Below are 70369 nucleotides of genomic sequence, written 5' to 3' on the forward strand. Positions count from 1 at the left end.
ACATAAACCCATTTATTCAAGCAAACAGTGAACAAATCAGAGATGTTATATAGAAGAAATTAAATTAAAGAATATTCAATCATGAATGAACTCTTTAGGTGGAAGAGAGGTGAGATCTTAGCTTAAGCCAAGAGGGAGCACTTGATCTCCCTCAACAGAAACTCTCCAAAGTCTCTAGGAGGCAAATTGAAAATCAGGGATATGTTGAGGAACCAGCTTCCCCTACATATCTTCAGCTTTCAATCTTTCTCCATGATTCTCTTTCAAAGAGCTTCTGGAACCACGTGTCTCTCTCCATAAGAAACAGTCACAAACTCTACCCGTTACACAGACATGTGGTGTTAACCTTAGCATTCTCTCCACTAATTAGGAGTCACGTCTCCCTTCACAAACATAGCAACACACAAAACACCTCAGGTTCGGCTCAAAGCCCTGTTATATACCCAAGTGAAAGAGTCTACATTTTTCTCCATTGAATTTCAACTTATTAGATGCAACACAATATTCCAGCCTGTCGGGATCCGTCCTCTGCATTAATTACCTCTCCTAAATTTGTGTTATCTGCAAATTTAATAAGCCTGTCATCTATGCTTTTGTCTAATTCTTTGATAAAAAAATACTGAATGGTTCAGAGGGCTAAGCAGGTTCTTGAGATATTTTACTTTTGTCATGTGGACATTGAACCATTAACAGCTTATTCTTTGAGTCCAGCCATCCAGTCAATTACAGATCCCTCTGTTTAATCCATATCTTTCCATCTTCTTCACAAGAATAGTATGATATTATATTAAAAGATTTACCAAAATATAAATTAACCATATCCACAATAGCCTCATCTACTCAATAATCCTGCCAAAAAAGGAAATAGTGTTAGTCTGGTAGGACCTGTTGTCAGTGAAGCAATGCTGACTCTTTGGAGTTACATTTCCCTTTCTCAATATTTAGCAGTAGCCTCTATGAACGATCCATTCTAGAATTCTACAAGTAATTGAAGTACAGCTAGATGTACTTTTCTTGTCTCTCTCCTTACTTATCTTGGGTCTTGACTATCAACTCCCTGTTAGTCATTTTTCTTCAGTCATTTCCAGTGTAAAGGTCATTTTCCTTTGCAGATAAAATGAAACAAGAGTTGATCCCTTCTGCCTTTATCTGTTAGAAATTGACATTGTCCCATCTATCCCAAACAAAGGTCTTTTTCCTTCCTTTATGCCTTCTTTTTCTCCCAGTATAGCTAGAGAAAGACAAAATCCTTTTGTTGTACTTAGCTTTCCTTAACAAAAATCTTATTCTGAACTTTAGCATTCATGAAGTCATTTTGATGAGATTGCTGTTCTCGTGTGTTTGTCTTCTGTTACTTGGCATTGCTTCAATTTTTGTACATTTCTTATTAAAATCTAAGCTGGTTGATGAATCCACATTGGTTTCTTCAGATGACCCCTTGCAGTGGCAGTACTTAGAGTCTGATGAGGAGTATGCTGATTCAGCAGTTGCAAGACTTGATTGCCTCCTTGGAGAAATTTATTGGTTATTTGAGTGTTTGTGTGTTTCCCTCTCTATTTGGGGGTTCCTGTAACTCCTTTTTAAGTGGCTTATATATTTTATCTGTTTTACTGGCTTCTTCAAATTCTTTGCATTTTCTGACTTTTCTGGGGGGTAAAACAAAGGTTGTTACCCACCCAAATGTATTACTATCATGGATGTCTGTGACCCTATTCCTCACATTTGGACTATTCTAGTCATGAGCTATACCTAAGCTTTATTTTGGAGCTTTTTCTTCAGTCATCCCAAGGGCATTTAAGGATGAAAATAGAAAATGGAAAACAATTAGAAGAAAAATGGAAAATATAAATATTATAAGAATAAACTGTTTTTGCCATCAAGGACAGCTGCTCACTCCCCGAAATGCCAAGTTTAGTCATATCAAAGAAATATAAATATTTTAAGAAGAAACTGTTTTTGCCATCAAGGACCACCATACTTTCAGACCCTGACATCACAGCTCCAGATGTTCTTATAGGGGAAGTAGAAATGGAACAAAAGTGAACAGGTGCAAAAAGCGGCTAGATTGAGCCAAGTATATCCAGAAATCTGTGCTGGAGGAGATACCATTGTGAGGGGACCATTGGTGGAGCCCTGGAGGAGGGGAAGGCACCAAAGATGTGGAAAAAATCTTGAGCCTTAATAATGACAAGTGAGAAAACATGAATGACTACTTTCCCACCTATATGATATTTTTATGTGAGTCATCTATTGGTGAATTTAGAGCATTCTCAAGGAGGCTATTGTGGAGGGCATGAGTAGCAGTATTCAGCAGGGCCTCACATCTTTGTCATTTTGCATTGACTGAGGGAAAGAAAGAATATAAGATCCCTGTGGTGGCATGGGAGAACATATACAAAAGTTACACAGGATGAGCAAACGTGTAGTCTGCATTGTTAAAGGGAACCACAATTAGATAATTGCCAGTCCACTTGAGGATGAATGGAATAAAGTCCACATGGGGTAAAGAGCCAAAGAGGGGAAAGGAACAAGCATTTACTAAGCCTCACTATGTGCCAGGCTCTACTCTAAGTACTTTCCCAAATGTTATCTCATTTGATAATATCTGGCTCCAAGATCTGATGTGGTCCATGTGAGCCCACAGTCACTGGAGGACAATAGGCCATGGATTGCTATAATATGTGGCAGCCAGAACCAAACTCAATAGCCTTAATGATATTGGACCAATGCTGAGTGTAATGGGTCCTTAATCTTGAATGCTATGCCAGAAGTTAGGTGGCATATTGGATAGAGCATTAGACCTGGAATCAAGAAGGCTTGAGTTCAGGTTTGGCCTCAGACACTTACTAATACGACCTTGGGCATGGTCATATTAATCTCTCTCTGATGTGGCTTCCTAAACTGTAAAAACCTACCTCCAAGAGTTATTGTGAAGATCAGATGAGATAATATTTGCAAAGTGCTTAGCACAGTGCTTTTCACATAATAGGCACTTAATAAATGCTTATTCTCTCCTTCTCCCTTCCCCCCTTTTCTACACCTCTCTCAGTATAGCCTAAGATTGATAACCTTATCGGTAAGCATGAATTTAACTATTATTTCTTTGTAAAAGACACCCGATCCTCATATACAGGGATATGTATATACAGGGAAAGCCCCTGGCTTTCCACTGAGTTTCATGACTCACTTCTATTAATCCATTCCCAAACTGGGTGAAATCCAGGCCGGTCTGGGAGAAGAAGTCACCCAGAGTGGGCTGTCTGTCCTTGGCCTGGGTCTAGAAAGGAATTCCAGTTGACACTGTTCTCACTACAGGAAGCTTTCCTTGGGAGGTGAGTCAGGGCAAGGGGAAGGAATTCTTTTAGGGGCCAATATGGACCTCTAGCCAATAAGGTGGCCTTTCCAACCTCTGCCCTCCAACCCCACCCAGTACTGCCCCTCTTCTCTGCCGAAAGCTGCCTTGGGAATATACTCATATTTGTGGTCTTTCAGCAGAGTCAGGAAGATGAATCAGTTATATCTCCTTTTTTGGCACTCCCCGCCCCCCACATACACATAGACCCACGTGGTGATTTGTAACCAAACAGATGGTGTAGTTTGAGGGTTATCTACATTTTAAAAATTATCCATTCCTGGTTATTATCTACAGTTTTCAATTATCTGTTCTCCCCTCCCCTTCCACTGGTCATAGGGAATGGACTTTATCCTACTTGTGGGGGACACAGATCAGGACAATGGATCAAAAACCAGGAGGATGACGTGGAGAATAACCTTTTCTGTTATTCCTTTCTCAGGAAGGGGGGATAGGAGGAGGGACAGAATTGCTGTCCAGTCCTAGACCTCTAACATCTCCTGATTTTACATGTGAGCACCATTCTCCCTTAGTTGCTACATGACTCTGCCACATGCTCTCCCCCAGGCATGTCTGCTTCTTCCACCTTGGGCATCTCTTTTCTTCTTTCATGCAGACTCCAAGGGCAGGTCAATGCTCTGGCCCATACATTGCCAGGAAGATTTAGGGTCTTCTCAATCAGGGCTTTGTTAATCATTCTCTTGGGAAAGGTCATTCACTGTGAGGTCATTCACACAGTCCCTGGGCTGTTTCCCTTGGGAAACTGTCCTGACCCCACCCCTAGGGGCCACCATAGGCTCCATATCTAGACCTGGGCTGCGAACTGGCCCTATCAGCTTCTTTGGCAGAGAGTACTCCCCGGAGGATCTTTGGTTTCCCAGGCAGAGCAGACACAGACAAACACACATTCACGGCCATGCTGATGCAAACACATAACCCAGACACAGATGTACAAGCACACAAAACACAGACAAATACAGCGAACATACAAAGAAACAGCCACAGACTCATTTCTCATCTTAAATTACAAGACTCCACAGTATACACTTTCAGCTTTGGTCAGAATACTGTCCTTGCAGCTCACTTCCCAAAATGTCATTTAGTCATACCAAAGTATGGTGGAGTGTCCAGAGAACCAGACTGCAAATCAGGAGATGTCTGACTGAGTCTTGGACCTACTACTGCCTAATGAAGTGACCTTAAGCAAGTTAGTCTCCTTTACCGGCTCATTTTCCTCATCTGTAAATAAGAGAGCTAGATTAGGTCATCTCTAAGGACCTCCCATCTCCCATAATCTGGCTTCAAAGGTCCTTCCCAGCTTTGACGTTCTGTGTTTGAGGTAAGATCCCTACTAGAGCACTTTTGGTATTGTACTAAAAAGTCCTGACTATGACTTTTCTGGGTATTGATTTAATTAATTTTCATTATTATTTCATTATTCATTATTTCATAATTCATTAATTTCCTCAATACAGCAGTTCCTGGTATTTAAATTTATGCCACTGAGGAGGAATGCAAATCCTCTGTAATTTATAGTTATAAGTAATTGTCTAAAGCACCAATAGATCATGTAATTTGCCCAGGATCACTGCAACCAATTTGTTTTACAGGTAGGATTTGAATCCAGGGCTATCTGACTCTGAGGCTAGTCATATATCCACCATACTGTATGCCTATCTTTTTTTTTTTTTTAATGTTTATAGCTTTGTCCTTAGACTCTTTTATTTATAAGTCAGTAGTTCTTCCTAGCCTTCATTTTCTTTTTTGTGTCAAGTAGTAAAGATTTCCACTTATTTTGTCAAATTTGCCTGTTCTTTAGTAGTTAATCAAAATAAATGAGAATGTTGAATATTCCTAAACTTAAAAACTTAATACCTTAATACCTTATTTGTTATATACCTTAATACCTTATTTGTTATATTTGGGAGTTTTCAATTTTCTCATGGAGAAAAAAATCAATTTAGTCATAACTCAACCTTATATATTGTCCACCTGCTACTTCCACAACATGATGCTGGAGAGTAAAATTTGGTTTATGTTGTCTTAATTTCCATTGCATGAAGAGGGGGAAATCATCAAGAAAATCTTTAACCATCATGTGGAAAGCCTTGAAAGTCCATGCTTTGCGTTCAAGGTTCAATTATTATCTGTTATCCACTGTTCAATCCATTTCATTATCTGATCTAAACTACTTTCTAGTTCTTCTGGTACACCACTGGGCAGCTGGTGTACTACTTCATGCATTGTACTTGCCAAAGTTTCTTCTTAAAGAATTTGGTAAATTTCACATCGGTTATTGTCCTGTAGTTTCTTTACACTGGATCCCCTCTCTTCAAGTCTTATATATAATACAGAATTCTCTCTTTGAAGCACAAAAGCTGTATGAAACCATCATTCAGAGAAGGAGTGCCAGCCATGGTAATCAACAATAACTCCACCTTCTTTTATTTTATTTTCTGACTCATCAACTACTCAGTCTTCATTCAAAATGGGATATTCATATTCTCCATTAAAGCCATAATATAACTGTCCTTCTTGTGCTAAATCACTTACATGAATGTATGTCATGTTCTTGATGCAAGTGTGATCCTTCCAACCCCTAGTGTGCCCATGAGCAGGATGGTGGGCAACCTCATGGTTACTGTGCTGCCAGCTCTACCCTGGTCACCTACTCTCCCTAATGGAGCAGAAGACAGAGTAGTAAGCTGGTCTTAATATGATTCCAAGTCCCTAAACCAAATAACATGAGCTCTCTGTTGACCAATGTCCGGGAACTTTGGGGATCTCCTCTTCTTGGATTCTCTCTAATGGTGACAGGGCAGGGTCCAGGGACAATATACTATTTCCCCTCTCCCCCCATAGAGGCACCTGAGTTTGAGTTTCAAGAATATGAAATCTTTTATTATAAAAACTAATAACTTAAATTAGTCCGTGTACAAGTTTCAGAGTGCCTTGGCTTATGAACAGCCCAGGTTCACAGTCTTCATGTTGGGAAGGGAGACTGACCATCTTCCAGGCTCAGAATGGAAAGATACTTCCTTTCCCTTTGGGATCTGTAGGAAGAAGCTGAGAAAATAGTTCAAAGAAACTGAAACACTCTCCCCCCAGATAGTGGGGAGCCAGGGACTCCAAAGAGCCTAAGCACCAGTGTTAGGCTAGTAAACTTTCCAGGGACATCATTGGGAGTGAGAGGACTCTTGGGAAAAATGAGTTGTTCTAAATTTTTGGATATTTTTATCTAATTTTGTCCATTTTTGGAGAAAGTTGCACAGACTTGGCCATGACTGGCCAGTCCCAGGAGAGATTTAGAGTAGGGATCTTTAACTTGAACTCCATGGATTCCCTTGTGGTGGAAATAGATTTCAGGAGGTCTAAGATCTTGGATGAGAAAAAAAATTGCATCTTTATGTTCATTAATCTCTGAGATTTAGCATTTTCTCCAATTGTGAATTTTTTAAAAAAACCAAAAACCTTATTCTGAGAAAGGGTCCATTGGCTATACTACATTGCCAAAATAGACCCAACCCAAAAAGGGTTAAAACCCCCCAGATTATAGAGTGTAGGAAGAAGCTATATAGAGAATGGGAAAGTGGAATTTCTAAGGTTGTGGAACGCTCTCAACACATAGGTATTCCATCTGGGGAACAAAGGATGTATTTCCTTTTCGTTTTTGTATCTTCAACTCCTAATGCAGTGTCTGGCACACAGGAGGTACTTAATAAATATCTGATGAATTTAATAAAATGTAGATCATTCCCTCCCCTTTATTTTCCTATTGACTGATTCCCAAGCCCTCAAAACCAGTAGATTGGAAGATATGAATTCCTCCATCTCTAGAAGTTTTTAAGATCATGAGACAAGAATGATGCAGAGGGAATTCCTATTCCTATCCTAGATTGGATGCCCTCAGGGATCCTTTCCAGCTGTGAGTCTATGAGAACTCAGTATCAGAGTTGAGCCAGTAAGCATCTCTACCCCACCCCAGCTCAGTTGGCTTTGGCATCTCTCAAGGCAGGGTACAGAGCCCAGATATGAAGAATGCTCAGGGCTGGTCCCAATGGGAGAGTCCCTGACCTGAGGCAATTCAGATCCCATCCAGAGAGGCACAGCCCTCAGAACAAGCTCTCTGACAAGTGTAAGGAGTCTTTGCATTGTCTCAAGCCTGGGTGAGGTGCCTCTGAGTCCTGAAGGCAGTTGGAAGCAGGAAAGGGAACCATCCCCTCGGTTAAGTCAAGTACAGCATGTCCACAATGAGGCTGGTGATGTCAGCATCCCCAAACATTGGGTGGAAAAAGAGGGAGCTGAGCAGAGCAGGAGGGATGGATTTCAAGGAGGAGGCCACAAGGAGGATGCGGGCAAAGCAGCCCTGGTCCACAGGGTGATGGAGTGCCAAAGCCTCCTGAAGGACCTGCTCTGCCTCCCGATGCAAGCTCTCTACATACGAAGCAGTCTGGAGGCCGGGGGTGTCTGTAGTGAAAGAGGAAAGAGGAAAGCTAGTAAATCGCTACTTCCTTCTGAGAGGCAGCAAGGTGTAATGGGGAAAACACTGGAACAGGAGTTTGGAGGTCTGGATTCCCATGCCTGCCTTCATCACCAGCTTTCTGGCTGACCTTAACAAAGTCAGTTCTCTCTAGTCCCTGGGATTCTGCTTTTCCATCTGGGAAATAAGAGGCTTATACTCAATAGTGATTGCTTGTGCCCCTTCCACCTCCGACATTTTCTGTTCTAAGGCCCCCACGTCAGTTTTGACATGCTGTGTTCTAAGGTCCCCTCTCTACTTCTGAGATTCTGTCTGTAGTGGGATTTTTTTGGGGGGGAGGTAAATTATTTCAAATAAAAATCTATTTTCTCTCCTTACTCCCTCTAAGGTCCCTCCCACTTCTGACATTCTGTATTCTAAGGACTCTCTTCACTGTCTCAAAACTGTTCTAGAGATCCCTTTCCAGGAAGACTTCTGGTCAACCTAACGTACTCAGCTCTGTCCGGCACTTTACGTACAAAGAGTCCTCTGATCGTAACTGAAATTTGCCTGTTGTTTTATGACTTTTCTGTGTATCTGTCTTCTCTCTATTATTAAGACCAAGGCTCCCAGAATGTTTGCATTATGTCTTCCTTGTCAGACATTGGGTTTAGTTCTGGGAGGGTACTTGTAGGTTATCTAATCACACCTGAGGACATCTAGGTAACTCAGTGGATGGAGTGCTGGACCTGGGGTCAAGAAGACCTGAGTTGAAGTCTGGCCTCAGACTACTAACTGTGTGATCCTGGGCAAGTCATTTCACCCTGTTTGCCTCAGCTTCCTCATCTGTAAAATGAACTGGAGAAGGAAATGGCAAACCACTCCAGGATCTTTGCCAAGAAAACCCCAAGTGGGGGTCACAAAGAGCTGTGTATGACTGAAAATGACTTAACAACAAGTCAAACCTTTGCATTCTATAGGTGAGGAAATTGAGGCCCAGAGAGTTTGTGATTTCCCCAGTGCCATACAGCTAGTGAGTCACTGAGGGAGCATTTGAACCCAGGCCCTCTGACTCCAAATCCAGTTTTCTCTTCACCATATTAACTCTTTCCCTCTCACAGCCAGGCCAGGACTTTGCTAAGAGGGAATTCTCAGGCTAGGGAGCCAATCATCTTGTCTGACACTTTGCCAGTGGTGCTAGACTTCTTTATCATCATACGCATGGTAACGCATCTTCTTCCTTCTTCCCTCTTTCCTAAGAAGGTGTGTGTTTGGGGCGGGGGGAGAGTCCTGGCAGTTCTGGAGTTCTTATTCTCCCTGGACATAGGGGCTTCTGTTCCTATGCCCCCCCACAGGAGCTTTGGCTATGTGAAGATAAGGCAAGAAGAGGACAGATGGACCCTGGGTAAGGTACTGAGGTGATAAGCTAAAAGGGAGGTGGGGGTGGGATAGGGGAGAGGCAGGACACTTCTACGCACCAGGATTAAAGAGGATAGCTCCTTTTAGGTAGGCATACTCCTTGGGGCTCAGGTCCAGACTCCAGAAAGTATGTAGGCAGCACTGGAGTCGATGTACCCCTGCGAGGGTGGGCTGGGGTCTTTGGGGTTCTGGGCTCCTCTCCTCCAGCAGAATCTTCTTGAGCATACTGGGAGCTGGCATCTCAGTCACCTCGATGGTCACTGCGTCCTGGGCCAGCCCCAGAAGGAAGAGGGGGGCCCAGCAGTTGGCGAGCAGCAGCCTCTGGTCCCCTGGAGGCAGCAAGCCAAAGGAGGGCAGGTTCTGCAGGAAAGTGATCGTCTTAGCTAGTACACCTGCTGCCGCCAGGCAGGTGTGCTGTGGAGCTCGGAGGCAGACTGTGCGGTGCCGGGCACAGAGGCAATGGGCATGGGGCGATGGGCCCTGGGACCGGCTCAGCAAGGAATACAGAATGGCGTGCTGGCTGTCTCTACCTTGGCACTCACAAGCTCCGGATCCTGTAGCTGGCCCACCCAGGCTCATGGTTGGGCAGCAAGCTAGGATTGGAAGATCAGTCAGGGAAAAATGACTCCGGCTGTTGCCAGCTCAACACCGTTCACTCCCTCTGGGGCCCCTGCGCAGCTCCTCTGCCTGCTTGATACACCATCCTAGGCTTGCACTTCTGATTCTATTTATAATCCCTGGGGTGGGAGGGGAGCCAGCCCCCACAACCTTGACTCCACCAGGGAAGTCCTATTCATTGAAAAACAAGATGACCCTGGCACGGTTGGCTGGGGAAGTGGCAGGCGGGGAGGGGGAGGGCAGGCAAGGGCTCCACGTGGCCCTGATAGGGCTTTTAGTCAATGAAAGGACCAGCTGGGGTCACCAGGCAGCCTGCTTTATCGGGATGACTCAGGCATGATAAACAGGGCCATTAACCCAGCCGGTACCAGGACACCAAGGCCCCAGGTGTACAGTCAGCATCAGGGACATGGCAGGTGTCAGCATACACATACACACGGCCCTTGTCTGCACCAGGGGCCGCCCAGAGGGAAAAACAGCCCCGAAGCCAGACCAACCTTGGACAACACAACCTGGAAGTCACCTTATCAGCTGCTGTTTGTTTAACCTTGGGGCCCTGCACTAGAGGTTCCTGCAGTGCTGGCTTCTGGGTACATAGAATCTGCAAAATTCTAAGGTGCTTATCCGGGCCCCTGAGCCTCAGTTTCCTTATCAAAAAATGGGGATAAGAATAGGTCACCTGGCTCATGGGATCTCAGTTTCTACCTATGTAAAATGAGGTTAGACTACATGATTTCTAAGGTCTTTCCAGGTTTGACAGTTTATGTTCTAAAGGAGCTGCCAGCTTTGACATTCTGTGTTCCAAGGGCCCTCTTATCTCTGAAATTCTGTGTTCTAAGACCCCTTCCAACTCTAAAGTTTTGTATTCTAAGTTTCCTCCTACCTTTGACATTCCCTACTCTGACATTCTAAAAGCTCTTCCAGGAATTCACATTGTATTCTAAAGGCGTTTCCAGCTCTGACATCCTGTGTTCTAAGGGCCCTCCCAGCTCTGACACCTGTGTTCTAGGGCCCTTCCCTGATCTGACATTCTGTATTCTAAGACCCCTCCCAGCTGTACCTGAATCACCTCTTCTCTTACTGTAGCCTAAAGCTGGGGCACCAGAAAATTCTAGAGAAGTCTCCCAGTTAGCTGGGCTGATAAAGGGTTCTCCTGTTGCCTGGTCAGGCCTTGAGTTCTTATTATTAACCATGTGACTCCAGGGGACTCTCTCTCTTTTGGCCACACTTCCTCTCAAAATGGCAATACTCGGTCTAGACAGGGGTTGCCTATGCATCTCTCTTAGCTTGTAGGGCAGCCCTCTGCGTCTTTGAAAAGAGTCTCTCCCAGTCAGAGATAGGACCTTTTATTAAAAAATGTAAGTGTTCCATTTTCTCTGTCCTTGGTCATTCAACCAAGCACCAGCCTATCTTGGAGTCAATTTCCTTACTCAGTATCCTGTTACCATTCCTCCCTGTTCATAGGGCAGCTAGGTGCACTGTGTTTAGAGGATTGAACTTGGAGTCAGATTAGACCTGGATTCAAATGCTCCCTTAGACCCTTTCTAACTGTGAGGCCCTGGGCAAGTAATTTAACCTCTCAAACTCAAGTTCCCCATCTGTGAAATGGGAATAATAATAGCTCCTATCGTACAGGGTTAGTGTGAAGATTAAAGTAATCATATTTCTAAAGTGCTTTGCAAACCTTAAAGTGTGATATAAATACTAGCCATTATTATGACTTTGTGAAGGTATCTATCTTAGAATAAGCTCCCAGAAAGCATGATATTTAAAACATGGAATATCAGAGCTAGAAGAGACATTAAAACACAAAAGATCATAGACTCTATAATATAGCATGTCAGAGGTGAAAGGCCTTAGGACATAAAATACTAAAGCTGGACCTTGGAGATCAAAGTGTCATGGACCCCTTTGGCAGTCTCAAGAAGTCAGAGGGAGCCTGGACTCCTGACTTACTCTAGTGCCTTCATTTTAGCTTTGAGGAAACTGGGACCCAGGGAGTGTTAAGGGCCTTTCTTAGGATCTCAAAGAAAGTAAGGGACAGAGCTGAGGTCCAAACTCAGACCCCTAGATTCTCAACCTTGTTGACTGACTGACTAGTTTCTGCATCTGGACATGCTCCCTCACTACCAGGGTCCACTAGAGGCAGTAAAGTAGCCACACAAAGTAGGAAGTTGATGTCTTGATGATCCACCATATTGCCTTTCAACATCTGACACCAGGTCTATGGAAGAAATTTTGGATGGTCTTTAGCAATCCATGAAAAGGAAGAAAAAGATAAGCAAAACTAAAATCTTGTATATGGAGCCTCCCAGAGGCAGACAGTGTAGACGCTTAAACCTTTGACCTAGAAGGAGGCTCAAGAGTTGATCTTGCCCAGCCCCTTGTCTCTAGGCAAAGAAGTATAGCATGGATGCCCTGGACTGTGAGTCTTTCATTGCCTGTGGATGAGCCAGAACTAAGCATACATACATACATACCTACCTACAAAAGGTGGCATCTGCTAACCTCAGCCTCTTTCCTTTGCTGCTCCAATCAAGGGCATCTTGGAGATGGTTCAAGAGTTAGTTTTGGGGAAAGGCAACTGCTTGGTGTCCTCTCCACTTATCTAGCTGTCACTGTAAGCACATGAACAGATTCTTTCCTTCCTGATATGAGGCAAACAAGTCCTCTAACATGAATATGTCCAGGCAGCAACACAGTGAGTTTGAAGGATCCAAAGGTGTCATCAGAGGCTCCCCTGCCCCAGCAAGGTGGGTGGGCAGCAGAGTCCACCAGAAGCAACAGCCACAGGAAGTAGAAGGTGACAGAAACAATAGATATGCCTAGGCAGTGAGTTACCTTTTAGATACTGCAAGTTCTGGGCAACAGACAAGCCTAGCAGGTTGCTAGCCCAGAACAGCTCACTCACCTCTGTTGACCATGGAGGTCTGCCATTCAAGCATAAGGATCTAACTGGATCCCCTTGTGATTTTTGTTCTTAGGTGACCTGACCAATTCCTGGTTGGGACTTCCTACCTTGTGTGGATACTGTTACTGCCTCTGGTGATTACGGCTGTAAAATGTAGCTAGGCAGATAGTCAACCAATCGACAACTACGATAATAACACATATAGCACTTACTGTATACCAGGCATTGTTCTAGGTGCCTTACAATTATTATCTCATTGATACAAATGCTTATTAAGTGCCTCCTATGTGCAGGGCCCTGTGCTAGGGCCAGAACAGTCCCTGCCCTCAAGGAGATCCCAGTCTAACACGCAAACAACTACGCACATACAAGATATGGACGAGTAAAGGAAGGTAGCCTTAGAGAGAAGACACTCTGAGGTCCCTTTGAACCCTCAGCTCCTGGACATTGTCCTCCCTGGATTTTGCTGCTGCTTCTCTCTCTTTGTTCTTTTCCTGTTTGTCTGACCATTCTTCAGTCTCCGTGGCTAGATCATCATCCATGTGGATCAACTTTCATCCATGTGGATCGACTGACCAGGGGTCCTCTCTGCTTTTCTCTCTCCACACTTGTTCTTGGTGATCTCATCAAATCTTACAGGTTCAACTATCATCGCAATGTATAATTGCTAGATCTAAAAAGTCAGTGACAGTCTGGCTTTGCAGCTGATTGGCACAGTGAATAGAGCACTGGACCTGGAGTCAGGAAGGCTCATCTTCTTGAATCTGGCCTCAGACAGTTGTGTGACCCTGGGCAAATCACTTCACCCTGTTTGCCTCAGCTTCCTCATCTACTGTGAATGGCAAACCACTCCAGGATCTTTGCCAAGAAAACCCAAAATGGGATCACAAAGAGTTGAACATGACAGAAATGAGTGAAAACAAAGATCCAAAAAGTCAGTCATAGTCTCTCTCTTGAGTTCCAGTCATCTATCACTAACTGTCTATTGAATATTTTACAATTGGAGGTCCCATAAGCACTTGGATCTCCATATGACCAAAATAGAATTTATTTTTCCTCCCCACTTCTGAGGTCTCTCCTTCCCTCCTCATTTGCCCCATTCTCTGATGAAGAGCTAGCCTTTATCCTCTCCATGACCATCCCCTCTTGGTTGCTTGGTTAGTTGGTTGTTGTCCTCCTTCATTCTCAAAAAGGACCAAAATAACATCACCATGATAAAGTGAAATTTCAGTGTGTCCAACTGTGGCTGATCAGACCAATATGAGCTCAGAAGGCCCTACCACAGATTGTGCACAGATAGACCATGTGAATATTTGGGGTGGATACTCCAAATTTGTGCATTCTGCGTTTACTTTGTGCTGTCTCAATTCTACTTTGCTCTGATGTGGGCGTGCCATGCTGAGCAGTCCTGTGCCAGTATCTCCCATGTTACACAGTCAAATCCAAAGTTCTTGAGAGAGACCTTGAGAATGTCCTTGTATCGCTTCTTCTGATCACCATGTGATTGCCTGCCCCATGTAAGTTCTCCATAAAATAGTCTTTTTGGCAGGCATACATTTTGCATTTGGACAATGTGGATAGACCATCAGAACTGCACTCTCTGAAGCATAGTTGAATGCCTTGGCACTTCAGCTTGAGCAAGGACTTCAGTGTCTGGTACTTTATCCTGCCAGGTGATACTCAGAATCTTCCTAAGACAGTTCAAATGGAAGCAATTCAGTTTCCTGGCATGGCGCTGGTAGACTGTCCATGTTTCATAGGCATACAACAATGAGGTTAGCACAACAGCCCTGTAGACCTTCAGTTTGGTAGTCAGTCTAATACCTCTTCTCTCCCAAACTTTTCTTTGGAGCCTCCCAAACACTGAACTAGCTCTGGCAATGTGTGCCTCAACCTCATTGTCAATGTGTACATCCCTGGAAAGTACACTACCAAGGTAAGTGAACTTATCCACAGCATCCAAAACTTCTCCATTTGTTGTAGCTGATGGTTCCATGTATGGATGATGTGGTGGTGGCTGATGGAGCACCTGTGTTTTCTTGGTGTTAATTATTATGTCAAAATTAGCACAGGCAGCAGAGAATTGATCCACACTTTGTTGCATCTCAGCCTCAGAGGCTGCATTGAGTGCACAATCATCTGCAAACAGAAAATCATGCACCAACACTCCCTTCACTTTGGTCTTGGCTTATAGCCTTTTCAAATTGAAGAACTTACCATCCATTCAGCAGTTGACCTTGATGCCATGTTCGTCCTCGTTGAAAGCATTTGACAACATGGCTGAAAACATCATGCTAAAAAGCATGGGAGCAAGCACACAAGCTCTGTTTCACTCCACTGGTGACTAGGAAGGCATGAGAGTATTGTCCATTATCCAAAACTCGGGCAAACATGCCATCATGAAATTGATGTACAATACTGATGAACTTCTCTGGGCAGCCAAATTTTGACATAATTTTCCATAAACCTTCATGACTAATAGTGTCAAAGGCCTTAGTCAGATCTATAAACGTTGTGTACAGACCTCTGTTCTGCTCCTGGCATTTCTCCTGGAGTTGTTGGGCAGCAAACACCATATCTACAGTTCCTCTGCCCTTTCTGAAGCCACTCTGGCTCTCAGGTATATGATCATTTTCCAGGTGAAAGATCAGCCTATTAAGGAGGACTCTAGCAAGAACTTTGCCAGCAATGACTAAGAGAGAGACCCCCTGTGATTGTCGCAGGACAGTCTGTTCCCTTTACCTTTATAGAGATGGACAATGGAGGCATCCTTGAACTCCTGGGGGATAACTTCCTCTTGCCATATAACCTGGAAAATTTCAGTCAGCTTTTGTATGAGCAATGGTCCCCCTACCTTGTAAATCTCAGCTGGAATAGAATCAGTACCAGGTGCTTTGCCACATGAAAGGAGGCTAATGGCCCTCAAAACCTCTTCTACAGTTGGAAGTTCAGCTAAGGAGGGGTTGACTTCAACCTGAGGTAAGCAGTCAATTTATACTATGTACTTGTGTACTTGTACCCTGGATCCCTTCCTCTGCCATCTCTTTCATGGGAGCAGGTTGCTCCCACAATCAATCACTTTCTCTCTAATCTTCTACCTTTCCTTATCTATTAGTTCCTTCCCTTCTTCTTACAAACATTCTCAGTTATCTTCTATCCTTAAAAAACCTTCACTTGACCCAGTTATTTCCCCAATCCATCTATCATCCTATAGCTTCCTTTACCTATCTCATGCCCTTCCTTTCACAAACTCCTAGAAAAAAGCCCTTTCCACTGGCTGCCTCTGTTTTTTCTCCTTCCCCTCATTTAGTAGCTCCTGTCCTTTCTAGTTTCTAGTTTAATAACTCAATTGAATCTGTTCTCCCCCAAGTTAATAGTGCTCTTCTAATGACCAAATTCAAGGACCCCTTTTCTCAGCCCTCCTTTTTTGGACCTCTCTTCACCATCTGACACTGTGGACCACCCTTTCCTCCTGGATAGTGGCTCCTCTTTGCACTTTTTGTGATACTGCTCTCTCTTGGTTTTTTTCCTGCTTAGCTGGTCACTTCTTCCCCATCTCCTTTGCTGGATCATCAGGCATGTCCCACTTCCTACCTGTGGATATACCCTTAGCCTTTGTCCTGGCCTTGCTTTTCTTTGATCCTCACGTACTCTGTCTTGATAATCTTATAAAATCCTAGAACAGGGGATGGGGAACCTGTGGCCCTGTAGGTCCTCAAGTGTGGCCACAACCTCTCTACCATTTGTCCCCTTCCCTTTGCTCACAGAAACATAGATCCTAATTCAGGTTCTCATCAGCTGTCTCCTATATTTTTGCACTAATAATAACAGTAGCTAGCACACTTGCTGTGTGCCAAGACATTGTGCTAAGTGTTTTAGAAATATGATCTCATTTGATCCTCATAACAGCCCTGGGAGGAGGATGCTATTATTATCCCCATTTTCCAGATGAGGAAACTGAGACAGAGGTGAAGTGACTTGGCCAAGGTCATACAACAGGTAAGTGTCTGTATTTAAACTCAGGTCTTCTTGAATCAAGACCTGGTGCCATATTCATGGTGTCACTTTGTTGGTTCCTCTGCCCCTGAACTATTTAAAATACACTTTCTGGTTAGTGCCTCTCTTTTCAGAATGAAATGGAAAAGTCTTCAGAAAACATTTTTAAAAAGTGAAAACTCCTGAACACTATTCCCATGAAATTTTCATGTCCCTTTTTCTAGACTTTTTCTTTCTCTTTAATGTTGATACTTGCTTGGCCATTCTTATTCAGATGCTTCAGGACATGCTCCTTGTAATCTAAAACCTCGAGCATGGATCTCTGCCCCATCACACATGGACATCTCTGTGTTTTCCCGTTTCCATTCATTTATTCAGTACAGAATCATTTGCTGCCTTTTTCTTTTTTGGGAGCTAGTTGGCAAGATGGATAAAATGCTGGGTCTAGAGTTAGGAAGACCTGAGTTCAAATCCAGCCTCAGACACTTATTAGTTGTGTGACCCTGGGCAAGCCACTCAACCTCTGTTTGCCTCAGTTTCCTCATCTGTAAAATGGGGATAATAACAGTACCTGCTTTCCAGGGTTGTTGTATCAAATGAGATAATAATTGTAAAGTACTTAGCACAGTGCCTGGGACAAAGGAAGCTGTACGTAAATGTTAGCTATTATTATCAAAGATAATATCTTCTTATAGAGTAGTGGATCATTCATATGCATGGTATCCCCAGATTAATCAATTGCGGTAACTGGGCAGCACAGAGACAGACTTTCCCAACTATTCTCCACCTGTCAATAGCTGACAAATTGAAATTCTGAAAGCATAGGTATTTTCAGGTCAGTTCCATCCTCAGAACTCCCCAATAGCTCCCTGTGGCCTCTAGAATAAAAAACAAACAAAAGTCCAAACACACAAACAAGCAATATCAAAAACAAACCCTGCTCTCTTTGGAATCTGAAGCCTTCCCCAATATGGCTCCAGTCGACCATTTCCAAGGTTAGGGCAGTTACCCTGCTTCATTCACTCTCCCGGTGTTTTCAGTCACATTCACCTTCTTGCTTTTTTCTGTCCACAGAATTCCATCTCATCTCTCTTCCATACTTGAAATGCACTCCTTGCTTGCCTCTCCTTCTTACAAGCTCCAGCTTTCTGTAAAACTCAGTTGACCACTGTGTCTCCTATACAAGGCCTCTCTTGATCCCCCAGTTCTCAGGGCTTCCCTCTTTTCTCTCTGTATTCTTTTGTAGAGATTTGGTATTTATCTGTTTACTTGTTGTCTCTTCTCAAGAGAATGTGATCTCTCTGAGGGCAAGGACTGTTTCATTTTTTTGTTCCTGTATGCCTAGCAAATAGCACAGTTATAGCAGTTAATAAATATTTGTTAAATGGATACTGAAATGATGGAATTTTTTTGATTCCATGATATATAGTTGTGGGAAGAATCAGCTGATAATTTGGAACGACTTTTAGGTAACTGCATGGATACCCTACCTATTCCAGGTATTTGTCCCCCAACAAAGGTCAGGATTATTTGTGCCCATTTTGGCTGACCAAGTGGCAGAGAGAGAATAGGCTTTGGCTCACGCTACCCCAGCTCCCAGAAAGAGTCAGAAAGGCTGTTTAATCATTTATAGTGAGGAAATATCCTTTCCTAGTAGGGAAGCCAACTTGTGAAACCAGATTAAAAATTAGATTATTCAGCAGATATCTGGGAATAATGTGGTTCCCCTGCTGGCTGGCTGGGACTCCTTCTCCCCTCGCCATGTTGGAGACTTCCTCTCCCATTTCTTTTTCAAACTCTGCTTTTCTAATGGTCCAAATGCTCCTTCAAAGGCTTCTGTGGGCCAGCTCTTACATCAAAAGGTCCCTGATTTTATATCAAAAGAGTCTGATCCCTCATCTAATCTCTTAGCACTTTGTACTCCTGCTCTGTACTTATCAAATTAAAATTTTTATTATATTTATCTGTGTACCTTTCTAATCTTCCCTACTAAGTTTTGATTTCCTTGGGGACAGAGGCACGTCTTAGTCTGCTTTGTACTCCACCTGACTCCCCACCCCCAGCCCTGGTGCCTAAAATTAACAGGTGTTTAATAAAGCATATGGTGAATGAATGAAGGCTTTCAGGAAGATGACCTCCGGGAGTCTTTCATCTCTCAGCCTGTTACCACAATCAGCAAGGTAGGGCATTTGAACTGTAGCATCAGAAAGGCAGTACTCCTCATTCATAGTTCTAAAAAGGAAACTGATCTTTCAAGCAGAGATAGGATAGTCCAGGCTTTGGTGCTGGGGTTAGACTTGGCTCTCTATAGTGATTGTGGAGTTGAGGATTTTTGGAAGGAAAGAGTGACAGGGAACAAGGGCAGAAATTTAGATATAGACGCTAAGGAAAACTACCCAAGCAAGCAGATGGCCCAGAGCTGTAGGCCCCAGAAGCCTGGGTTGTCTCTGTATTTATAAGCCTCTTTATAGCTCCCATTTACACAGTATATATCTTGTTTGTACATAGCTGTTTGCATGTTTTCTCCTCCATTAAAATGTATTGGTTTTGCCTCCCTTTGTGTCCCAGGGGCTTAGCCCCGAGTGCAGAGCAAATATTAACTCCTTGATAAATGCTTGTTGACTGGCTGACTCCAGTTGGTCATTTTACAGATGAGGAAACCGAATTGAAAAAGATTAAGTGGTTTTTCCCTTGATCTTGTAGCTCTTATGTTTCTGTATAATGCCAAACATATCACTCTATCCACTATACCATACTAACTAAAGAGTGCTGCATGAAGAGTCAAAGAACCTGGGTTCGAATTGTGGGCTCTTCCATTTACTATCCATTTGACTTTGGGTGGTTCTCTTCAGCTCTCTAAACTTCAGTTTCTTCATCTGATAAAGAAATAGGTTTGAGTAGCTGGACTCTGAGGTTCCTTGTGGCTCTAGATTTGTGATTCTATGAAGTCACTTAGCCTCTCTATGACTCAGTTTCCTCATCTGTAAAATAAAGGGATTGGACCCAATGGACTCTTAGGTCCCTGGTGCCTGATCATAGGTCTATGATCCTGTGACCTCTCCTATTCCCTTGGATAAACAGGACACATTCTGAGGGCCTGCTATCCTTTAGACCCACCCCTGGCCTGGAGATTCTGGGAATCAAGGCCTTCCCAAGCTATCTTGCCCATTTCCACATTGCTGCTAGTAGCACCTTTATTTTCTCAGTCACTCAAGTTCAAAGCCTGGGAATCTTTAAAACACATTAAGATACACTTCTGCTAGGGGTGGACTTTATCCTGGAGGCAATTCATTGGGACAAGGGAAGGATAAGACCATCCCTCTGCCTAGGCAGTCAAGTTCCCTCCTCTTCTACTCTATACAGAAGGTCAGAGGTTGGGCCACATGGACAAGTATATGTTTGCCTCCACCATCTGCTTCAACAGGAAGTGTTGACACTTTGCTTCTGCCTCAGCTACTGAGAAAGTCCACTCATAAAACTGTGGACAAGCCCTTGCAACTGCTATGTGCTTCTGCTAAAAAGGCAGACATTCACAGCTCCTTGGAGGGAGAGAGCTCCCTCCTCCCTCTTCCCCTGCACTCAGGAAATAAATTGAAAGGGGAAAAGTTAAAAACAAAAATCCTGAGAGCTGACTGTCTTTTCTCTCTTAAAGGACAGCCCAGATAGATGGTTCTGGCAAGACATCATTCTCTTAGGAAACTTAGTGTAATATGAGTTTACTGCTCTGGCTCCACTCCGAAGGTCAAGTCTGTCCCAACTAGGTGGTAGGTTGATGCAAAATGTCCACAAAGGTACCAGTTCTTCTTTCTCTCAGAAGCAGGTCCCCAGAGGTTTCCAAGTGGAGGACTCCATCTTAGCTGATCTGGGTTAATCACTTCACTTTTCTCTAAGCCTCGGTTTCCTCATCAAAAAAAAAAAGAGTTTGAGTAGATGAACTTGGAGGTGAGCTCCTTTGAAAGCAAGGCCATGTTGCTCTTTTCATTTGTTACCACCAATGGTTTGCACACAGTAAACACTTAGGAAATGCTTTGGATATTCAGTCATGCACTCATTCATCTCTTCCTACAGAGGATATTTCTGGGCTGTATGGGGTGTTCAGGGAGGACTAGCATCTCTGGTGTGAGGGCTTGTTGAACCCTTTTCAGATGCTCATCTACTTTTGGTGACTAGCTTTCACTTAAGTCTCACCTGTAGGTCCAAGAAGCTGTACCATGAATCACAGCCATACCCAGTAAACTGTCTGGCAGACAAGCTAACAAAGGTTAAAGGTAACCAACAGGCCTCAAACCCATTAGTGAGTTCAAGGATGTTTACCCTAAGCATGTGAAGATTTCCTCCACAGTGGAATGGGTGGATGAGAACAATTTGTTCCAACAGCCAGGATGGTGGCTGAAGTAGGTGCTGTTAAGTGCTTTGCTTGGTTAGACATCGAAGATGCCAAGGTCATGCCAGTTGTCTTAACTTTTTGTCTTGCCATAATGATTCTGAAAGGAGGAGTTCTGCCTCACTTAATCCAATTTGTGAGCAAGTCAAGATATCGCCCTGTGATTTCATTGGTCCTCTTTGGAAATGAAGGATGAACTAACAGCAAAAGGCAACAACCTGGGGGTATGAAAATAACTCTGTGCATATTGTTAAAAGGATATCAGTGACTGGGATTTTAGGTATCCCAAGAAAAACTAACTGGTTTGGAGCTACTCCTTGATGGTTCCTTAAGGATAGGTTTCATAACTGGGAGAGAACAGTCTCAAATAAGTCAAAGGAAAAGAGACTATCCAAGAGTTGGGAAGGTAAATAGGGTCAAAAGTTGCTGAAAGATCAAGAAGGATGGAGACTGAGCTGGGAATCACAGAATTTAGCAATTAAGATATAATCCTTGGTGTAAAGAGCTATTTTCAGGAGTCTCCATTGATGGAGATTGAGTTCTTGGGGTTCATCATGAGGGGGTAGAGTTGGTGAGAATTTGGGAGAAGAGAGATCCTGATCTTCTTGCTTCTATCTTCAAGAGAGGAGACACTTGATGTCAAATTCTATTCAGGTTTCTGAAGGGAGAAAAAGATTCTGAGAAGAAACTGATTCATAGAGGAGCCAGCAACTTTAATTATCTGATTGAGCAATCAGTCTCTACTAATGAAGATGATCCCGTTAAAATGACCTTTTGAATTACAAAGAGATCCTCATAACTTACTTTGGATAGAGCAGTTTGAGCCTAATTAGAAGCCAGAATGCATTGAGTTAAGAAGTCAGCAGAACCTAAGCAAGTGAGAAAGGGGTATGGACAACCTTTTCTTTAAATTTGGCCATAAATGGGAGGAAAAATATAGGATGATTGTTGAGGAGATGGCAAAGCAAGATGAAAGCTTTCCAAAGAGGGGAGAGACCATCCTTATAGTAGGTTTGTAGGCAGTAGGAAAGGAGCCCGTAGATACATAAAGATAAGAGAGAGGGAGAAGGAATGACTAAAAAGGTGAGATCTGAGAGGAGATGGGATAAGGGCACAAGTTGAGGGGTTGGGCTTAGCAAAAAAGGGCCACCTCTTCATCAGGGATGAAAACCAAGGAGGAGGAAGTGGAGCATGATGTAAAAGATTTTTGAGATAGGGGTAATGACAGATGGCTTCTGAGGATAAAATTGAGGAGCACTTGTTGATGGCAGGCAACACAGGTGATGTATCCACTAAAGGCGTTTGGTGTCCTCTAAGGGTACTTCCTCCCTCTACAACGGCCATCAAATGCGGGTCTTTGGTACCTGGAATGCAGGAATATTTAAAGCATTTGTTAAGACTTTGCTTCTCTTGCACATTTTTATGTTCCTATCTATCTGCGCTACGTTGGTTTTCCCCCCAGGGGAGTACGAACTTCTTGAGGTCAGGGACTATTTTATTTTTAGTGGTTTGCATTTCTACAGACATTTCCAAAGCAATCATTTCCAGTGGTTTGCAATCGTTCCTGAAAGATAGTGTTTAATAAATCCTTGTTGAATGCCCCCCGCAAATGTCTAAGGCTGGATTCAAACCCAGGTTTCTCTTTGCTCCAGGTTCATATCGTCTGCTACTTCATGAATGAATGAATGAATGAATGAATGAACGAATGAATGAAGGCATGCATGAATGCAGCTGGGGAATAACCTTGGAATCAGTTTTGAGTTTCTCTAAGCACAAGAGCCCTGAATTTGGGAGCTTGGGACTTCACTGGAGGGGAGAAAAAGAGAAAAAGGCAGGAGGAAAGTCCAGCCCTTTTATGCCCCAACCCGTGACTCCGATGAATAGTCAGGCCTAGAGTTTTCTGGAAAGCTCGAGGGCTCCTGGTAACTATAGTAACACGGCCAAACAACCGGTGTAATTCAGCTCCTCCCGTCGCCCCCGGATGCTCTCGCTAATTGGTCGCAAGGACAGCCAATCCCCGGGCGGAGAGGCCGGCTTCTCGCGCAGCCATTGGTTGAGGGCGGTGAGGAAGGTTGGGGAACCCCGAGCTTAGCGAGTCTGAGGCTGCGCGGCGGCGGTCGCGCTTCCGGTTCGACTGCGGAAGGAAGGCGGAGGCGGAGGTGGCCGCAGGGAACCGTTGGAGCGGCCCCGGGAGCGGGAGTGGGGCCGGGTCCGGGATCGGAGCTAGCGGCTGAGCCGAGGTGCCGGCGAGATGGGCGGGGAGCAGGAAGAGGAGCGCTTCGACGGCATGTTGCTGGCCATGGCCCAGCAGCACGAGGGCGGCGTGCAGGAGGTACCGGGGCCGCGGCGGGAGAGCGAGGGGCCGGCCGCCCCCCACGTGCCGGAGCTGCTCTCGGCCGTCAGGGCGCCCAGCCGAGGCCTGCCCCCGCTCCTTCCCCCCACCCCGCCCCCCACTCTCAATCTCATCTTCTCTCCTCCTGGCCCATCCTGCTCTCCGGATCTCTGTCCTCCCGCCCCATCCTGGTCTTCGGGTCCCATCCCCTCCCATCCTGGTCTCCAGACTTCGCCCCTCCCATTTTGACCTCCAGAGCTCCACCTCCTTCCCCCAGTCTCGGTCTCCAGACCTCCCCCCGTCCTGCCTCACGCCCCCTTCCCCATCCCGATCAGCCTCCCCCTCCACTCATGTTAATTATCCATTTTCCAGGATTCTCCCCCTTCCCAATTTTTTGTCCTGATCTCCAGCTCCCTTTCCTCCCTCATTCCTCATCCCGATTCCCTGATCCCCCCGCCCCCCATCTTGATCCCCTCCAGGTCCCTCTCGCATTCTGACTCCTTTCCAGGTCTCCCCTCTATCTGTTGTGTTACTGCTCCCTAGGGCTCCAGTCCTCTCTCGGGATTTCCCTCCATTCTGTTCCTCCAGTCCATTCATTTCCCCCATGGTTTCCCTCCTTATTCCTTTTCTCCAGACTGTACCCCTGGGTCTTTTTCCTCAGCCTGTCTGCAGACTCCTTTTCTGGCTAGGGCCAGCCCTCTCACAGCCATCAGCCCTTCACTTCCACCCTTGCACAGACAACTAAGCAAAGGCAGCGGGGAGGTTTTTGTACTCATTTTGGGGTAGGGAAAGGCATGGTTCCCTCTTTAAAGTGGGATAACCTAAAGGAGATCAGCTTCTGTGGCCATGGGGGACAGAATACACAAACCACATTGGAAAACATAACCATCCAGTTACACCTAACATATGTTGGAGGAGAGGGGTGGTTGTGGAGGGCCTGAACAGTGACTATATCTGGATTGAGGCCTGGAAAAAGGCTTCCTTGAAGAGACTTGGAAGGAGGGGAAAGATGAGAGGAAGGAAGGAGGATCGTATTCTAGATGGGCCTTTGGCTACTCAGAGTAGGTTGAAAAAGTGAACAAGTCCATTATCAGACAAATATTAAAAAACGCTTAGAAGAATTCCTGCTACTAACCCTGTATCCTCAGCTCTGTCTTTCTCTGTCTTCCAGCTGGTCAACACCTTCTTCAGCTTCCTGCGACGAAAAACTGACTTTTTCATCGGTGGCGAGGAGGGGATGGCCGAGAAGGTGAGGTGTCCTCTCTTGTAGCTCAGGAATGACTGTTTTGTGACCTTGCCTTAGTACTTCCAGTGCACCAGGACTCCATTTTTGTTTGGAAAATTGTCCATTTTACAAAGAGTCTCTCTGTTGCCACAGGGGCTTAGTGAGACATTGAGGGTAGCATAGGCAGCCCTTTTCTGGCCAAAGCCGAAATGACTCACCATGAGAACTTGATACAGGACCATACAGTGCAAAGCGGTAAGAGTGAGGTCTGTGAAGGCCGCACAGGGTTAGTGGTGACAGCAGCAATGGCAGCAGTAATTTGTCATTTCATCTCTTTTGGTTTTTGTAATTTGAGAATGAGCTTTCCTAGCATCATAAATGTAAAGCCAGAAGGGCCTTTCGAGGTCATCTGTTCTAATCCCCTTATTTAACAGATGAGGAAACTGAGGCTCAAGGTGGTAAATGGCAGTGCTAGTATTTTACCGGATCAGCTCTGCCTGCAAATCCTGGGCTCACTGCAGTGCATACTAACCTGCCTTGACAATTAGAACTGGCATCTTAAATACCATCTAAGCTAGCTGAGGCCCAGGGCAAAAAACATGAACTGTCGAAGGCCACACAAGTAGTAAGGAGCTAAGAGCATTTTTTGTGTTGTTCTTGGCACTTGGGAAGATACAGTTTTAGAGAAAACATAGTGATCCCTCTGGAGAAGTGAGGGATGAGCACCTACAGAATTAATTCGCAGGGTGCTCTGTGGGATCTGATGAGAAAGAATGCTGGGGAAGGTAGGGAAACGGTAAACAAAAGTGTGGAGGTGGGAAAATGAGCATCCTAGCAGCTGTTGCACACACATGCTTCCTGAAGAGATCTATTTCTCATCAAGTCATTTCCATGTACTTGCTGTCCTGCAGCGTGTGTAGGGTAGAAGTCTAGGTTAAGTAATTGTCTTCTCATATTTGTCAAGTTAAGTGAGCAGTCTTTTATTTGTTGCCAGCTATGTGCCAGGCTATGCTGAGCTGGAGATACAAAAAAAAGGCAGAACACAACTCCTGCCTGGGAGCTCTCAGTCTGGGGGAGGGGTGTGGTGTGCAAACAAGAATGGATACAGGATAAATGGACGATAATGTCCAGAGAGAAAGGCCAAGCCTGGGGGGATGAGGGGGAGGCTTCTTGCTGAAGGTGGGATTTCAGCTTGGACTGGAAGGAAGCCAGGAGACCCATAAGAAGGGGGAAAACTGCAAGCACAGATGATGGCCAGTGACAATCAGGGGATGGAGAGGCTGGGGTCAGTGGTCAGAGCATACAAGGGCTTTGGGGAAAGTTGGGGGAGGGCAGGTTAGGAAGGGCTATGAATGCCAAAGTAGAGAATTTTATATTTCATCTTAGAAGTGAGAGAGCCACTGGAATTGATTGAAATGTATGTTGGGGAAGGAGAGAGTGTGTGCGATGCGTGTGTGCATGCGTGTGGTAGAGGGAAGGGAGGTGGGAAGGAGAGAGAAGTGTCATTCAGATCTGGTCTTTAGGAAAATCACTTTGATGGCTTCATGGGAAGAGACTAGAGGCAGAGAGCCCAAGCGCAGGGTGTTGTCATAAGCCAAGTGTATAGGGATGAGGATTGTGACAGTATCAGAGAAGGATGTATTTGAGAAATCTTATGAAGGGAGAGTCAACAGGCTTGGGCAACAGATTGAATCTGGGGGTTTGGGAGGAGAGGAAGGATTTGAAGATGACCCCAAGGTGGGGAGGCTGGGTTACTGGGAGGATGGTGGTACCATTGACAGTAATAGGAAAGCCAAAAAGGAGAGGGCTTTGGAGGAAGATATGTCAGGGATATCCAATTTGAAATGTCCAATAGGCAGTTGGAGATACGAGTCTGGAGGTCAACAGAAAGTTAAATAGATTTGAGAATCATTAGCACATAGGTGATATTAGATCCATGGCATCTGGTGCAATCACCAAGTGAAACAGTATGGAAGAAAAACCGAGGGTGGGGCAGAACCCCAAGGGCTGCTCAAGATTCACAGACTGATCCTAGATGAAGATGCCACTGAAGAAAACTGAGAAGGGGCAGGTAGGAGAAGAAGTAGGATAGAGCAGTGGCACAAAAGCTTAGACAGATTACCAAGAAGAGGGTGGTCAGCCATTTCAGAGGCTGAAGAGAGGTCAGAAAGGATGAGGATTGAGAAAAGGCCATTGGGTTGAACAAAAGATCATTGGGAACATTGGAGTGGGCAGTTTAGGAAGGATGGGGGTTGCAGAGAGTTAAGAGATGAGCCAGAAGGACATGGGAGACCCCCAACTGTGAATAGCCACAAAAGGGAAGAGAGAGAGGCTGACAGTGGGAATGGACATGGGGTGGCTGATGTGAGAGTTTTTGGAGGGTGGGGGAGATGTGGTTATGTCTGTAGGCAGGAAAGCATCAGCCAGGAAGACAGGAAGAGTGAGACTGAGGATTGGTGGGAAGTGGAGGAGTCAGGAATGAATGAGGTCACTTGTGTGGTGCTGAGCCTTTCCTTGGCAAGAAGAAGGGGTCATCTAATTCTATGGAATGGTGGGTAAAGAAGTCTAACTGATGTGAGAGGAAGAGCGGGTAAGAGGGAGCTCTCAGCAGATGGCTCCACATTTTCCAGTATGTCATGTGAAGATAATTGTTACCTCTTAACTCCCCCAAAAGCTGTGAATCAGCAAAATCACTTTTATTGACTTCATTTCTACAGTTATTTAAAGATTGCTTTGCTGGTTCTGCCTAATCTTTCAGTCTTAATTCTTGCCTCCCCAGCCCCACCCTCCGGACTAGGTACCTCCCTCATACCTGACCAGGAAAGTCTGGGAACTAATGAGAAGAGTCCTGGAGTCACATAAGTCCCTTTGCTTCCCTCTGCCTGAGTTTCTGTGAAATCTGTGAAATGAGATGATTGGAGCTGAGGACCTCTAAGGTCCCTTCCAGCATGAAATCTGGGATCCTGTCTGAAATGAACCAAAGGCATCTTTGGATCAGAGGAATGGCTCCAGTGTAAGGGGCAGCCAACTGAGGTGATGAGGTACTGGGCCAGTAACCCATCGGCACTCCAGGCCCGTGGTAGATGCTATGGTCACTAGTGACCAAATGGAATTTTCCACACCTTCCCTGGCCATGAGTGGTCATGGCAGGTATTCCACAGCTCAATTTGATGTGACCAAGCCAACGGGCCGTGGCTTGTTGTCAGAAGGGCACAGGGTTCTCTTTCCAGCTTTCCCTCTTTGCTGGGTGATCTTGAACAAGTCACCTCTGTCTTCTGGGCTTCAGTTTCCTTCTGTGTGAGATGAGGGGGGTGGCCTTGGGTAGCTCTGGCCCTTCTTTGCCTCAGTGGATACTCTTTGGACATCTTATAGCTCTGGCATCATGAATTTTGTTTTACTTCAGTTAAAAATGTAACCTAGACACAAAATTTAGGTGTAAAACTTGTTCCTGATAACAGTGTCCAGAAGAGTGTTGGTTTAAGACCAAGCCCTTATGTTGTGTTGTGTGAGTAGCCAAGCCTTGGGTTTCTGCGCCTCGCCGTGCTTTTCTTCCTCATCTTTCCCTTGACTGGCTGTCCGTCCCTGCCTGGACCCTTGGGGGCTCAGCTGCTGCACGCTCTTGGCTTCTGTTCTATGCTTCTGCTTCTTGTGGCTCTGCTCAACTTGGTCTGCCTCAGCTCATAGGAATCTCTGAATTTCTTGTGTTGGTCATTGCTTCGTTGTCATCAGAACGTGGCATGTGAACACATCCTCTCCGTTCAGTACTCTGGTGAGCACAGTTCTGTTTCCTGCCTGTTCTTTCAGGCAGTTTAAAAAATATGTGGATTTTCAACCTCTTTGGAAGAAGCATTTTGTCACTTTGGAACGTGGGGTTGTCTCCATTTTGTTTCCCCTTATTTAGAGTGATTTTGAGGAATGAATTTGCTGTCCTCCCTAAGTCCATGATGTTGGCCAAATCACCGTCCTTCTCTGAGGCCCCATTTCCTCATCTTTAAGATGGTGATAATAGCGGTAGCACCCACCTCTCAGGGTTGCCGTGAAGTTTAAATGTGAGCTGATGTAGGAAAAGCACCAGCTGCACTCTGAAACTGCGTAAGGCTTGGTTGCCACTGGGTATTGGCATACTCAGCCCTCCAAGTTGGGGCTGGACAAATTCTGACCAGCAAGTGGACAAGGTCCTTAGGGACCCCATCCTGGCACCATGGGTTGGTTTGGTTTTGGTTTTTGTTTTTTGGCTAGGCCTTGCTTGAGAAAGAGGCCTTGGCCTGCCTCACTTTATGAGTCTGAGGAATAGCCTTGCTCTTGCCCTCTGATGTTGGCCAGGTTAGCACTTGGATTGAAGGAACCCGTGGCCCTTATTAAGAGACATCTTCTTGAGGTTGACCTTTCCTGGGCCCCTGTGCTAAGCTGCTACCGCCTCAAACCTCCTGGCCCAGAGTTCTCTGGGAGGCATATGACTGGAGCCTGGCAGCTGGGCCAGGCTTCTAAGGGGAGGATTTGGGCCGGAGCAGACAGTTGCTGAGTCTGTGCCATTTTTTGTGGGGGCCGCAGCTGTTAGAGGAGATATATTTGGAGATATATTTGACCACGAAAGTTTGGCTTTGAGTTCAACTCTGCTGCTTAGCACTTTGACCTCTTTGGCTGGTGATAGTCTAGGCTGCTCGTTTTTCTCCCTTTCCACATTGATCAGATATGGAGAATAATGGGGATTAAACGGTCCAGAGTTGTGGCAGACGTGCCGGGGGAAACCCTAAAGAGCCATGTCAGGGCCAGAGCCCCACTGTTCTGCTGTTAGCCATCCCAGTGGAGCTGAGGAGGGAGCCACAGGCCCATCTGCTGAGCCTGCAGGTGCTACTGAATATGGAAGAAGGGCCACAGGACATCATGGAGGTCAGTGAGAGGCACTGAATGCTGGCAGAATTCTAGAACATGTTCTCAAGGAGGATGTGTGTAGGGAACGTCTAGAAGGTGGAAGACCCCATGATCAGAAAGTAAAAGCTCAGCTCCCTCAAATCCAGGCCAGACCAGATGGATCTCCTCCCAACTTGGGCAGATAGGGGGATACTTCATCTGACTTAGTTTTTTCTTCTAGGAACGCTGGTCCAAGAGGTATTGAGCAGCTGGCCTCCAGGAGGAGGCATGAAGGGGGATCGTGATGACTGCCTCAGGGTTCTGCGCTTGGCACTGGGCAGCTTCTAACAGTTCTTTTAATTGGTTGGATAGAGGTGTAGTGGGGTATTTAGCACATTTACAAATGACCCGAAGTTAGAGGGACAAGCCAAAGCCCAGATGGTCTCCAAACTGGCAGTTAGCATCAGATGAAATCAGATAGAATCGAGATGAATAGAAAGTCTTACACCAGTCCAGAAAATCAACTTCTGAAGTGCAGGGGGAGGCATTGCTAGATACTAGTTCATCTGAAAAAGGTCCAGGCTGGGAGGGTTTCCTGGTCTTCCAGCTTAGTGTGAGTCAGTAATATTAGAAAGCAGCCAGAGAAGTGACTGTAGCCTCAGGGTGCATTAAAAGCCAAGGAGAGGCCAGGCTGCAAGGCAGGAGATGCCCTGAGCCTTACCCTGATGTAGTCACATCTTCAGGACTCTAATGAGCTAGATCAGATGAAGGAGCTAGGGCTGGCAAGCCTGGAAAAGGGGATACCTGGGGGTGGAGTGGGACTAGAAGAATGAGCCCCAGGTGTCTGAATGGAAGAAACCCCCACCCCCCTTCAGAAGTGGGGCTCCCGCTACACCACAAGTCCTCAGACAAAGGCTGAATACAGATTCTTGCTCAGGGATGGGATGGCTTTTTAGGTCCCTTCCGACTCTGAGAGCCTGTGGTCATGGTGGGAGCTGCCTTCCTCCCTAATAGTTGGGTGTCAGGGGGCTTAGACCTTTTTTCTAACTCACTTTGTTTCTGCTCAAGGCTCCCTAGTCCCTCGTCTCCATTCTGCTTCACAGACAACATTTCACTGAGTCAAGAAACAGATCGTGGGCCTTGCCCTAGTACTTCTTACCCTCTTCTAGATCATTGGGTTGTTGGCATCCCAGGAGGTGCCTCGGGCCAGGGGCATGGCAGAGCCACAAGGATGCTTGGGAGCATCCTTTGCTTTCCTTGGCAGCCCTGGGGCCCGGTTGTTCCAGGCAGGGCCCAAAGCCAAACCTTGTGGCCACACCCCCCACCACCCATATCCCTCAGGCTGCTGTGTGAGTGTGCGAGAATAGCCCTCTTGATATCCCTCCTCCTCATTCCTGGGCCCCAGGTTTCAAACATATCAGGCAGAGGGAGACTTGGATGTGTTCCGCCTGTCCTCACTGGCAGCATCAGGTCTGTGTCGTGGGCCTGAATCAACTTGAGAGGCTGCCTAGCCCAGGCCCAATAGCTGGTTGGCCCAACTGCCGGAGGAGTCTCAAGGCTAAGGCATTTGCCATGAGGCCTGTTCCTCCTCAGTCCTTTCCCCCTACCCTTCCCTACGCCCTGGGGCACCTAGGAAGGGGACATGACTCACTGGGACACCCTGAAGCCCAGAAGAGGCAGGCTGTGCTTCCCTATAGCCTTTGGTATTGGCAGATGGCTTGAGTTCAAGGTCTTGGTAATTTATGCCTTAGGACCCAGTTTCCTGTGAGGCAGTCTCTCTGGGTGCTGACCCAGTATCCCTTGCAGTGATGATTTTCTTTTGGTTCCTTTTTCTTTGTGGTTACAGGGGATGGTAGTAACAGGTCTCCTCCCTCTCCCCCTAGGCACTGCTCTGCCCAAACTCATCCTCCTCTGTTCTGCTGGGCTCCTTGGTCCCATTCAGGGGGTGGGGCTGCAGCATCTGGTGGTGGAAGGGGATGGGAGATGGGTGGGTGGGGTGTTTGATTGGCCCAAGCACCGAGTTCCTGGCAAGGACCTTCCAGGCTTTAAACTTTGGAGTTCAGCTCCTGGCCTCTCCCACATGGAGCCCTAACCCTCCCTCAGCTCAGGCTCCAGGTCTCTGAGAGCTAGTTTGTTCAAGGCAGCTGCTGGACCAGGAGTCACCAAGAAATGGATTCGAATCCACCCTTAGATATTTCCTAGCTGTGTAGCAAGGAGATTTCAGCTGTAAAGTGGGGCTAATGATAGCTCCTGTCTCCCTGAGTTGTGAGGATCAAATGAGATCATATTTGTAAAATGCTTCACAGGAGCATAGGGCTGTGTGAATGCTTTCATCACCATCATCCTCATCATTTGTGAGAGAGCTCAGCAGTCGTACTCTGGGGGTGGGGTGGATCCATGGAAGAGACCTAGGCCAAGCACCAGACTTGTGGGCAGGAGGATCCTCGGGGATTGACTCATGGCCCTGTGGCCTCCTCCCCCCTGCCCTGGTGGTGTTGGCCCACTGTTTACTGACCATCTGAATTGTGGGTAAGTCTGCTGCTTGAGAGGTTGCTGCTACCCCTTGCTGTGAAACCTAGAACAGATCCCTCGATGTTGGGTATAAAGGGGGGCTATGAAGGGCTAATGGGGTGTCCAGAACAGTCAGTGCTTTGCATGGGAGGTGCTTGTTCTTTGAATTCAGTTGGAAGGTGCTTTGAAATAGATGTATGGAGTTGGACAGGACCAACCTTAACACTGAGTTTGACAGAGCAGGATTGTAGAAGAGGCACATGGAACCTTAGAACTCCATCTCTCTCAGTGCCCTCATTTTACAGAAAAGTGAGGCCCGGAAAAGGGAAGTTTAACTAAGGGTACACGGCCACTTAGTGGCCAAGCTGGGCCTTGACCCACATCTGCTGCTGCCAAGCTCTTGTCAGTGCAGCCACAGCTCTTACTCCCAGCTTGGCCATCCTTCCCTCTCTTCCCCATCTCATTGTAACAAGCAGTAATTTGAAGAAAGATGAGTCTTAGCTTTGCCATTTCCAGGGTGGCGGAAGAAAGGGCAGCTCCCTTTTCTGTCCAGGGAATGGGATCCCAAACAGGAGTCCTTTGCCTTGGAAGTAGAGGAGGAGTTCTCTCTGCTCTCTCCTTTCAGCCAGAGAGGGAAGATTTTCAAGAAAACCTATAGGGTTTGCTACGCTGGAGGTTAGGAGCTGGCAATGCCCTAGGCTTGGGCTTTAGGAAGTTGACCCTAATCTTTAGAGTGTGTACCCAAGACTTCCTGGGGTCACCTTTATATCCCCCATGCAAAGCCTTCTCACCAGCATACCCAACATGGCAGTGATTCTGTGGGATTCTCCATCCTCAGAAGCCCCACAGGAGAACTGCATCATGAGACTCAGGATACTGAGGAGCTGGTTCCCAGCCAGGAACTCTGCTATTTGTGTATGGGGCCAGCTTGCTCCTTCAGTCTCTGTCTCAGTCCCTTGTGGCCATTACTAGATATCCAACAGGGTTTCTTCTGCCTCCTGAGACCATTGTTTAAACTTCCCCACATGAAGAGAGAGAGAGTAGTCAGAAAAGGTGGAGAAAAGAGCTAGAGCTCAGACCCCAGCTTCATCCTGAATTCTGAAATAGTCACTTCACTTGTAAAACAAAGCGGTTGGACTTGGATGAGTTCTGACTTCCTGTGTCCTAAGGGCCCTCCCAACTCTGACATCCTGTGTTTCAAGGGTCCTCCCATCTCTGACATACTGTGTTCTAAGGCCCCTCCCAGCTCTGACACCCTGTGTTCTAAGGCCCCTCCCAGCTCTGACATCCTGTGTTCCAAGGGTCCTCCCATCTCTGACATCCTGTGTTCTAAGGGCCCTCCCATCTCTGACATCCTGTGTTCTAAGGGCCCTCCCAGCTCTGACATCCTGTGTTCTAAGGGTGCTCCCAGTTCTGACATCCTGTGTTCTAAGGGCCCTCCCAGCTCTGACAGTCTGTATTCTAAGGGTCCTCCCAGCTCTGACAGTCTGTGTTCTCAGGTTATAAGTTTTAGGCTGTCCTGTACAAGATGAATGAGGGCTAGGATGAGCAGGGAAGGCTTTCTGGAGTTTGAGTGGTACTTTGGAGGGTAGATGGGGTGGGACTGGCTCTTCTCAAGGTACCAGGGCTGTGATGCAGGAGGATGCAGAGGAGGGGGAAAGCTCGAGTCTCTCACATCTCAGCTGTTTTTAGGCATCGCTTCTATCTTTTTTCCCTCCAGCTCATCAACGAGACATTCCGCCACCACAATCAGTTGGCCCAGAAGGGGCGTCGAGAGAAGCAGGCAAGGCAGGAAGCTGAGCGGCGAGAAAAAGCTGAGCGTGCAGCTCGATTGGCCCGGGAGACCCCGCAGGAGGCCTCTGGGCCCCAGATCAAGGAGCTGACGGACGAGGAGGCTGAGAGGCTCCAGTTGGAGATTGATCGGGTGAGCCTGGGGCCCAGGGCCTCGTGACACGGTGTGTGTGGGCAGCTGGTCCAAGGCACCCGGGTACACTATACTTGTTTTTTTTCCATAGAGGAAGGGTGAGGAAAGCAATCAGAAGGGGGACGGACCAGCTCAGCCCTTGAACAACTCCAACTCAGCAGTCAAACAGGTGAGGAATCAGGCAGGCATCAAATGGCTAGTGACTTCACACCCTGTACCCCAAGGGCTTCATTATGGGTTTATTTCTCTCACACTGCCCCCTTTCCTAACTTTCCTTATGCACTGGAAAGAGCCAGACCTTGGTCATTCTAGCTTTCTTGTTCTACTTGGCCAGGAACAGATCAGGCAAGTCATGTTTGCTGTTGAGGTGTTAATTTTCCCGTCTGTAAAATGGGGATAATTCCTACCCCATCTGTTTCCCAGGTTTGTCATGATCAAATGAATATAGTTAATTTAAAGGCCCTTTTAAAACCATAAACATATCCTGGAGGAGGTAGCTGGCATAATGGATGGAGAGCTGGGTTCAGGTCCTCCATCTGACCTCTACTGGGTATGACCCTGGGCACACCTCTCAGGGTTCTAGGCAAGTTGACCTTGGCAAGTGGTTGAAAGTGTCTGCATACCAAAGTTTCTGTATCATGAACCAGTGGAAGGTGATCCTATCACAGTGATCCTTCCCTGTGTGAAGCAGTCTCTCTCCATTAGGAATGACCCCCAGGAAGTGCAGAGGCTAGGTTGGCATCAGCTGGCAGGCCTTCCTGAATCCCAGGGCAGGCTTCCCATGCCTCCGGCTAGCTTGGCTGCAGTCTGCGGCAGGGGCGGGGGTACATGCCAGCAAAAATGACCAGTCCCTGCTAAAGGAGGCGAATGCAGTACTGGCCGTCTTTGAGTTCCACCCTCCAGACATGCCCAGATCTGGATTCGTCTGCCCTGCCAGGCCCACATCATGGTGTTTCTCATTCGTCTCCAGCCCTGTGGCGTTGCACAGACCAGGCTGGCTCTTTCCGAGAGGGCTTCCTATGGGGTGGGAGGGGGAGGCAGGCTGGGGAACCAGGAGCCTGACCTCTGTTTCTGAGCAGGAGGCTGATGATGAGGAGGAGGAAGAAGATGAGAAGGACAAAGGGAAACTGAGACCTAACGCAGGCAATGGAGCTGACCTCCCCAACTACCGGTGGACACAGACCCTGTCCGAGTTGGATGTGAGTGGTCAGGGGCATGAGCTTACAGAGGAGGGCCCCTTTTAACACAGAGACCTCACCTCCTGTCACGTCCCCTCCTCAGCTGGCTGTGCCCTTCCCCGTGAACTTCCGGCTGAAGGGCAAGGACGTGGTTGTGGACATTCAGCGGCGGCATCTGCAGGTGGGGCTGAAGGGGCAGCCCCCTCTCATTGCTGGTGACCTCTACAATGAGGTCAAGGTGGAGGAGAGCTCCTGGCTCATTGAAGATGGCAAGGTGGTGACAGTGCACCTGGAAAAGGTGGGGCCCTAGCAACTGTCTGTCACCTCTGGGGTGGATTAGGGAGGCCGAAGAAGCAGAGGGATGTTTGGGGGTGCCCTAGGGAAGCTGAGGAGGCAGGGAGAGATTTGCGGGGATTAGAGAGGCTAAGGAAGCAGGGGGAGGTAGGGAAGGTCCAGAGGTTGAGGAGGGTAAGGATTGGAGAGCACTCTCAAACCCCTTAGGGCTTAGGCTTGCTGTTTTGTGAAATTCCAAGGTGTGAACCCCAAGAATTGCTTCCTATGTACAACCCATTCTTCTCCCTCTGCCCTACCAGATCAACAAGATGGAATGGTGGAGCCGCTTGGTGTCCACTGACCCTGAGATTAACACCAAGAAGATCAACCCAGAGAATTCTAAGGTGAACTAGGCAGCCGGGCGTCCAGATAGGGCTGGCATTGGACCCAGGGTGGCTCAGAGTGGGGGCACTCATCTTCCTTGCCTCCCTCCTATGCAGCTGTCCGACCTCGACAGTGAGACCCGAAGTATGGTGGAGAAGATGATGTATGACCAGAGGCAGAAATCCATGGGCTTGCCAACTTCAGAGGAGCAAAAGAAGCAGGAGATTCTGAAAAAGTGAGTGTTATTAGGGCCCTAGCAGGCATCTACTGACAGCTGTGCTGGCTCAGCGCCAAGGCAGCTGCTGCCCGCCATCTTTATGCTTTTGTAGCACCCCCACACCCACAGGGCCATCTCTAGGGCAAGGCCAATCCTGGGGTAACTGGCAGGCATCGCCGCACCCATGGGAAGGGTGCTGGTGTTGGTACCTTGGTTTCCAGCCTCTTCAGGGCTGTTCCTAGGTCACCAGCCAGGGAAGTCCCATCCTTCACCCTCAGGCCTGGCTCTCACTTTCTCTCTCTTCCCCTAGGTTTATGGAACAGCATCCAGAAATGGACTTTTCCAAAGCCAAATTCAACTAGCACCTTGGCATCCCCAACTTTCTTTCCCTTGGGATCCTGTGACCCTCCTTCTCCTTGCCTGACCGCTTTGGACACCTTCTCCCTGAAGGAAGGATTGTGATGCAGGGATAGACACAGGACCCCTTGCCCCAGGGTGGGACTTAAGCCCCAAAGGCAACTCCCAGGACTGTTCCTGGAGCCTCCAAGGTGGGAGGAGAAGGAAGCTTGTAATCCCCATTCTGCCTGTTACAGAAGTAAAGGAATGTTTGACCCTGACGTCTTGTCTTTTTATTAATGCCTCCCAGGGTGTACCCCACCTTTTGGCCCCTGCTGCGTCAAGAGGGCAAGTGTCTGAATGGCATCGTCCCAGGCTCCTCTAGCCAGAGCTAGGCCCCTGCCCCCTAGGACCTGGGTAAAGTCCAGCTCTGAGGCCCCTTGTTTGTTCCCCTACAGGGAGCCAAGGTCTTCTGCTGTGCCTGAGGTATCTGGGGCCAATGCCCTGGCAGCTGGAGCAGGGAGGCAATAGCTTCTTGCCTAGATTGCTTTTTCAGGAGCACTCCTCGGCTGTGGGGTCCTGAGCATGCTTCAGCAGGGTGCCTGGAAGGGACTCCAAATGTCCACTCTAGGGACTTTAAGTTACACACTTGCCCATGTTTACAAGAGCCAGGATTGTTTTTCAGGGCTGTCTCTGGGGCCACCTGGGGGATATGAGCCCATTTCTCATCTGTCGTTGGGGGTGGTTCATGTCCTGACTGTGACATTTCATACCGATGACTTGCTCCAAGTCCCTTTATTTTTCTTCCCGGAAGGGGAAGATGTTGGGGGTGTGGGTCAGATCTCTCATCCCAGACCTTGCGAGCATTGACCAGGCCTCCCCAAGGCCTTTGGAACAGGTGTTTCCTTCAGGTGACCTTACCCCACCCAGACAGGAAACATCCATCTGAAAAAAACTAACCCCTGGTTCCCAGGAAAGCTTTCTCCTACCCTGGGCAGCCCTAGGAGTGGGCACGGTTCAAAGCTCAACTGCTCCATGATGGTATTTCAGACCCTCCTTTGTCTTCCCTGCCACGCCATAGGACTCTAGAGTCAAGTAACCTGGTTTCAGGCTCCTGCTGTACCAGCTGCACAGCCTGGTTACTGTGTGACCATGAGCAAGCATGTGAACTTGAGTTGTCCTTCCTTTACTGCCCTCATACAGACAGGACCTTGCCCAGTGCTGAAGCCCAGAGGGGCCAGAGATTAACTTGACTCAAGTTTGGCAAGAATGATCAGTCAACAACTTTATTAATCTCATATAAGCTTCTCGATCAGTTAAGACATAGAGTTTCATGTGTTAAGAGGAACCAGTTGAAGGGTAGGTAGGCAGTAATAAGGACCAATGGATCTGTAGCACAACTTTGCAGAGTCAAATGGCCATGCTCACATTATCCCAAATGAACTGGTGATCCCACATACATCGGTAACCCAGAAAGGCTGGGGAGGGCTTAAGAGTGGGGAAAATAAAACCCCCAGCCCTTCATCAGTAATGGCAAGTGAATCCTACAGTGGATGGCGAAATGAAAGAACCAAACACACCCATCCACTAGTAAAGTAGAAAGCCCTTGGAGCCTGCAGGGTCCTGGAGACCCCTCCCCTGAGAAGCTAGTGAGAGAGGCCTTTGGGGATTAGGAGAAAAGCCCTGAAACCCAGCGCTTCATGGTATCAGGAAATTAATCTGAGGTCTGGGGAAGGGGGTAAACAGTAGGTACACCGAGAAAAGGGTGGTGAAGGCTGTCACACACCCAAATGCATTTCCATCCACAGCCAGCAGCCTGGTTAGTTCGGGTGCTAGTCCTCATTCCCAGAACTGCTTAGAAGGTGGCCCACTGGAAAGGGGAAGAATTGTTCGTGGGGCCCATCTGTCCTGCCTGCAGTGCCAGGAGGCCCCGGAGAGTGGGAGTAGGGGCTAGCAATACACTTGGAGCAGGGGTGCCCCTGAGGAATCTGTCTCAGTTCCCTGGAAGGAGGAATCGTGGCTTGGAGGATAACCTAGGCAGAAAAGACAGAGAGGGAACGTGAGATTCAGGCTCCAGAGCTTACCCCAGCTCCTATGGCTGCTCTTGCCTTCCTTCCACCCCATTTACCCCAGCCAGCCACAGAACATGAGCTGACAAAGCAATTGGAAGCTTCTCCTCTGGCCTTCAATTTCCCAATCTGCAAAATGGGAAGAATGCCCATCTTCTCTGGGGTCATGACTGATAATCCTGTCTTCTCTCAGAAGACGAATGAATGTGGGCAGGGCCAGGCCTGGACTCTTGGAAACCCCATCTCTTCAAATAATTTTCTTGTTGGGCTACAGCTAGGCCCATTGCTGCTAGCTGGATGCGTTTCCTTCCCCCTAACCCCCCCCCCCCCCCCCCCCCAAGCGTACTGGATAAGGTTCTATTTATCAGATAGGAAAGATGTTAAGAGATCACCCAATCCCAATACCCAGCTGTGGAGAAGAAACTGAAATCTCAATAGCAGACTGAGGGCAGGAGAGGCCCTTAGGAATCATAGGGGTCATGTAGTTCAACCCTCTCATTTTATAGATGAGGCAACAAGCTCAGAAAGGCTGGACAGAGTTGCATGAGGATTAGGGGCAGAGCCGGCATCAAAACCCTGGTCTTTGGACTCCCAAGGCTCCACAGCTCCCGGAAGGGACTGTTCTCTGCATAGCTCTCATCCCTCCCCACCAGTGCCATGTTGGGGATCCACACCTGGAGCTCCATAGGGCCTCAGTTTCCGGGCGATGGCATCAGAAGTCGTTTCCTGAGAGATCTGCACAGTCAGCTCTGAGAACAGGAATGATATGTTGTCTCAGTGTCCAAAGCCCCTCCTGAGGCTTGGCTATGGCTTAGGCCTATCTTCCCCCAACTGCCCTTCTGCCCTAAAGGCAGATAGGGGAAGCCCTGGGGCATGTTTAACCTGGAGAATACAACAGAGGAAAGAGGACAACTGCTCCATATTAGAACCCCGCCCCTTATCCCTGGGACGAGGGACTAGACCTGTCAGAGCAGACCCTGGAAGACTGGGCAGCAGCTGCAGAGGAGGCGATTTTAGGCTTCATGTCAGGAACCTGTCCAGTTATCAGGGCTCTGCCAAAGTGGAGTGGGCAGTGGTGGGGTGTGGAGGTATGTCCCATCACTACAAGTGGACGACCTCTTGCTAAGGGCATTCTCATGCAGCTACAGGGTGGACTTGATAACCTCAGAGCTCCCTTCCACGCAGGCCACTCTGGAACCTGGGCCACTTCTACCAGATCTAGACCAAGTTGGTGAAGGCAGAGAAGCCAGGGATGATGAGTGGAGGGATCACAGCTGAAGGTTGGGAGTCAGGAGCCCTTGTTCTAGGCTTCATTCTGCCATTTGCTCCATCACTTTGGTCAAGTCAGATGACCCACCTGGGCCTTAATCTGTCAAATGAGGCTAATGCCTGCCCTTACATCCCTCCTTACAGGGCTACTAGGAGAGCTGACTGTTAGGGCTTCGGAAATGAACTCTAAAGAAAGAGGTCACTAAGGAGTTACTAGTGAGAGGAGAGAAAAATTTGAGAAAAGACCCATTCTGGCCAGAGGGACGACCGAAATACCTACTATTCTGGCTGCTGTGTGTGTGTGTATATAAATCCCTTCGTTCTATTCTATTTCCTAATCCATGCCATTATACATGGATCAAGACTCTTACTCTTCTGCTTAATAGTTTTCCATGCCTTCCTACCACCTAAGTTCAAATTCTTTCATTGGGTATACAAATTCCCACCTTGCCCAGAGCCTGGTACCACCCACCCTGTCTCATACTTGCTGCCCACCAAGAGCCTGGCTTAGTAACTGGCCCAGGGGCCTCCCCTCCACATCTGCCTTTTCTCACTCTTCTGTGTGAATTCTTCCCCTCCCTCTCTCCCTCTGATGTGTGTCTGCCCATTATACACAGACACCTTACACACCCATACCCTCAGGAAGCCTTCTCTAATACATCTCCCAGCATTTCCTATCTCCCTAATGTACTAAAGGTAGGACATTTTGTCTAGGACCTATCTGCATCTGATTATTCCCCCTCCTAGACTGAGTTTCATGAGGGCAAGATGAGGACCTCAGATCATCTCTATATCTCTTCCAGGGTCTAGCACAGTGCTCTGAACACTAGGGAGACCGCCTAGTTCAAGCTCACTTTACAAAGGCAATGTCCTCAGGAAAGCCTGGGATGGCTGGCAGAGCTGGAAGGGGCCACGCCAGCCTGACTGGCAGGAAGAAGGGAAGGACCTACCGTCCTGGCTGAGCACCGAGGCCACCATGGTGTCTGTGCCGCTGTCAGGGGCCTGGCCACGACTCAGGCGGCTCTCTGAGGTGGTGGCTGGGCGGTTGCGGCTCTTGCGGGTGCTAATGCGGATGATTCCTCGGACCAGGCGGCACTCGGCGTCCTGCTCGTCCAGGTGGTAGTCCTGTGTGATGCTGCTAATGAGGTCAGAGATCTTGTTGGTCTTTTCCAGGAACACTGTGTCCGAAGTGCACTTGGCTAGCTCATCAATCTGATGCATGCTGAATAGCTCCGTCAGCTTCTTAAAGATGAGCACGTCGATGTCCCGGCTGCTCATGGAGCCACCGCTCAGCTCAGGGAGATCCAGGTCTGATTCGTGGAAGGAGTAATACTCCTCTGAGCTCCGCAGGCTCCCACCCAAGGTCCCAGGCAGGCTGTCTCGAGGCCGCTGCTCAGCCAGTGGCTCTTTGTAACAAGAGTCGCTGTCTTGGGGGGAGGCTGGCGCACCCCGATATGGGTACACAGGGATGCCCTTCAACTTGACATCAGGATAGCTGAAGCTGCTGCCCATGAGCGACTTGGACCTCTCTCGGTCTCGCCGGCTGGGAGAAGCAATGGCTGGGCTGTTGGGGGATGGGCCGCCATTGTGTTCCTTGATCCAGCCCTCATCAGGAAAGCTCTCTGGAGGGCCCAGGGATGGCAGGCAGGCCTCGCAGCTTCGCATGCAACCCCCACAGCGCTGATAGCAGGCCCGGCAGCGGCGGAAACAGAATACGGCCTTGCATAAGTTCCAGACCCATGGCCGAGGGAGGCAGCAAGTTGTGGTGTCCAGGGGGGCCTCGGCCGAGCCCGAGATGAAGGTGATGCTCTCCGACTCTCGAGCACCAGGGTCTTTGGGGTTGGGCCTGCGGACCCGTCGGGGAGTGGCTGGCTGGGCCGGCCGGCGGCTTGGCTTGACTTGGGGTGTAGCTGCGCCATACACCTCAAGACAGACCTCTCGGGGAGAAACACCTGGTGGTCGCTCCCATGGAGAGGTCTGACCTGGCCGTGCAGGGCAGGATTGGGGGCGAGAATGTCCAGAACGCCGGCCAGGCATGGCTCACCACATTACAGGTGCCTGGGGGTATGGGGGGTGAGGGGACAGTGAGAGGAAGGCTGAATAACCCCCAACCTTCCTCAACTCATACCCTTTTCCCCTTTCTTCCCTGCTTGGGAAAATAACAGGCCTTGCATTGGGAGGTGAGGAGGACCAAGGGGAAAGTGGTAACTGAGACCAGTTTCCCTGGGGATATGCCCAGCCAGCTACCTCACACTTCCCTCAACTCTTTCCCCAAGGCCTACAAAGTCAGGAGAACTCTAGAGGCCTAGGAAAACAACTTAGGAGTCTTTATTCCCAAGTCAGTTGGCTTGTGCTCTCTCCCCCAAATCAGGCTAAGAAAACAGGGTTGGAATGAACTCTGGTAGCTATTACCTCTGTCCAGTTCTTTCTGTGGCCACCAATGGTGGTAGTAGGAATGGCCCGGGGCAGGAGAGGGTACACCACCCTGCCTGTGGTCACCTGGAAAGTGAGGTTGAGCTTCTTCCACACTTTCTCTGCTCCCAGTCTCCTCCTCCTCTGGAGCTCCAAAAGGTTGGCTGGTAAGTCTGCCCAGCCTGGGGCCTGCCCATGGCAGCCTCTTTCTCTCACACACACACCCTGTCCAGGAGCTGACAACAAATTCCTTATTTTCAAAGCAGCCCAGAGAGCCTTGTCCCCTACCCTTTCCCCACCCCCCTCCCCCCAGGGAGCTCCCAGCCCAAGCACAATCGAGGCTCCCAAGGGCCCCGACATCCAGGCGATGATGCATTCACTAGTCACTGGAGCTAGCTAGGGCCTGCCCCTCCCACCTCCCTCTTCTGACTCCCTTCTGAGGTGTCAAGAGCCCAACCCCTGCCTCCTGACAGGCCCAGTGTTTGGAGGAGGGAGCGTGACTTGGGTACTCTGCCTGTCCAAGGCAAACTCCTTCATGGGCTTCCCTCTGCCTGCCTCTGAATGGCCATTCCCCAAAGTTCCCCTTACCCACACCTAGGGTTTCAGCTGTGTATCCCAGGCTTTCCCCAAGCGAGATCTTCAGCCCTGACCTGTATCTCCAGTGACTTTAGAATATTCTATTTCAAATAAGATGGTGGTGAAAAGCACTTAGCATAGTGCTTGGCACATAGGAGTTGCTACATGAATGCCCATTCCCCTTGGGAGACATCTCCCACCAGCACCTCAAACTGAGCTCGTTTGTCATCCCCCCAAACTGGCTCTTCCCCACCTCCTTGTCTTTGCTACCAGGTCCGAACATCCTTCCAAGTCCCAGGGCTGGATATTTCCAAGCCAGCATTGGCTCTTGGCTCTCCTCTGCCCTCCCACAACCAGATTATTGCCAAATCTTCCCGGTTCTCTCTCCCCTCTAGTGCCCAGGCCCTCTTTTCTCTTTCCTGAACTATCTCAAAGAACCTCCAAACTTGTTCCCTGACCTTCATCCACCTAGGGTTAGCCTGTTCAGAGCCAGGGTGGTATGGTATCTTGTTGGGGTTCTTTGAGGCAATCAAGGTTAACTAACTTGCCCAGGGTCACATAGCTAGTAAGGACAAACTTTTACTAAATATCACTACCTTGTCACTCATGCCCCTCTAGTCACCTGCCTCAGACTCTAGCATTAAGCCCCTCACTCCATAGCTTGGCCTCCAAGGCTTTCTATGATCTGGCCCCTCTGCTTTCTCTTATGTTTTCCACAGTGTGGCCAGGCTGGGCACCTTGCTGTCTCCTTCACATCCATACAAATTATAATAAAATGAATGTTTATGTTCCCAACCCTGTGCCTTTGCTCTGGCCAATCCCCTTACCTAGGATGCCCTTCCCTCTTCTTTCCGCCAATCTATAAGCATAATTTTGTCTGAGATTCACCCCCTTCAAGAAACCTTCCTAGACTGACCTCAAAGCCTTGTTTCTTAGAGGCACACTGTTGTGTGACCTACATCTTCTTGGCTTTGCTTCCAGTTTCTTGGTCTTTGTTTTCTGATCACAATCTTCTATGAGGGCCAGGACTTTGGCTTCCTTGGGTTCCCCTTCAGCACCCTGAGTTGGAGGGAGGTGAAAGGGTCAGATGAGCTCGTCATCAGCAGAAAACATAAATAGACTGGTCTGTTGGACTGAATGGATCTATCACAATACTATAAAGTGTAGACTTAGCTGTCATTATCCACCTGGACTGCTGAAATAGCCTCCTAATGGATCATCTCACTCTTAAATCCTCCATATTGTTCTCCCCCCTCCCCCATCCTTCATGATACCAAAATAACCCCTCTTTTTGCATAGATCTAGTCATGTAATTTCTGCTTTAAAGTCTTCATTAGTTCTCTGTGGCTTCAAAAATGGAACTCCCTTACCTGGCATTCAAGGCCCTCAACAATGTGGTGCCACCCTAACCTCTGCAGGCTTAGTTCAAAAGACTCCAGTCAGATTGAACTTCTTGCTGGCCCCAAAATGAACCTGCCCTGCATTTTCTCTCCCCTATGCCATGGCTCACGTGCGCTCTATGCCAACACAGTCTTCCTCTCTCCTCCTTTCTTCCAACCAACCATCAAATTCCTGCTGACTCACATGGCATTTGCTTCTGCCAGGGAGTTTTCTCTGATAACCCTAGTCAATGATGAGCTTCACTGAGGACCTCACAGAGTTATCTGGGCCACATTTCTTTATCAGACTGTAAGGTAACTGAGGGCAGGGTCTGTCACATTTAAATTTCCCATCATAATGATCTTTACATGACAGGCCCCAACGAATGTTTGGGAATAGAATCCAGAACACTAGAAAACTATGTCAGATTTTGAATGAATCTTAGCGCTTCCCTAGCCCAGCCTTCCTTTTACTGAAGAGGAAACAGAGGCCTAGAGAGGAAGTCAATGACAGAGCTGGACCAGGACCCAGGGCCCCAAGGCAGGAGAGCTGGGGGTTTTTGCCTCTGTTCCCCCTTAACCCCAGTATCACTTCCATGTACATCCTACAGAGACAAGTAATGCCTAATCTTTGGGGTGCTTACCAATCCTGTATCAGTCTATCCCCACTGATAAGGATTTCCAACTATCTAACTTTTTGGGTTAGCACCCTGACTCAGCCTGGGGGATGGGATGTCTCACTGATCATACTCAGACCCCTTCCATGTTTCTAAGGTCAAAGGTAACTCAAGGTGAGTGAGAATCAGCCCTGTGATCAGCATGTTCTCACCCTACCCTATCCCACTGCTAAGCCTTTCATTTAAAGAAGTGAAGTAGCCCTAGATCCCTCCCATCCATTTTGGGCACTGGAGACATGGAGTAAATGGCTCTGCCCTGTAGAGGCTATCAGCCCTTAAGTCTTTATACCATCTTTCATCCTTGTTGCTCCAGGTAGGCCACCCTAGCTGGAAGAGACACACTACCCTGAACTGCCTCCATCCCACTATGGGAGAGGGGGCAGGGACAGGTGTCCTTCTAGAGTGGTATTGAAAGAAAAATTGTTGCCACAAAACTACATCTAAGGATCCCTACTGACTTAGAAAACCACATATTCACATCGTCTAGTTTCTACTGTATTTCTTATCCTGGTAAATGTTTCCTAACTACATTTTAATCTCGTCCCCATAGTACTCAAGGTCATATACCTCCCTTGGCCCGGGTGTTTGACACCTCTGAGGGGACAGAAGGTGGGAGAGAGGAGGTATCACTTCTATCAGCCTCCTCCGGTTCAACCTAAACAGCGCACACAATGGACATGCACACATATGTCCTAAAATGATAAATATGTCCTATATTCTTCCCACCTGAAACAAGACTCACTGGGTCTAGAAAGGAATAGGTGCTGAACAGACATTTGCCGAGTTCATAAGAAGTATGCAGATATTTCTACAGGGCTTTAAAGCTTGCAAAGCAGTTTACAATGAATATCCCATTGGATCCTAACACAATTCCAAGGCATCTGAAGCCTTCCCCAATACCGTGTACTGAACTACCTTGTATTTCTTTTCTTTATATTTGGTGTGCGTGTGTGTGAGTGTGTACACAGCATAAATACACAATTGTGTACTGTAAGCCTTGAAAGCCTCTTGTAGAAATTGTTCCATTTGTTGTACTTCAGTCAGTCAATCGATAAGCATTTACTAAAGGCCTATTACGTGCCAGGCACTGTGCTAAGTTTCTACCCTTATTGCCTGGCCCACAGTGGATACTTATTAAATCCTTATTGATTGAGTTAGATACTATAGGTATCATTATGCCTATTTTACATATGGGGAAACTAAGGCAGAGAAAGGTGAAACCATTTGTCTTCAGTAAAACAGCTAATAACAGTCAGACTCAGGATTCAACTTATTAAGTGCGTGTCTAAGTCACCCACTATACCACACTGTCCCTTGGAAAACCCAGTTTATTGACCATTAAGTGTCTACTGCATACACAGTGTCTACTGAGCTAAGTTGGGGATACAAAGAAAGGCCAAAACCTAGGAGTTCACAGTTTAATGAGGGAGATACCATGTAAACATCTATGTACAAATAAATTCTGGACAAGATAAATTGGAAAAAACCAACAGAGGGAAGGCTGGGAATCAGGAGGGATCAGGAAAGGCCTCCTATAGAAGGTAGAATTTTAGCTGGAGCTTGGAGTAAAGCCAGGGAAGCCAGGAGGAAGAGCCATCTAGGCATGGGAAATAAGCAGTGAAAATGCCCAGAATTGGGAGATGGGAAGTCTAAGATGGATCTACGGCAGAAGCGGGGAGAGAGTGGAGAGAAGAGGGGAAGAGAGCAAGAGGAGTTGAACATGGTGCCTATGTTGCAAGCCTGTGTGACTGGGAGGATTGCAGTAGTAAGGAAATTAGAAAGAAGGGAGCCATTGCGGGGAAAGATGGATTGATTCCTTTTTGGACATGTTGAGTTTCAGATGTCTAGAAGCCTCATCAGGCAGCTGGAGATTTGCTACAGACGAGAAAGGTCAAGACGTAATGAGTAGATTTGAGAATCATTAGCATGCAGATGATAAATGAATCCATGGCATCCTAGGTGATATAGTACAGACAAGGTATAAGAAGAAAGGGCTCATGGCAGAGCCCTATGGAACACCAACTGGTGTGACCTATATGAAGATCCAGCAAAGGATACTGAGAAGGAGTTGTCAGATTGGTAGGAGGAGAACCAGGAGAGAGTAGTGTCCTGAAAACTTAGAGAGGATTGAGAAAAGGCCATTGGATTTGGCCATCAAGAGGTCCCTGGTAACTATGGAGTGAACTGAGAACATGAGGAAAGGAAAGGGGCCACTGATTGTCGATGGCCTTCTCAAAGAGTTGAGCCACAAAGGGAGAAGAGATATGGGATGATGGCTAGTGGGGATGAAGGATCTAGGGAGGGTTTTTTCAGGCTAGAAGAGACATGGGCATGTTTACAGGCAGTAGGGAAACAGCCAGTAGATGAGGAAAGAATAAATATAAATGAGAGGGGGATAACAGAGAGTGGTTAACTCCCTGGAGGATATGGGATGACATGGAATCATACGTGCATGAGGAAGGGTTAGCACTGGTAAGGATAAGGGCTACCTCTCCATGGTGGAGGAGATGATGGCAGAAGGCATCTGAGTGATAGGAGATGAGGAAGAGGTAGAAGAGGAAGCTACTAGAATTTTGATTGAGTGGGAGATACAGATTTGAGTGAACCTCAAAGGAGAAGTAACTGAGTGATGGTGTTAGGGGGAAGAACTTGGAATGGAGTATTCCCACTCATCCCCAACTCAACCAGTGAGTTGGGAGTAAATGGAAGGGCAGCCAGTGATGCATAGGGTGGCCAGGGAGGGTGAGTTTTTGGAAGGAAGCCAGAAAACCCCATTTACTATTGACCAACCAGGCAGTGTAGTATGGGAGAAAAGCATCAGACTCAGTGAGGACACTGAGGTCTTACTGGCTCTGCATTAACAAGCTGTGACACCCGAGATGACTCTCTGAGCCTGTTTCTCAATTTTAAAATTAGAATTACATTTACACTCTCCAACTCATAGTATTGTTGTGAGAAACTTTACAGCGCTATATAAAGGTGAGCTATTATTGTCTTGTCTATTACATATCCTTCCTTGTTCTAAAGTTTTAAGGGTGTTTTCAGCTCTGAGATGTCAGCTAACAAAAGTGCACTTGAGATTACACCAGAGGATCTCTAGGATTCTGGTTTTGAAGACAGAGCCCCCAAATTGGGGTTTTTTGGCCCTTTTCAATTCCCTTTGGGATTTTTTTTTTTTGCATCTGCAGGAAGAGATGGTAAGTAGATGGTTGGAAGGAGTTTGTGGGCAGGGGATGGAGAATGAATTTACTCAAACAAATGTAGAAAAAAAGGGCAAATGCCAGGCCTGGTATTTAAGGTAGCTTAGTTTAAGGTCTCAGTCACAATCTTATTGTGTGACCTTAGGCAAGTTACCTCACCCCCAGATCTGAGTTTCCTCATCTATAAACAGATGTACAATAAATGGATCTGCCAGACTTTCACAGAAGTGTCTTAAATATCAAATGAGAGGATGATATAAAAGCATTTTGCTAAGTTAAAGTGTATATGAGTTAGTTACTTGATCAGGGATCTGGATGATAACATTAATCTTCATTAAACATGGGACAGCGTCATGTTCCCTCCTCTGCTCAAAATCTTTCCTTGGCTCCCTATTTCCTATTGAAGGAAATTAAAAATCTTCAGACCAGCATTTGAGGCCCTTTCTCATCTGGTACTACCCAGCTTCCCCATCATATCTCACATTACTCCTCTCTGTAACTTCCAACCAGACTACTTTCCAGTCCCCGTTTACCAATTAGCAAGCATTTATAAGGCAAACAGGTGGCACAGTGGATAGAGCCCTGAGTCTGGAGTCAGGAAGACCGAGCATCAAGAATCCCACTTTAAACACCTGTGTGACCTCAGGCAAGTCACTTGAACTGCCTGCCTCAGTTTCCTCAATTGTAAAATGGGGATAATAATAGCATCTACTTATGAGGATAAAAATGAGATATTTGTAAGATGCTTTGCAAACCTTCAAGTGATACATAAATGTTATTATTATTAAGCACCTGTGTGCTAGGTACTATGCTAAACAATGGAGATGCGAAGACAGGAGACAGTCCCTGCCTTCAAGCAGCTTACAGCAGTGGCCACGATGGGTGCTCTCCTCAAGAATGGTAATAATGGAAATAGCAGCAAACGTTTCTGTAGTGCGTACTATGTGCCCGGCACCGTGTTAAGGGCTTCGCAAATATTATCTCATTTGATGCTCACAGTAACCCAGGGAGGCTGGCATTCACGTTATCCACATTTTACACATGAGTAAACAGAGGCAAACAAAGGTTAAGTGACTTGTCCAGGGTCACCCAGCTAGTGTCTGAGGCTGGATTTGAACTCAGCTCTTCCTGATTCCAAGCCTGGCATACTATCTGCTGTGTCCATGTTCCCATCCCCCCCAACCTCACCTCTACTTTAAACTAGATGATATGGATTTCACCCTCCTTACTGCCTACATCAACTTAGGCAAATCACCTGACATGTCTCTGGGCCTGTTTTTTCCTCTGTAAAATTGAGGACTTGGACTAGCTGGTAACTTAGGGTGCTCTACAAGTGTAAACCTGGGTACAGAGCACTGGGCTTGGTTCTAGGGGAGACACAGAGCTCTGGCAAGGCCAAATCAAACATCACTTCCCTGGGGCAGCATTCTCTAACTAATATCAACTCACTCTTGCTAGCCAGCTCCCTCGTGGAGGCCTCTGTCACCTAGCACCTTCATTGATGTCTCTGTCTGATCCCTCTACCAGGTTCTGAGCTCCCTTGGCCCAGGGCTGAACATAGAGTTCCAAATGCAGAAGACAATTACAAGCAACAACTTTAGCTGAATCAAAACAATTGGGGGCTTTGTGTGCCAGCTGCTCATCAACTGTGTTGGGGCTCATTGCCTGAGGTGGGCAGGTCAGCATGGCCATGCCAGGCCTGGGGGAGGTGGGTCCCTGTATGGCCTCTATCCTTCCTGCCACACCTGGTAGCCATGACTGGGGGAAGGAGGAGCAGGCAAGGGCAGTATGAGCCAATTCTTTTTACCTGACTCTTAGATTGGGTTGTTTGCCAAGCACTCCGCATATATTCTCTTATTTAATCCTCACTACAACACTCTCAGAGACATATACGAAGTACCACCCCATTTTGCTAATGAAAAAAAACTTGCAGATGGAGGGAGGAAAGAAACATTCAGTAAGCATCTCCTCTGTGCCAGGCACTGGGCTTAACATTTCACAAATATTCCCTCCTTTGATCCTCATCACAACTCCAGAAGGTGGGGGCTTTTATCCTCATTTAAAGTTGAGGAAACCGATGCCAGATGTGAAGTGATTTGCCCAGATTTACACAGCTAGTAAGTATGAAGCAAAATTTAAACTCAGGTCTTCCTTATTCCATGCCCACTCTGTTCACTATCTAATAAATGTCTAGAGGAGGATTTGAACCCAGGCCTTCCTAACTCTAGGTCCAGTGTTACCATACTGCATTTCCAAGGGATGATCAAAAAGGGGACTGAATCTCAATGCTCTTCCTTTAGTATAGGCCAGGTCTTCCCATAGTGACTACCTTATCTAGGTAGCTGCAGGAGTCAGGAAGACCCAAGCTCAAATCCAGCCTCAGACACGTACTAGCTGTGTGACCCTGTTTGCAAGTCACTTAACCTGTCTACCTCAGTTTCTTCATCTGTAAAATGAGGATAAGAGTAGCACTTACCTCCCAGGGTTGTTGTGAAGATTAAATGAGACAATTGTAAAAGGTTTTGCAAACCTTGAAGCACTACATAATTGCTACTGTTATTGTTCACCCCCCACAACCTGAGGCCACCTGTGCTCCTAAACACTAGAGGTGTTTGTTGGCCATCTTGTCTTCTCCTTGGGCTGGGAGGAGGATCCCAAAGAGAGGGGCTCCAACTCTGGCCTCCATGGTGACGTTGATTATCTTCCTTCGTTCCTTGCTCTATTTCTCATCCCCCATAAGCATAAGTTCAGGTGGGCAGGGCTGGGGTCTGACTGCAAACATTTTCCCCTACGCTCCTCTGCAGGAAGCAGCCCCAGACTCCTCCGGTGATAAACTCTCAGCTAAGAGGTCACCTTGTTTATCGATAGGTTGATTTATTCAACTCCCTTCTCTCATCCAGAAGTCTAAGGTCTGGCCTACTCCTCTAGGCAATCCCCTCCGCTCCTATCACCTCCTGCCTCCCTAACCAGTAGCTTTCACAAAGAATGGTCAGTTGATGGACAGATTCAGATCTTCTTCCTTTTTCCATCAGCTGGCCTTCCTGGCCCTGCCCCACACCCTCATGTGCCTAGAAGGTTAGCTACATATCTATCGAGGTTCCCCAGCCCAAGGACCTGTTCTCTTCCTCCTCCCCCAGTCTAGCTCCTCCAGCTTCCTTGCTGCTAACAGAGCAGGTCCTTGCCTTTATAGGAGCTCTTCCATGGCTAACAACCTGCTTCCTATCACCTCAGCCTCCTGGAATCCTGATGTTTTAAGATTCAGTCCACCTTTAACACAAATTTTCCCTTGACTCCATCTTAGAATTACACCCACAATTTTACATCAATATCTTGGGTCTTGTTGCCAGACTTTGGGGACCCCCCCCTTTTATAAAATAAATTTTACAGATGCCAGAGGCATCCTAGCGTAGTAGATAGAATGTTCGTCTCAGACCTGGGTCAAAGCCTATATATGAGATGTACTGACTGTGGGACACTGGGCAGGTCACTTGTTTCAAGCTCTCCAAGTTGAAGAGAAGGTACTGACCTTCACTGATAGAAGACTTTCCTCATCCAACACCTCTTCCTGGAACATGGTGGGACAGCACCAGTCCCTACTGTAATCATTGTTAAGCTTGTGAAAGCTTCCAACTGTCCTAAGACTTTTGGGACACCCAGTACTCAAGTACATGTGCATACACAGTCTCTCCCATAAAAAATTAAATCGTTGAGGGCAGAGACTATTTCACTTTTGTTTTGTATTCCCAGAACCCAATAAAACTTGTTGATTGTTTGGGAAGGCCTCCTCCCCCCTCCCCCTTGGATGCCATTCCATAGCACTCCACTCTCTAGGCTAGTCTGGTTCCTTTCAAACAGGTTGGGACCATTCAGGCATTAGGACATCCCAAATGTTAGCTCCCATTTTCTTAACTGTAGCTAATGCAAAAATAAAAATAGGAACTAAAATGATTTCTCCTGTTGTCCCTGTGGAAACTGATTTGGCCAAAAGCACACAACTGATTGCTGGGACATTCAAGGCTATAACCTAGGTCTCCTGAATCTCATTTCCAGGGTTCCTTCATTGCAACAGTGTTTCTCAGGAAGGCAATTACTATAATGTGTTACAGTTGAACCTGGCATCAGATGAGTTACCTCTAACACCAGTTATGTGACCATAGGCAAATCACTTTACCTTTCAAAGCCTCAGTTTGTTGGTCTGTAAAATAGAATACTTGAACTTCCTACTTCACAGGAATGTTGTGAGGAAAAAAGCTTTGCAAATCATAAAATGTTATGCAAGTGACTGTTAAGTCTCCAAGCTCCTTGGTTGAGGAAGCAGTGCTCACAGCTCCTATCCACCGTCATAAGCTGTATTCTTTCCTCCTTCATCCAAGATAATCACTGCCCATCAAATACACGGAAGTCCTGTCTCCCTCACTTAGCCAGTACATATCAAGAGGCCATTATGGGCTAGATGAATCTAAAAGGGATCCTTAGCCTCCTAAGTCTATTGGTATTTCCCGTGTTCCCTGCCCCTGGGACTGTTGGATAGAAACCTGTTAAGCACGAAGACCAGAGAGAAAGGAACAGGAAGCCAGACCACAGTAGCTGCTGGGTTCACCCTCCTTGGCCACAGGCTTAGTCTTCCAAGTCTGGAATGCATTCAGAGGTCGAGACTCTTCCGTTAGTGCCCTAGCGCGCCCCCAGACCCCCAGTCTCTATCCTGGGTTTCTCCCGAAATCTCAGTAGTTCGCCCCGCGGCTGCCAAGGGTGGGGGCCCTCGGAGACACCAGGTGCTAAAAAGAGTTTGGCGTCGGCGATCTGGACAGATTGAGGGAGAACAAGCTGGCATGGGGGGTGGAGGGCGTCGCACAGTCGATGCACCGCTCAGCATGGCGTTGCGGGGTGGCAAAGGCTGTGGCGGGGTGGGGGTGCACACTAGCTGTCACTGCAGGGTAGCACAGCCCGGAGCTGCGGGGGCTAAGGAGGGACACACAGGCTGCAGCTGCGGGGAGGGGCACGGGCTGGCATGGGGGAGCACTGAATTCTCCGGAGTCCCAGTTCCCCCCCTCGCCCGGGGGATCCCGGGTAGCGCCAGGCTGGGCGGTCCCGGCCGGGTCAGGGTGCCCAGGCCGCTCAGCTCCGCAGCCCTAGGACCCGGCCGGCCCGGAAGCGGCGCCCCTGGGAGCCGCCCCGGTCCAGCTACAGCGGCCAGGAGTGCTCCAGGTGGGTGTGGGACAGGTGAGCCCGGGTGAGGGAAGGTCCAGGTAAGGGAAGCCCAGCCCGGTTCGGTCCGGTCCCTCCAGCCCCCCCGCCAGCGCTCCGCTTACCTGTCCCGCCAGGTGAGCAGCCTCGGCGCGGCTCCTCCTTCTGCGCTCACCTGGGGCCCAGGTAAACGTCTCGCGGGACGCTGCGTACGGGCTGCCGCTAGGGCCACGCTTTCAAACTTCGCGAAGCCCTGCGCGGGGTGGGCCGCCCCCCACCCCCACCTGCAGGTCCGAGCTCCCCCTGCACACGCCAATCACTCTGACGCCCACCCCGGACCCCTGGGGGCGGGGCCTGCCCCCAGATTCCTCGCGGCGCTCGCGCTCTCCGGGGTTTTTGTTTGTTTACCTTTGAGAGGGGGAGGGGATTGGGTTTAAGTATTTTCCCGGGTCAAAACGACTCAACGAGCAGTTATTAAGCTTCTACGGAGACAAAACCGGAATAGCCCCTGCTTCCAAAGAAGTCCGCAGTACACCGCGGCAGGCAATAGGTGCGTGCATAAACACGTGCAAAAGAGTTAAAAGGTGATGGAGGAGAGTGGTCCCCGGTCAGCATGCATTTAGTAAGCGCCTGCTAGGTGCCAGCTACCCGCGCTGAGCTCTGGGGATTCAAAGAAAGCCAAATGGCAGTCCCTGCCCTCTAAGAGGTCAGTCTAGTGGGGCAGAGAATATGAAAAAACATGATATAGATCGGATAAATTAGCAATAAACAACCGAGGGAAGGCTTGGTAGGAAGGAGGACCAGGAAAGACTTCTCTTAAAAGGTAGGATTTTAGCAGTGACATGAAAGAAGCCGAGGGAATCAGAAGGTGGGAGAGAGTGACAGGCTTGGGGACGGTCAGTGTAAAATCTTGGAATCAGGAGATGAAGGTCATGTTGGAGAAACAACGGGGAAGCCAGTGTCCCTGGATCAAAGAGTAGGTGACAGGGGAGTAAGGTGCAGGAAGACTGGAACGGTAGGAAGTGACCAGATTATGAAAGGCTTTAAAAGGCAGGTAGAGAATTCTGGAAGTAAGAGGGAGCCACTGGGTGGTGGAGGGACATGGTCAGACTTCTGCATGGCCTAGCATCAGAAATCCAGCGTTTGAAGTAAAGATTCTGCCTTCTAACCTCCTCATTTTACTGTTTAGACTGTGGGCTCCTTCAGGGTAGGGACTGTTTTTTGCCTTTCTGTGATGCATCCCTGGCATTCACCTCCCTGCCTGGAATGCTTGTTGGCCTCCGGCTTTAGGTTCTTGGACCTAAAGCTGGGTGGCCATTGCCTCAAATCCCCTTATTTTACAAATGAAGAAATTGACCCAGAGAGAGAGGGTCTTTGGGAGGGAGACCCACAAGACCCATTAGGGCAGCCCCAGATTAGCTGGAGGAACAAAGTTCCTCCATGCAATCCATTTGAGGTATTTCATTTAGCCTCCCTGGTCTAGGTTGGAGTGGAAAGGACTCTGGAATGGGAAACAAGACACAGATCTATTCAGGATTGTAGGGCCAAGCCTGGAAGAGGTCTTGACTTAAAGCACATCTAATTTGACATTCCCATTTTACAGAGTAATAAACTGAGACCTAGAGATATGAGATGATTTACCCAAGATCACACATCTAATTGATATCTGAGCCCGGGTCCTCTGACTCCAAACTCAGTGCTCTTACACTATGAGGTTTCCCTTGGATAATTCACTTTCTCCTTCTGGGCCTCAGTTTCCTTTTCTGTACAATTAGAGAAATGGACTAGAGGATTCCTGAGAACCCTTTCAAGTCTGACATTGTCTTCAAAAGTCTCTTCTAATGCTAACATCTACTCTTATTTTTCTGTCTGCTAGTCAGTTAATTGGTACTTATCACCTTGTATTGTTGCTTCTCTTTTATTCTGCCTATGTGTTATCTACCCAGTGTGATCTAAGACCTCTCTCACCCTCAATATCCTGGGTTCTAAGGGCCCTCCCAGCTCTGACATCCTGTGTTCTAAGGGCCCTCCCAGCTCTGACATCCTGGGTTCTAAGGGCCCTTCCAGCTCTGACATCCTGTGTTCTAAGGCCCCTCCCAGCTCTGACATCCTGTGTTCTAAGGCCCCTCCCAGCTCTGACACTCTGTGTTATAAGGGCCTTTTCAGCTCTGACATCCTGTGTTCTATAGTTCTCTTTATACCACAAGACCTTGGAGCTCATAGAGTCCGACTCTATAGGAAACTGAGGCACATAGCAGTTAAGTGACTTGTCCAGGGTCACTCAGCTCGTATGTGTCTGAGGTGGGATTTTAACCCAGGTCTTTTTGACTCCCCTTCTAGTGTCCTATCCATTACCAGTACTTTGTTGTGAGGAAAATACTTTGTAAAACAAGATACTATAAAAATGAGAGTTATCAAAGAGCTCTGACTCAGTGGCTCCGCTCAGCCCTCATAAAATGGGGATCTTTGGCTTCTCCTCCTCCAGTCTGCCAAGCCTTCTTAGTCCTTCAAGTTCCCCATCTTCCGAGAACCCTGTTAAACATCCTCCACTGCCCTCTCAATTTCAGTGTTGGTCACGTGCAATAAAGCCCCATTTGTAGCTAGGCCAATACTGCTAGAACAACAGATAAGAATTCCAGTGCAAAGCTACAGCATCCAAGCCAAGCAGTTGAAACCTCAGGTCCTCACTCAGAGCCTGTTGATTCCTATTTGACACACAATTCTAAAAATAAATTTTAGGAAAGTTGTTCTTCACCACAGTACAACCAGAATCTGGGTCAGCCAAACCCTAGCCCAATGGCTCTGTGTCTACCCAACTACTCACAGAGATGCCCCCCCAGTCATGTGGCAGATGAGAGCGTCCTCATCTTCTGTCTCTACCTGGTTCTGGGGTTTTTATACTATGGGGGTTAGAAGCTGCACCTCCACCAAAGGGAACCATGATCATTTAGACATTCTCCTGAAACTGGACTCAAAATCGCCTGCAGGGTTAGCAACTAAGTATGCCAGTTTGTTGGAGAGAGCTTGGAGGCCTGACTCTGATGACAGCCATCTTTCCCAAATTCTCCAGGTCAGCCTCCATGTTCTTGGATGATTCCTTCCACACAGGGACTGAAATCTCACACATGGTGCCACCCTCTGGAATGAAAAGACAAGACAGGCTAATCAAAGCCATCAGCTACCAAAGAGTGCAGCCGTACCCCTGTCCTGATTGTGCCATGACTGTAGCTGCTCCTGCTCCATCATTGTAGGCAAGTTCTTGGGACCTGGATTGAGGACTAAGACATCACAGGGAGCCTGAACTTGGTGTTTGTGAAGGGTTCTGAGAAGCACATCAGAGATAAGACTGCCCCTGGGTATCACCTACCTGAAAGGTGCCATGTGGTAGCCAGAACAATACAAGGGCTCACTCTGTCCTGGCTGGCAGGAATGTGAGATCCCTCAGATCAGGGACCATGTGTTTGCCTGGCTTTATATCTCTAGTGCTTAGCACCTAAGAGGTGCTTAATAAATGTTTGTCCACTGACTGACTGATTTCAAGTGACTGAAGGACATTGTCTACAAGGAGAAAGTGAGCGACTCTGGTGGTTTATGGAAGGCAATGACCACTTGAATGCCCAAGGAACCACTTGAGATGCCAGTCCTTAACCTGAACTTTATCCGGGAAGTCTTCTACAGCTTCATTGGATCCTGCTTCCGCCATGACCTCATGCGCCAAGGGACCATCCAAACTCTGAGCTCTAAAGAGGTCACCATGACCCTGCATCACTGTGACTAGGGGTAGTAGCCAGCTTCTGCTGTGCCATGAGCTGGCCCAACAGGACCCTTCAGTATTGGGAAATCATGAGCATGTCCACCATCAGGGAGCTCTCGATACAGAACATTTATCAAGAGAAAGAGAAACTGGTGAAAGTTCATGTTATTGCCAACCTTACCTGTGACATCTGTGGGGCCTAGGACTTGACCAGGCCCACTCTGTCATGGAGAGAGCTGCTTTTCTGCCTTGCACATAGACCAGGGGATAGATGAGGGGCCTCTGGGAGGACAAGTGCTAAAGGCCTCTTGGTACAGGAGGCCCATTCCTAGGCCCTTGAGGTGATAGCTAAGGACCACTAACATTAGCCTCTATCCAGCCAGACTAGGGCCTCCTGGGAGAGAGAGTTAACCTAGCGTGGGGCCTTTTCCAGATCTGACTGGTCCTACCTAAGACTAGGGCGAGGGTCCTGCCTGTTCCTGAGGGTGCTACCTGAGACTCAGGGACCCTAAAACTAGTGAGTCCTTCTCCTACCATTGATGGGTGGTGTCCAGGCTTGGTCTGTGGGACCCTGGGGAGAATTTCTTCCCTCAGTTTCTGCTGCATTTTATTTTGTGGATGGGGAATAGGAGAAAGGAAATAAGGCAAAAGATATGGGGGGAGGGGGAAACCCTTTTAATCTGGTTTCTTAGCCTTCATTTGACTGCAAACAGCAATAAATCAGAAAGGAGGTGGTATTCTCCTTCCTTATTTCCTCTGTCCTCAGCAGGCACATTGATCCGCTGACCCCCAACCCCCAGGGAAAAGGGACAACAATGGAAGGGGCAGAAAAACCAAAAGAAATCTAGTCATCACAATGATAGCCTGGAGCCATCCAGGCAAGGTGGAATTACATCCTTTACCTCTGGCAAGTGGGAGCTGAAGCATGGATTTTAGAGAGCTGCCCCACCGAAGTGGTGAGAAATAGAGAGAGGAAGGAACTTCTAATGAAGTGAAAAAATGAATTTGTATAGAATACCTTAGAAGCCATGAAAAGGACAGAGAATAGTTAGGAAGACCTGAGTTCAAGTCCCACACTAACTGTGTGAGGGACTTGAGAACATACAGGTGCAAGAGAACTTAGGACACAGAATGTCAGAGCTGGGAGGGCCCTTAGAACATGGGATGTCAGAGCTTGGAGGGCCCTTAGAACATGGAATGTCAGAGCTGGGACGGCCCTTAGAGACTATTTAGTCCAACTTCCTCATTTTACGGGGGAAGAACCTAGGTCCTGTTGACCTGAAAACTTGGTTAAGAAAGGCAACAGGCTAATTGCATACATTTTATGATTTAATTAATTAATTGGTCAATTCCCTATTAAAGAAAACGGTAACATAATGCATTATGGAGCCAGAAATGTTCTGGCTACCCAGTGCAGAAATCTTCTGGCTTATATACATTTTGCCGTGAGAAAGGAACTCTCCTAGTTGAACAAATCATAAATTCAGTAAGACAGGACAATTAACAAAGCAATGTCAATCAAATGTTGAGATTCCAAGCTGGGTAAACATATGTCTCGGTGACAAGGAAGGAAATCCCACCACAGATAACTGACACAGGAAGGGGCAAACAATGTTCAATAGAAATTGGGACCTAAGATGTCTATATTTTCTTTACCATTATTCAAGATATGTCATAACATAGTATGTGTCTATAGATAATAAGATACAAAGGAAAGACCAATTATTCAAGATATGTCATAGGTTAAAGGTCTCCAAGGAATGCAGAGTCAGCTTTGGCTGGCTTTTGCTGACATAGGAAGAGGCATTCTCTGAGTTTACTTCAGAGAGAACAAAGAGATTATTTCAAAATTTTATATTAAACATTATCAGTCCAGAGGCCTATAAGACTTGTCCAAAGTCAGGCACTAAATATTGGAGCTGGGGTTTGAACCTTAGTTTCTTGACTTCAAGGCCAGTATTTTCACTGCCCCTAGCCCTAGAAGCTCCTGTAATATCCCTGCTCATGAAAGGGAAAAGGACTCACATGTACAAAACTATTTATAGCAGCTCTTTTTGTGGTGGCCAAGAACTGGAAATTGAGGGGATGCCCATCCATTGGGGAATGACTGAACAAGTTGTGGTTTATGAATGTAATGGAACACTATTGTGCTATAAGAAATGATGAGCAGGTAGACTTCAGAAAAACCTAGAAAAACTTATATGAACTGATGCTGAGTGAAATGATCAGAAACGAGAACATTGTACACAGTAACAGCGACATTGTGCGATGACCAACTTTGATAAACTTAGCTCTTCTGAGCAATGAGATGATCCAAGACAATTCCAAAAGACTCATGATGGAAAATGCTGTCCACTTCCAGAGAAAGAACTATGGAGTCTGAATGCAGATGGAAGCATGCTATTTTCTCCTTTGTTGTTGCTTTTTTTTCTTTCTCATGGTTTTTCCATTTTGTTCTGATTCTTCTTTCACATGACTAATGTGGAAATATGTTTAATATGATCATATATGTATAATTTATATCAGATTGCCCACCATCTTGGTGAGGGGGAGAGAAGGGAGGTAGAGAGAATTTAGAACTCAAAATCTTATAAAAGTGAATGTTGAAAACTAAAAGTTAATTAATTAATAAAAATGTATCTGCTCACCTTCTAGCCCAGTCACAGGCATGTCCTTCTCTCAGCAGGAAGTTGTAAATCTCTTTTCTTTACATATATTTTCTATATGCTTATATATAGACATGTTGTTGCTCCTGATAGAATGTAAGCACCTTGAGGACAGAGGCTGATCCTTTAGTTTTTATCTTTGTATCCTTGGCTCCTAGCATATAGCAGGTGCTTAATAAATACTCATTCAATAATTGATTGAATTCTTCTCTGCTCACTCTGCCACTGCAAGAGAGGCTCAAGTCCCCAGCTCTGCTGACCCACAAGGATGTCTCTGGTCATCACTTGGAATCCTTTTCCATTTATAAGTTATTTGAGGGGCAGGGGAAAAGTTCTTTTTTCTTGCTTTTTGGAAGAGAGAGATCAGTATGGGAATTAGGAACTGTAGAGGATAGTCTGCCCAATTTGGAAAGATTTCCTAGAGGAGAGGAACTTGAGAAGCCTGGAGGAGGGAATTTGGAGTAAGTCACCAGTCTTTAGGAGGAATTTGGGGCTAGGGATTGGTCCCTCATATAAGATTTGGGAGGGAAGGACTCATTCCAAGGATTTCTCTTTCATCTCCACAAAGACCATAGCTCTCTCAGATGCTCTCATAGCAGAGCCCCCACTTGGTGCTTTCCCATTTATACTCCAGGCTTTCTCCCTTAACTAGGTGACCTATGGTTGTTCAGGCTTGTTGAAAGAAAATGTGATCACCTAAGATTATTTTTCTACTGTGCACTGATAGGATCCTCCCCTCCCCACACACTTGGGTGACAAAAAACACTTCAAAAGAATGAGTGACCCTAAACTCATTCCTGAGGGTCTCAAGATTACATTCAGTTATCTGTAAAATGGGGGAGGAATTGGCAGACCACTGTGAAGTGGTCCAGCTACTTTGGTGGCACAGTGGCACAGTGGCCAAATTCCTAGTCTGAGAGTCAGGAAGACCTGAGTTCATACTCAGCCTCAGACGCTTATTAGCTATGTGATCCTGGGCAAGTCAGTAAAGCTCTGTTTCCTAATCTGTAAAATGGAGATAATGATAGTACCCTTTTCCTAGGATTGTTGCTAGGATAAGATGAGATACTTGTAAAGTGTTGTATTCATGCTAGGTAGCTACTCTTACCGAAGCTGGTTGAAAATTTTCAGCTTATACGGCAAGAGGAAGTTTTCCCCCAGGAGTTCATGGATGCCTCCATTGTCCATCTCTATAAAGGAAAAGGAATTAGGTTGTCCTGTGACAGTCACAAAGGGGTTTCTCTCTGTCATTGCTGGCAAGATTCTTGCCAGAGTCCTCCTTAATAGACTGATTCTTCATGTGGAAGATGGTCATCTACCCAAGACCCAGTGTGGTTTCAGAAAGTGGTAGAGAGCAGTCAATGTGGTGTTTGCTGCCTGACAACTCTAGGAGAAATACCAGGAACTGAACAGAGGTCTGTACACCACGTTCTTTAATCTAACCAAGGTTTTTGAAGCTGTCAGTTGTAAAGGTTTGTAGAAGATCATGGCAAAATTTGGTTGCCTGGAGTTCATCAGTATTTTATACCAGCTCTGTGATGGCATGTTTATATGGATTCTGGATAATGGATGATGCCCTTGAGCTTTTCTAGTCACCAGTAGAGAGAAGCAGGGCTGTGTGTTTGCTCCCATGCTTTTTAGTATGGTGTTTTCAGCCATGTTGTCAGATGACCTTCAACAAGGATGAAAACAGCATCAAGGTTTACCACATTGATGGTCAACTATTTAACTTGAAAAGGCTACAAGCCAAGATTAAAGTGGAGGGAGAGCTGATGCATGACTTTTTTTTTTTAAGATGATTGTACACTCAATGCAACCTCTGAGGCTGAGATGCAACAGAATATGGATGGATTCCATGCTGCTTGTGCTAATTTTAACCTAACAATCAACACTAAGAAAACAGAGGTTCTCCACCAGCCAGCATTGCACCATCTATATGTGGAAGCATTGTTTACAGAAAATGGAGAAATTTTGAATGCTGTGGATAAATTCACTTACCTTGGTAGTATATTTCCAGGGATGCCCACATAGATGATGAGGTTGACACACGCATTGACAGAGTTAACTCAGTGTTTGGGAGGCTACAAAGGAAAGTGCAGGAGAGAAGAGTATTTATGCTCCCTACCAAACTGCAGGTCTACAGAGCCATCATGCTGACCTCATTGTTGTGTGCCCATGAGACCTGGACAGGCTACCAGCACCATGCCAAGAACCTGAATTGCTTCCATTTGAATTGTCTTAGGAAGATTCTGAAGATCACCTGACAGGATAAGGTATGGGACTTTGGGGTCCTCTTTGAAGCTGAACTGCCAAGCATTCAGACTCTACTGCAGAAAGCGTGACTCCAATGAGCCAGCCATGTTGTTCAAATGCCTAATATATGTGAGCCTCGAAGAGTATTTTACTGAGAACTCACACAATGCAGGTGCTCATGTGATAGTTAAAAGTAGCAATACAAGGATCCTCTCAAGGTCTTTCTGAAGAACTTTGGAATTGAGAGACTCTGGTGTGGGACCACCCAGCATGGGGTGTGCCTGCATCAAAAAAGGCACTGTGTTCTATGAGCAAGGCAGAATTGCAGTAGCACAGAGAAAACCTGAAATGCATAAATCTAGAGACATTTCCACTACAGATGTTCATTCTATTTGCCCTTGACTTGTGGTAGAACCTTCTGAGCTCCTATTGGTCTGATCAGCTACAGTGGAACACACTGCACCCTCACCCTAACATTGTCATGTCCTTTTCAAGTGTGAAGGACAAACAATAATTATTATTACATGGAATGCAATTTGGAATTATATCCAAGTTACTGAACCTCGTGATAAGACCTATAGTCCCAAAGAGATCAAAGAAGGAGGAAGAGAACCCATTTATACAAAAATATTTATAGTATTGTTTTTTGTGGTGGCAAAGACCTGGAAACTAAGGGGATGCCAGTCTATTGGGGAATGATTAAACAGATTATGGCATATGAATGTATTTAAATATATTTGTGCAATAAGAAAGGACAAAATAGATAGTTTCAGAGAAAATTAGGAAGATTAGAATGAACAGATGCAGAGTGAACTGAATAAAATCAGAAAATTTATATATACTACTCCAAGGAAACATGTGAATGTTATAACTCTTAAAGAGCATGCTTCCACAACAAAGGTGTTGCAGTGACTGTTGGTGTGAGGATGGCAAACATTTCAAGAATTATTCAAGTCCATAATGAAGCAGGATCAGTAGCAGGAAAGTCAAAGGACAGTATAGTTAAAAATAAAAATATGAAATAAATAAAATAAATTATAACACTGAGACTTAAAAGAAAATGTGTACAATAAGAACAGCATTGTAAAGATAAACAATTTTGAGAGATGTAAGAACTCTAATCGATGCAATCCAGAGGCCCAGTGTGGAGCCAGGCCTACCTCTTTCCCAACTGAGAGGTCAAGAAGGAGATGAAAGTCAAAAAGCAAAATGAGGCATAGTCTTTAGATGTGGCCAACATGAAGTTCATGTTGTTACAGGGCCTTTGTTTTTGCTTTTTCAATTGTGTGGTAGGAGGGAACAAAAGAAAATACATAGTTATTATTTGAAAAAAAGAATTAAAGGCTTCTCTCAGCTCTGACATTCTGAGTTTGAAGATTTAAAAATCTCTTTGTTTCCCCTTCCAGGGCTCAAGACACTGACGTTCCTGACAGCAAAGTTTGAAAGTTTCACTGGCACCTGATGTCTAAAGGAGGAAATTGATTAAGATTCCACTTTGACCAATTTTGATTTCAGGGAGTTGGGGATGAACGTGTACTTTATGGGATCCTGATTTGGTTTCTAGGACTGTTTCTGGGTTGTTTTCTTCTTGGGGTGGTAGCAGCTGGGTAGGGACTCTGCTGCTCCAGGTAGGGGGACAGCTCCCTCCTGACTGGATGCTGCAATGCTCTTGGCCAGTGGGTGGCAGTGCAGCCTATGGGAATGGGGAGTCTAGCACTGGAGATGACTGATTTTGGGTGACAAAGTGACTGGAGGGGGTTAGGGAGATGGTGTGTGTGTGTGTGTGTGTGTGTGTGTGTGTGTGTGTGTACCCAACAGAGAGAGAGGTAGTGTGGTACAATGAGAAGAGGTCTGGAATAGGAATCTGGGAACTCAGGCTCCACTACTTGTGTGATCTTATAACTGCCTCAGTTTCTTCATCTGTAAATGCTAAGGAGTTAGACTAGATGGCAACTGAGATTCCAACCAGCCCTAAGGCTGTGATCCTATGATTCATTCATTCCTTAAATCTATCTAAGAATCCAGGATAACTTTAAGCTTTTTTTTTTTTAAACCGAAGTTAGAAGAGCTCTCAAAAATCAAATTCTGAGGACACAAATGCACATTTTGGGTGGAGAGAGGGAGAGAGTTTGGAACTAAAAATAAAAATTAAAACAAAACCAAAGAAGCCTGTTGAGACCCAATGGTACCACTACTCGGGAAAGCCCCCAAGGTATTCAAAGACATGCCCTCATATAAAAACAATTTATAGCAGTGCCTTTACAGGAACAAAGAATTGGATGAAAAGTAGTGGGTTTGGTGATAGGGCTGCACAAATGGTGATATATGAATGTAGAAGAATATCAAGGTACTAAGAGAAATGATGAATATAAGGAATTCAGAGAAACCTGGGAAGGTTCATATGAATGGATTAATCAAAGTAAGCAGAACCAGATGAAGAATGTGTACAATGACCATAATCACATAAAGGAAAAGAATGCTGAAAGACTCAGAACTCTGAGCAGTGCAGTGACTAGTCATGCCTTCAAAGGATTGATGATGAAATATGTCCTTCTCCTCTATGCAGTGGTGAACTGCAGGTACAGGATGGGGCACACCTTGTCATGTATTGGAGTTGTTTGCTTTATTTGTCATTCTATTTATTTGTTAAAATGAAGAATTTTATCATTGGGAAATTATAAATTTTGTTGTTCAGTCATTTTATTCATGTCCAACTCTTCGTGACCCCATTAAAGGTTTCCTTGGCAAAGATGCTGGAGTAGTTTGTGGTTTCCTTCTCCAGCTCATTTTGTAGATGAAGGAGCTGAGGCAAACAGGAATAAATTGCTTGCCCAGGGTCACACAGCTAGTAAGTGTCCAAGGTCAGATCTGACCTCAGGTCTTCCTAACTCTAAGCCCAGGACTCTATCCACTGTCCATTGTGCCACCCAGCACACACACACACACACACACACACAGAGAAAATATATGTATGTATGTATATATATATATACACACATATATAGTTATATATGTATATAACACATGTATATATGTTACATACATATAACATTATATACATAGATAAGCATCAACAAAACATTTCAGAAAGAAGGAAAAAATGTTGAGTGTGAGACAAGAAATAGAAAAATTTACTTACATTTCATTCCCATTTTTAGATTGAATTAGAATCTTTTAAGGTGGATTTTAAAAAAACGTAATTTAATGGTTATCTTCTAGTAATCTTCCACGTAGAGTAAAAAGAGTATTACGTTTAGAGGCCCTAGATTCAAGTCTGTACTTTGCCTCTTTATGCCTGGATGACTTTGGGTTAAAAAAATAATCTCCTTAAAGCCCAATGCTGTCTGTGTATATGTGCATGTAAGGGGTTGGGGGGTGCATAATGGCAAAGTCAGAGAGTATCTTCTAAGTCGCTATATGTTGCAGACTACTCTGTGTGCTCTGAGATAACTTTGACAGCTGTGGAAGCCTGGAAGGAGCCCCCAAACCCTGGCAGGGTGACGCTGGAAATGGAATAATGGGTCAAAAGTCAGGAAGTCCTGAGTTCCAATCTGACCTCAGATACTTACTAGCTGTGTGACCTGGGCAAGCCACATCACCTCTGTCTGACTCAGTTTCCTCAACTGTAAAATGGGAATGATAATAATAACTACCTCCCAGCATTGTTATGAGGATCAAATGAGAAAATACAGGCAAAAAGGGTTTGGTGCATAATAGGCACTTAATAAATTCTTCCTTCCTTCCTTCCATATGCCAGGCGCTGTGCTAAGTACTCTGGGGATACAAAGAAACATGCAAATCAGTCCCTGCTCTCAAAGAGCTCACAGTTCAGTGGGAAAGACAACCTACAAACAACTATGTGCAATGAAATATATACAGAATAAATTAGAGATAATCAGCAGAGGGAAGGTACAAGAAAAGGCTTCCTATAGAAAACCGAATGTTAGCTGGCATATGAAAGAAGCTAGGGTAACCAGGAGGCAGCTGTGAGGAGGGAGAGCATTCTAGGCACAGGGGAATGGATAGAGAAAATGCCCAGAGTCCAGAGGGTCTTGTTCATGGAACAACCAGTAGGGCAGTTACCTGGATCCCAGAATACATGGCAGGGCATAAGTGTAAGATTGGAAAGGGGTAGGGGTGGGGCCAAGTTATGGAGAGCCTTGAAAGTCAAGCAAAAGATTTTATATTTGATCCTGGAGGTAATAGGAAGCCACTGGAGATTATAGAATAGGGAGGTGACATGGTCAGACTTGCACTTTAGGAAGATCACTTTGGCAGCTGAGTAGAGATGGGGGAGACACATGAGGCAGGCAGACCCCCCACCAGCAGCTGTTGCAGTAGCACAGGTGTGAGGGTCTGCACTAGATGGACAGCAGGGTCAGAGGAAAAGAGGGGGCATATTGGAGAGATGTTGCAAAAGTGAAATAGGCAGAACTTGGCTACAGTTTGGATGGGGGTGGTGGTAGTGGTGGTGAGAGAGAGAGTGAGGATCTCAGATGACTCCTAGGTTATGAACGTGAGGGATTGGGAAGATGGTATTGCCCTCCACAGTAACAGGGAAGGTCAGGTAGGTGGTGCAGTGGATAGAGCACCAGTGCAGGAGTCAGGAAGACCTGAGTTCAAATCTCACCTCAGACACTTGACATTCACTAGCTGTGTGACCTTGGGTAAGTCACTTAACCCCAATTGCCTCATCCTGGGTCATCTCCAGTCATCCTGATGAATATCTGGTCACTGGATTCAGATGGCTCTGGAGGAGAAGTGAGGCTGGTGACCTTCACAGCCCTCCCTCACTCAAAACGAAGTCAAGTACAAGTCATGTCATTATTTGATGGCATGGTCTTCTTTGGCAATGAAGGACGAACACACACACACAACAGGGAAGGTAGAGAGAGGAGAGGGCTTGGGGGGAAAGGTAATGAGTCCAGTTTTGGACTCATTGTAAGTTTAAGATGTCAACAGGATATCCAGTGAAACCCTCCACAGGTAGCTGGAAATGTGAGCCCAGAGGTCAGTAGAGAAGTTGGGGCTGAATAGAGAGATCTGGGAATCATCATCAGATCATTGAATCCATTGGAGCCAATGAGATCCCCAAGTGAAGCAGAACAGGTAGAGAACAGAACCCTAAAGGATACCCTTTACGTTCTCAAACTACAGAAAGCCAAGAAGTATCAGCGTAAACCAGAAATACCAATACTCCACCTGCTGGAAATGCTTTAGCTCTGCAGTCACTAACCACTAAATCTGGACAACCACAAGGCGGCCTGAAATAGAGGCTTAAAGGCATGAAAATTTTTTTCTATACAAGAATACCAGCTACATTGTAACAGAATTGGAAACAATCCACTGAAGTAGATAAAGCATTGGGACTGGATTCAGAAAGTACTGAGTTCAAATTCAGCTGTGTGACCCTGGGCAAATCAATAAACCACTGTCTGCCTCAGTTTCCCCATCTGTAAAACAGGGATAATAACAACATATGTTTCCCAGGGTTGTTGTTAGCTAACATATGTATAGTGCTTTGCAAACCTTAAAGCAATGTCTAAAAAGTGCTGTTGTTATCTTACCAGTTATAGGAAGGACATGGCTTTTTATTAACACTGTCTGGCACACTGGCAGCATGGTAAAGGTCAATCATGGACAATCATAAGAAATAACTTCATCCCTAAACCTAGATTAGATAAAATAAGAGTAAAAATCAAGGAGTTACTTAAATCTGAAGAAGGAAAAGATAAAGAACCTGAATGCATTGAATGATCAATGACTATTCTTAGTGATAGGCATAAAAAATCATCATGATTGAAGTAGCTCAGAAGACAGTTGAAAATCTGGGGAAAGACATTGCAAGGTTATATCAGCATCTGGTTGATGTGTACTTCAGACCATTTCAACACCATATCCTCTGATTAAAGGTGATTCAAAAAGAAACATGCAAAATCAAGCACAGAAAATAAAACTAAATCAGAAATTCTTAATACTCATAATCAACAATTAAAAGAAAAAGCCAAAATGTTAACAAATGATACAAGGAGCCAAAGAGATGCAAAGGACAAAATAAAAAATTCAACATCCATCAAAAACTATGCTATAAAGTTTTGAGAAATAAAGACATTAGAAGAGAGAGAGGATGCCCAAAGAAGAGAGAGGTGGAACATTTCTGGTCATCTTTGTGACCAGAAGATGTCCAATACATCAAAAGTGCATGTTAGAGAAAACTAATATCCCATTAATATGGATGACAGAATAGTTCCATCAAGGAAGGTGACTGAAACTCTATCTTTACTGTAAAAACTAAAAAATGGTGGGTCTGGATAAGAGTCATAATTATTGGCTCATATGTTTCAGGATGGGATGTGAATTGTAAGGAAAACACTTCATAGCTTCCTCTGTGAGACAAATCTGTTTCCATTCTTTCTTAATAAAAGTTATTATGTATTTATTACAAAAAGATGAGAATACTAGTGGTTTCCTCCAAATATAGACCAAGTACATAGTTATTATTTATATAAATTATATAGCCCATTCATAGCTAACATCACACATACGCACATATATATATATACATATACATACGAAAGCAACATATTGACAGAAGAATATAAAAAGTGAACCCCAATGTCCTAGAGATGTAAAGTGCAGCTCATTATTAGTTTGATGACGTGAAAAAGCCACTCCAGACTACCCTAACATTGACACCTACTTCATTATTGGAAAGCCTTTGACTCAGTTCTGCATTGATGGTTTGTGTATATGATAGAAGTATGTCAACTATATATAGTAAATCCATACATGGTAAGAACACTAGAGTATTTGGTATCATGGAAAACCAGACTCTTTAATTTAAAAAAATAAAATTTTTTAAACTTTTCAATATTTTTTCAATTATATATAAAAACGATTTTTACTTTCATTTTTAAAAATCTTTAGTTTTAAACCCTCTCTCCCTTTCCTCTCCCCTCGTAAGGAAGGCAAGCAATTTGATACAGATTATACATGTGCAGTCTTCCAAAACTTATTTCCATATTAGTCATGTTGTGCAACAAAACACAGACTCCCCCCCCATTCTCCTCAAATAGAAAAAGAAAGTAAAAAAAAAGGATGTTTTGATCTGCATTCAGACTCTATCAGTTTTTCCTCTGGAGGTGAAGAGCATTTTTCAGCATAAGTCCTTCCGATTTTTGTCTGAGCTCATTGCATTGGTGAGAACAGCTAAATCATACAATTGATCATCATCCAATACTACTGTTACTCTGCACAATGCTGTCCTGATCCTGTTCACTTCACTTTGCATCAGTTTGTGTAAGTCTTTTCAGGTTTTTCTGAGAGCATCCTGCTCATCATTTCTTATAAAACAGTAATATTCCATTATGATCTTATGTCAAAACTTGTTCAGCCATCCCCCAATTGATGGGCATCCCCTCAATTTCCAATTCTTAGCCACCACAAAAAAAGCTGCTATAAATATTCTTGTACATGGTCTTTTCCCTTTTTTTTGGATCTCTTTGGGATACAGACCTAATAGTGGTATTGCTAGATCAAAGGGTACAGTTTTAGAGCCCTTTGGGCATAGTTCCAGATTGTTCTCCAGAATGATTGGATCAGTTTACCATTCCTCCAACAGTGCATTAGTATCCCAATTTTCCACATTCCCTTCAAGATGTATTGTTTTCATTTTCTGTCATATTAGCTAATCTGATAAGTATGAGGTTGTACCTCAGAGTTATTGAGGCTCTTTTTTTTATCTCATCAATGTAAAAATGTAAAAACTATTTGATATAAAACATGGCATCTTCTTGACTGACAGTTTAAGCTTACTACGGCTATGCCTAGCCTTATACCCATTATCATCACTCCTGAATAGAGTGATTTGCCTTTCAAAGCAAAGAGTTAGTTGTACCAAAATACGGTAATAATCAGTTGGTTTACATGGATTACATCAAGTTATGTGGCCACACCAAAAGCCACATTTAACAAATACTTTGTCTTGTGGAAACTTTCCAATGATATCAAATTATCATTTGGACTCAATAAGTAAAAACTTTTTAATGTATGCAAAGGAAGAGTAGAGACTGGTTGTTTTAAGAATGAATCTGGAGATCAAATTGGAGTACAGGGATGGGGAACCTGCAGCCTCAAGGCCTCATGTGGCATTCTAGGTCCTTGAGTGCGGCCTTTTGACTGAGTCCAACTTTTATAGAACAAATACCTTTATTAAGGGGATTTGTTCTGTGAAGTTTGGATTCAATCAAGGGGCCGTACTTGAGGACTTAGAGTGCCACATGTGGCCTCGAAGCCACAGGTTCTGCACTCCTGAGACCAATAGATAGAACTGGTATTTACAAATACCTTGTTCTTCTCTAGGCAAGACACATCGAACATCATCAGCTTTTCAAGAAGAAGGCTAAGACTATATTAGAACTGAACATGGAACAACTGATTGGTTTAAGATTGGGAAAGGAATATGACAAGCCTATACATTGTCACCTTATTTATTTAACTTATATACAGAGTACATCATAGAAAATACCAAACTAGATGAATTGGAAGCTGGTATTAAAGT

The 70369-nt window shown here is 46.2% G+C and overlaps 3 protein-coding genes and 1 pseudogene across 8 annotated transcripts; 1 reads left to right on the forward strand and 3 right to left on the reverse strand.

The window, feature by feature from the left end:
- Positions 1-5389: 5389 nt before the first annotated feature.
- LOC140504488 (adenylate kinase isoenzyme 6-like) lies at positions 5390-6087 on the reverse strand (annotated as a pseudogene).
- Positions 6088-6225: 138 nt separating this feature from the next.
- NR0B2 (nuclear receptor subfamily 0 group B member 2) lies at positions 6226-9935 on the reverse strand. Its single transcript, XM_072609486.1, has 2 exons — positions 9290-9935; positions 6226-7819 (listed from the first exon to the last, which is right to left on the reverse strand). Exons 1-2 carry the CDS (start codon positions 9807-9809, stop codon positions 7578-7580), a joined length of 762 nt encoding a protein of 253 aa, XP_072465587.1. The 5' UTR covers positions 9810-9935; the 3' UTR covers positions 6226-7577.
- A 13244-nt stretch (positions 9936-23179) lies between these two features.
- NUDC (nuclear distribution C, dynein complex regulator) lies at positions 23180-36651 on the forward strand. Its single transcript, XM_072609494.1, has 9 exons — positions 23180-23471; positions 24643-24720; positions 33779-33982; positions 34074-34151; positions 35062-35181; positions 35264-35458; positions 35754-35837; positions 35934-36052; positions 36345-36651. The coding sequence occupies exons 1-9, from the start codon at positions 23391-23393 to the stop codon at positions 36394-36396; spliced, it is 1011 nt and encodes a 336-aa protein (XP_072465595.1). The 5' UTR covers positions 23180-23390; the 3' UTR covers positions 36397-36651.
- Positions 36652-37629: 978 nt separating this feature from the next.
- KDF1 (keratinocyte differentiation factor 1) lies at positions 37630-53447 on the reverse strand. 6 transcript variants are annotated; one of them, XM_072609489.1, is made up of 8 exons: positions 53262-53357; positions 52488-52583; positions 43613-43755; positions 42715-42797; positions 42121-42356; positions 40659-41766; positions 39114-39188; positions 37630-38403 (listed from the first exon to the last, which is right to left on the reverse strand). In XM_072609489.1, exons 6-8 carry the CDS (start codon positions 41743-41745, stop codon positions 38321-38323), a joined length of 1245 nt encoding a protein of 414 aa, XP_072465590.1. In that variant the 5' UTR covers positions 41746-41766; positions 42121-42356; positions 42715-42797; positions 43613-43755; positions 52488-52583; positions 53262-53357; the 3' UTR covers positions 37630-38320. The 6 variants fall into 6 exon arrangements, with proteins under 6 accessions (XP_072465590.1, XP_072465592.1, XP_072465591.1 ...); XM_072609491.1 differs by having other exon boundaries at positions 42709-42797; positions 53262-53328; XM_072609490.1 differs by lacking the exon at positions 52488-52583 and having other exon boundaries at positions 53262-53381.
- Positions 53448-70369: the final 16922 nt, after the last annotated feature.

The sequence above is a fragment of the Notamacropus eugenii genome, chromosome 5 (genome assembly GCF_028372415.1).
Source record: "Notamacropus eugenii isolate mMacEug1 chromosome 5, mMacEug1.pri_v2, whole genome shotgun sequence".
NCBI lineage: Eukaryota > Metazoa > Chordata > Mammalia > Diprotodontia > Macropodidae > Notamacropus > Notamacropus eugenii.

Bases quoted from the DNA above. Each gene is read 5' to 3' on its own strand.
- KDF1 (XM_072609487.1), bottom strand. From the start codon at position 41,745: ATGCCTGGCCGGCGTTCTGGACATTCTCGCCCCCAATCCTGCCCTGCA. The intron at 39,189-40,658 runs GTAGGTCCTTCC...TCCTGTTCTCAG, and splicing joins CTCGGTGCTCAGCCAGGACG to AGCTGACTGTGCAGATCTCT. The intron at 38,404-39,113 runs GTGTGGATCCCC...TTTTCTGCCTAG, and splicing joins GAGGCCCTATGGAGCTCCAG to GTTATCCTCCAAGCCACGAT.
- NR0B2 (XM_072609486.1), bottom strand. From the start codon at position 9,809: ATGAGCCTGGGTGGGCCAGCTACAGGATCCGGAGCTTGTGAGTGCCAA. The intron at 7,820-9,289 runs GTGCGTAGAAGT...CTTTCACTACAG, and splicing joins AGCTATCCTCTTTAATCCTG to ACACCCCCGGCCTCCAGACT.
- NUDC (XM_072609494.1), top strand. From the start codon at position 23,391: ATGGGCGGGGAGCAGGAAGAGGAGCGCTTCGACGGCATGTTGCTGGCC. The intron at 33,983-34,073 runs GTGAGCCTGGGG...TTTTTTCCATAG, and splicing joins TCCAGTTGGAGATTGATCGG to AGGAAGGGTGAGGAAAGCAA. The intron at 35,838-35,933 runs GTGAACTAGGCA...CCTCCTATGCAG, and splicing joins TCAACCCAGAGAATTCTAAG to CTGTCCGACCTCGACAGTGA.